General features: G+C 42.4%; 1 protein-coding gene across 1 annotated transcript; it reads right to left on the bottom strand.

Annotated features, from left to right (window-relative positions):
* Positions 1–16,278: 16,278 nt before the first annotated feature.
* Positions 16,279–58,542, bottom strand: Slc26a4 (solute carrier family 26 member 4). Its single transcript, XM_052185983.1, has 20 exons — positions 58,310–58,542; positions 56,222–56,361; positions 50,068–50,178; positions 48,161–48,345; positions 45,331–45,495; positions 42,608–42,760; positions 42,407–42,489; positions 39,005–39,152; positions 37,673–37,786; positions 33,609–33,686; positions 33,387–33,482; positions 33,030–33,136; positions 30,944–31,013; positions 29,553–29,645; positions 27,094–27,189; positions 26,257–26,487; positions 24,374–24,428; positions 22,087–22,232; positions 18,934–19,017; positions 16,279–16,773 (listed from the first exon to the last, which is right to left on the bottom strand). The coding sequence occupies exons 1-20, from the start codon at positions 58,471–58,473 to the stop codon at positions 16,750–16,752; spliced, it is 2,343 nt and encodes a 780-aa protein (XP_052041943.1). The 5' UTR covers positions 58,474–58,542; the 3' UTR covers positions 16,279–16,749.
* Positions 58,543–72,089: the final 13,547 nt, after the last annotated feature.

Below are 72,089 nucleotides of genomic sequence, written 5' to 3'. Positions count from 1 at the left end.
TTTATACATAATAATCTTTTTAAAAATTGTACTAAATATTGTATAAATTTGAATAAATTGATAGTAGAAAATGTTCATGTAATTTTTTTTTAGAAAAATGTATACTTACATGACTTATACACATACGCAAAACAGTTACAGACCACTCATCCTCAACTTCTGACGTCTTTCTGCCATCTCTCCCCATCCCCTCGATCCCCAGGAATCTAACATTCATGTCCATGTATGTTATTTTGTTGCTCATTGGTTTTAACCAGGGCTATGCCTGTGACCATGGATTTGGAGCTGTGGGTTAGAGCCTCGTGGATTCCGCAGTAGACACACAGCTGAAGGCAGCCATCTCTCCTTTCCCAGACTCTGTCTCGACACAGTAGTTCAGTAGGAAAGAGTAGGGCCCGTGAGCCCTTCCCACCTTGTGACTGACTGTAAGTAAGCACGATAGTTGAGGTTAATAATTGTAGTGGTTGTAACGACTGGAGTATGGAGTCGCCATCCCGTCTTCCAGCCCTTACATCTCACCCCTTCTGCAAGGTTGCCTGAGTCTTAGAGTGGGTGTTGTAAATACCTTGCTTAGGGCTAAGACCACAGCTGTGACTTATTCACAGCATTTTGGGAAGCCATGAGTCTCATGCACTCATTCATTATGAGGAGAGGGTTCTCTGAATAAGACTTCAAGTAGCTTTTATCAATAGGTACAAACAGCTTATTCAGAAGGTAGTCTAATGCTATCTCAGTTTCCTTATGTGGCAACAATAAGTTCCTCCTCTGGGCCTGTGACTCCACGGGCCTGAGTCATTAAGTGGGGTTTATCGTGCCAGGCATGGGTTATTCCCTTTTGTGGAACAGGCCTCAAATATAGCCAGAGGATATATTAGGATATATTTGAGGCCTCAAATATTAGCCCAACAGCAGTCATGCCACTATTGCACAGGTAGGTAAAAGCCCAGCAAGATGTCTTAGTTCTTACGTTTCCCCATGGTGCCTTTCCCCGCAGCAGCCAGCCTGGCACACCTAGCACATTAAAAGCTGGCCAACAGGGATGCGGTTTCCAATTCAGTTCCATATTGCTTGCAGCCAAGGTGTGTGGTGTCTTCTGCAATCTGATCTTGTGGGCAACCAAGAGGGCTAAGAAGAGCCTGTATTGTAACTCCCTTCTCTCTCTCTCTCTCTCTCTCTCTCTCTCTCTCTCTCTCTCTCTCTCTCTCTCTCTCGTGTTTGTGTGTGTGTGTGTGTGCGCGCATGCACACGCACATGCAGTTATGCAATAGTGGTCTTCTATATGGCTTCTTTATATTCCCTTTGGTCCCAGGTAATCCTCCCCACATCGTCTCTGCAATCTGTCCCTCACCTCCCCCACTGCTTAGACCATTCCACCCATAGTCCCCCTCTTTACTATGCCTTTAGGCTCCTCCCTTAAGGTGTCTCCCTCCAGGTGTCCCTCACAGCCAGAAGCCATTCAGCCCATAGTTTGAAGTATCAAGAATGATGAAGCACCTGAAACATGGAACCAACAACGACAAAGCTGCCATATAGAATTTTTCTCATAGCCTTTCTCCTCAGACTGTCCAGTTCCCACTAATCTCCAGCTGAGTCACCTGTCTTAGTTGTCAGCTGATACAAGAGCAGGAGAGCTCAGCAGGGAAAGTCGGGTGCCTTCTACTGCTAGAAGTGGGGCAGACATGGCTGTGTTTATAGTGCGCCTGCTGCTATAGAAACAGTGCTGCTTATCTACCCATGAAAGTGTAGGGGGGTGATAAGTACCAGTGCCCTTAAAGGATGCTAATGGTAATTATCTTAGTCCATTTGGTGTTATCACAAAATAATGATAGATTGGGTGGATGTTAAACTTAATTAAGTTTATTTCTCAAAGTTCTAAAAGATGAAAATCCCAAGGTTCAGTGTTTAGTTAGAGCTTTTTTTTTTTTTTTTTTTTTTTTTTTGGTTCATAAATGGAGTCTGACAATTGTCTTTACTGTTGTAAGAGGAAGTACCTCCCCTTATCCCTACCTCCAAATACTGGCATAATACCAATTAATTTTTAACATACGATTTTGGGGGAGACATAAGCATTGAGACCACAGCAACTGTTCTTTCTGAATAAAATGAATTGAGGTGATTGGTAGCATGTCTTGTTTGGAGATAGGATCTTGCATAGGCAGCCTGTCCCCCATCAGATTTGCTTTGTAGCCAAAGTTGACCTTGGTCACCTGCCTCCACCTCTGGAGGGCTGAGTTTATATGCATGCACTGTGATTCTTAGAATTATTAATCCTTGTAGTATTCTGTACTATTTGGGTGTTGTGGGTTTATATTTAAGTTGGATTAGGGGGGTGTTTTGGGGGACAGGGTTTCTCTGTGTAGCCCTAGCTGTCCTGGAAACTCTGTGTAGACCAGACTGGCCTCAAACTCAAGAGATCTGCATGCACCACCATACCCAGCATTCAAGTTGACCTTTTCATTCATATGTTTGAATAAGATGAACTCATCACATGGACTTGAGTAAAAAAAAAAAATTAAAAAAAAAAAGAAAGTAAAGTTTAAGCAGAGCTCTAGAATTAAGGACATATGTAATGTAACTCAGGCTAATGTATTCTCCTCAGGTGAATGTAGATTAAATCAGAGACTGAGTGGTCACGCCTGGTGCTTTATAACACGCTTACCTGTTTCATTGTCAGGTACTTCTCTGTGAATCTCTATGTGATCGTCTAGTTGCACTGCCATTGTTGTATCGTGGCGTTATTTTTTTAATAAAATCTGATTTTATAGAAGAAAAGAGATTGGGAGATTTTTCCAGGTTAATGAACTCAAGAGATTTAGAACTAAATGCAGTACTTGAGGCTTTAGTCTCTGGGTGCCTTAGGATATGGGCATGAAAACATTGGAGACATCTTAAATACATGCTAGAAAATATCAAAACATGCAATCTTTTCTTAAGTAGTAATGGTGCATGAGTTGTTAGAGATGCATACTGTAGTTAGGATAGAACATAATAACACAGCAGCCACCTAGCAAGATATAGGTAAGACAGTCATGGCCCTGTGTTCCTGGTGGCTGTACTAATGTGTACATTAATATGTAATTAACTATCCTCATGTTAAAGACTGAACTTTTTTTTCTTTTTATTTATTCGATATATTTTTTATTTACATTTCAAATGATTTCCCCTTTTCTGGACCCCCACTCCCCAAAAGTCACATAAGTCCCCTTCCCTCCCCCTGTTCTCCCACCCACCCCTTCCCACTTCCCTGTTCTGGTTTTGCCTTATACTGCTACACTGAGTCTTTCCAGAACCAGGGGACATTCCTCCATTCTTGTACCTCATTTGATATGTGGATTATGTTTTGGGTATTCCAGTTTTCCAGGCTAATATCCACTTATTAGTGAGTGCATACCATGATTGATCTTTTGAGACTGGGTTACCTCACTTAGTATGATGTTCTCCAGCTCCATCCATTTGCCTAAGAATTTCATGAATTCATTGTTTCTAATGGCTGAATAGTACTCCATTGTGTATATATACTACATTTTTTGCATCCATTCTTCTGTTGAGGGATACCTGGGTTCTTTCCAGCTCCTGGCTATTATAAATAGGGCTGCTATGAACATAGTGGAGCACGTATCCTTATTACATGCTGGGGAATCCTCTGGGTATATGCCCAGGAGTGGTATAGCAGGATCTTTTGGAAGTGACGTGCCCAGTTTTCTGAGGAACCGCCAGACTGATTTCCAGAGTGGTTGTACCAGTTTGCAACCCCACCAGCAGTGGAGCAGTGTTCCTCTTTCTCCATATCCTCACCAACACCTGCTGTCTCCTGAGTTTTTAATCTTAGCCATTCTGACTGGTGTAAGGTGAAATCTCAGGGTTGTTTTGATTTGCATTTCCCTGATGACTAATGAAGTTGAGCATTTTTAATCTGTTTCTCTGCCATCTGAAGTTCTTCAGGTGAGAATGCTTTGTTTAACTCTGTACCCCATTTTTAATAGGGTTATTTGGTTTTCTGGGGTCTAACTTCTTGAGTTCTTTGTATATATTGGATATCAGCCCTCTATCTGATGTAGGGTTGGTGAAGATCTTTTCCCAATTTGTTGGTTGCCAATTTGTCCTTTTGATGGTGTCCATTGCTTTACAGAAACTTTGTAATTTTAGGAGGTCCCATTTGTCAATTCTTGATCTTAGAGCATAAGCTATTGGTGTTCTGTTCAGGAACTTTCCCCCTGTACCGATGTCCTCAAGGGTCTTCCCCAGTTTCTTTTCTATTAGCTTCAGAGTGTCTGTCTTTATGTGGAGGTCCTTGATCCATTTGGAGTTGAGCTTAGTACAAGGAGACAAGGATGGATCAATTCGAATTCTTCTGCATGCTGACCTCCAGTTGAACCAGCACCATTTGTTGAAAAGGCTATCCTTTTTCCCATTAGATGTTTTCAGCCCCTTTGTTGAGGATCGAGTGACCATAGGTGTGTGGGTTCATTTCTGGATCTTCAATCCTGTTCCATTGATCTGCCTGCCTGTCACTGTGCCAATACCATGCAGTTTTTAACACCATTGCTCGGTAGTATTGCTTGAGGTCAGGGATACTGATACCCCCAGAATTTATTTTGTTGTTGAGAATAGTTTTAGCTATCCTGGGTTTTTTGTTATTCCAGATGAATTTGATAATTGCTCTTTCTAACTCTATGAAAAGACTGAACTTTTATGGCTTTCCCAAATCTGAATGCTGATATCTTAACCCCCAGTTTAAGAATGCTGTTTACTATTACATGCATGCATGAGCCACAGGTCATCTGTGGAAGCTAGCGAACAATTTGTAGTGTAAGTTGGTTCTCTTTCGACCCTAATGTGGCTCCAAGGGATCAAACCTCAGGTCTCCAGAGCTGAAAGGCAAGTAAGAGCCTTTACCCACCAAGCCATCTTGCCATCCCCAACCTCCAGTTTTATGGTATCTTGAGATAAGGCCTTCAGTGACTAATTAGCATTAGACTAGGCACGTAGGTGGAGATAAGCAAACTGCTTTCTTGGAAGCCTGTTGGCGGTTGGGTCTCATCTCCAGGGCACTAAAGCACACTGCCATCTGCTTATCTGCCATATGCAGACACATAATGCTTATTTCTCAGATCGCACAGGTGACCTGTGGCTGTAGAATTGCAGTTACTGTGTAGCACACTGAGAGTTTGCTCTGCAGTGTCTCTCTGACCTTGGAAACTTCCCAAACTTTTCCTTGTCTTAATCTCTTTGTCTTTCAAATAGGGATGTTTGTCCCAGTCTGCAGTGGGCTTTAGGAAATGGAATTGACCACTGACATTAACTAGCCTCAAAAACAGCCATCCTCCCCATCATTTCCTTACTCAGGTAAATTCTAGACTCAAGCCTGTTTAAGGAGATCTTGTCCACTAGGTGGCACCAGCCACAGGGAAATAAAATATCCCAAGAATCCGTTGTCAAAAAACTGGAAATTATAAGGAAACAAAACTGCAGTAGTACTAATCAATGTTCGTATCTAAATATAGGTTTTCTGTTATGTCCCCCCAAACTGAGTTAGTAAAGCACAAGACAGTATTGTTTTTGTTGGGATTCGTGATCCGAGACCCTCTGGGATACAGCTGTCCTCCAGCTTTTTTACAAATAACTTGAGCTTTTGTTTCTCAGAAACCCTCTTGGTTTTGGGTTTTGGTTGGCGCTTATTTTGCTAATAAGATGTGGTTTGGAGAAGTACTCTCTTGGAAGCCAGTGGCTTTGTATAACCATTGTCTTTACTCGGCCTGTCATTCACTCGGCACTATCGAGTATCTGCTGTGTGTTTGACAGGTCGTAGGCACTGTGGTAGAAACCTGGTTAGGTATGATACTGCCCCAGATGGACCGACAGGTTGTAATAGCAGAGTTATCAGGCCAACGACCAGGACACGTGATTGGGGAGAATTCATAAAAGTACCCTCTTTGACTGTGCTGCTGCTGTCACAGTCAGAAGCTTGCCGGCTTACTCAAATGCTGGTTTTATCACAGTGTCCACAATCCTCCTTCCAACATCCCATCTCAGAATTGCTGAAATCGTGACCCCCTCTCCCTCTTGGGAGGAACAACCATCCCTTGTGCTCCCAGATTCACCTTCTATCCACGATTAAGCTTTACAACCTCTTGGAACTTGCTTTCATTTATTTTGGTTTGCCTTCGAGAAAGGACCTTATTGTATAGCCCTGAAGCTGACCTCAAACTCATGGTTCTCCTGCCTTCACCTGCCTCATCTGGGGATTACAGTATACAGTATCACATCTAGCTTGTAACTTGCTTTCTAGTGGGGTAAAACTGACAGTATTCACACAACAGTTAAACAATCATGCTTAGAGCAAGTCATGTAGTGTAAATCACAAACCATGCTTAGAGTAGGGAATGTGGCACAGAGCAGCCAGCATGGAGGGTGCATATGTATGCTCTGGGCAGAGGATAGCTTGTTGGGAAGATGAGACCTGGGAAATAAGAAATTCATAGTAGTTAGGCAAGAAGAGGAGCGGGGTGCAAAGGTGCTGAAGGGCGTGGGCTGGTGGAAGGGTTGAGTGATGCCAGTGTGCCTAGAATCCTATGATTTGCTGAGGATGGTTTCAATAGATATGGTCCCCATAGCCTCATGTGTTTGAGTACTTGCTCCGTAGGGAGTGGCACTATTTTGGGGGTATGGCCTTGTTGAAGGTGGAAGGGTTGAGTGATGCCAGTGTGCCTAGAATCCTATGATTTGCTGAGGATGGTTTCAATAGATATGGTCCCCATAGCCTCATGTGTTTGAGTACTTGCTCTGTAGGGAGTGGCACTATTTTGGGGGTATGGCCTTGTTGAAGGAAGAATATCACTGTAGGGGCAGGCTTTGAGGTCTCCTATGCTCAGGCTATGCCCAGCGTGCCTCACTGTCTTCTCCTGCTTCCTGCAGATCAAGATATAGAACTGTCAGCTCCCTCTCCAGCACCACGTCTGCCTGATGCTGCCATGCTTCCCACCATGATGATAATGGGCTGGACCTCTGAACCATAAGCCAGTCCCAATTAAATGTTTTCCTCTAAAAAAGTTGCCTTGGTCATGGTGTCCCTTCATAGCAATGGTAACCCTATCTAAGACAGCTGCTTTGTTTGGTTGTTTGGTTGTTTATTTGTTTGTTTGGTTTGGTTTGGTTTTTCAAGACAGGGTTTCTCTGTGCAGACCTGGTGATCCTAGAACTCACTAGGAGACCAGGCAGGTCTAGAACTTAGAGATCCTCCTGCCTCTGTCTCCCAAGTGCTGGAATCAAAGGCATGCACCGACACCATCTCCACCCAGCTCGTTTAGTTGCTTACTTGACACTTTATTTGTTTAAACACATCTTTAACTTAGCACATCCAAAACTAGGATTTAAGGTTTTTGAGTCCTCCTTCCCTTCTGTAACAGACAGACTGAAGCATGGGGCTCTGTGGGGATAATCATGGCCTCTGCCTTGTTCTTTGACAGGTAAAGTGTCATGGCTAACATTATTTGTGCTCTCTAAGATTCCTAGTTCTTCTCTTCCAGAATGTTTTAAAGATTATATTTATGTACATCCTTTTACTTTAGTTTCAGAAAAATGAATGAAAATGCCCCTTCCTTCCCAGACTCCGCTTGCCTCCTTTCATGCCAATGTGATCATGTGTTGAAATGTGGATATCTAAGATTAAAATAGCCTGGAGTGCTGAGGCATGGCCCGGAGGACACCTGTCCCAGCAGTCACCCCGACCTGCTGTGAACTTCCAGCAAGGATAAAGTCAGTCTCTCTCCACCCCCTTCTCTCTCTCTCTCTCTCTCTCTCTCTCTCTCTCTCTCTCTCTCTGTGTGTGTGTGTGTGTGTGTGTTCTTACTGTTATAACCTAGTCAAATCCATCCAAAGTGCTATGTGACTACATACTTTTTAACAAATGTCTTCCAGCCGTTATTTCTGACTAACTGGCATCCAAATGTCTCCCTAAACAGAAATTCTAGAACTGCAGTGTCCCACGCTATCCCTCTGCAATGTTCTCAACTTCAGTAATTATCATCCATTTAGTTACTCAGTCAGATCCCAAAGCAAGGAGCAATTATCTTAATTCCTCTTCTTCCTCAACACTAAGCCTGATCAGTAAGAGGTTCTAAATGTGTCTCCTACATCCTGAACCTCTACGCCAGCTTCTCCCTGTTCCTGCTTTCAGACTTGGGATAGCATAGGAATTCTAGCCCCTCCCCGCTTGCCATCTAGTTTGTTCTACTGAGAACTAAAATGATCGGTTCTCTTGTAACCTTTGAGGAAAATGCCCTGCACATAAAAATAAACCAATCTGCATTTCTTGAAAAAACCTTTTTAAAAATGTAAATCTGACCGGATATGATGGCCCCCACCACTCAGAAGGATCTCTTGAGTTCAAGGCCAGCCTGGTCTATAGAGTGAATACCAGGGCTACACAGAGAAACCCTTACATTTGTTTCAAAAAACGTAACAAACAAACTGGAAACCTGATTATATATATTTTTTTCTGTTTAAAACACTCCCTGTAGCCAGGTGTGGTGGTGTTCAACTTTAATCCCAGCACTCAGGAGGCAGAGGCAGGAGGATCTCTGAGTTCAAGACCAGCCTGGTCTCTAAAGTAAGTTCCAAGATAGCCATCACTGCATAGTGAAACCCTGCCTTGAAAAGTAAGCTTTTCATGTTCACAGTTTAAAAGAACACCACAATAGAAGGACTTTCCACAACAAATCCCAGAAGCTAAAGTGCCCCACATCTTATGCTTGACACAATCTGCCCAGTGTGTAGCCATATTTCATCTTGTAAACAATAACTTGCCATTGCTACTCAGAAGGGGGCGTGGCTGTAAGTGGCTGGTGTGCTGATGGATCAAACCATGGAAGGTTTTTTTGGTGCCCAAGCATGCATCCGCACTGATGCATTTGAAAGCGCTATAGAAATAGTGCAAAGCTTTAGTTCTAAGAATCTACTCATGCTTTAAAGTATTTATCTTTGTAGAACCACAATCATGGAAAGCTCAACAGTGCTGCTAATTATGTTTGTAAAATATACCTTTAATGTAGTGCAATATTTTTCTATTGGGAGAGACAGCAGAGGCATCACAGTTGGGAACTTCAAATACCCTTAAGCATAGTAAGGTATAAGGCTTCAATTTAAAAGATTGTGTTATATTACATTACTCATGTAATCTTGCTGCCACGCTATGTTATCAATAGCTAAAATAATAATAAAGACTACCACAAAAAATAAGAATATCTTCATTTGATGACATCTAAAAACAGGTGATTGGTTCTTGTCTGGCATTATTACCTGGTATAATTTGGCCATGCAGACACAAATCCACTTTTACTAAACAAATATGTAAAAGCATTCAAATTTTTACTGTTGCTTCCTTACCTTTTGAAACATATGTACATTTTCTTCTAATGCTATATAGTAATAAATAGATTATTATTCATAGTGAAAAAAAAAAAGAAAAGTATGCTTTTAGATGTTGTCGGCCATACTCTGGTGACCTTCTTAACTTCCTTGTCTCTTGCTTCACTCTGGTTCTAAACAACACCCCCCGCACCAAACTGTGTTATTTCATGCCTTCAGAGTCCATGCTAGTGGTTCTGCTTAAAAACTGCCCGGGTCTGAGTGTGCCAGTTCTTCCTGTTAGTCTCTTCTCTGATACTTTGTATCAATGCCAAATACCTCCCATCAGAGGCCCTTCCACAGTAACTAGTCTGACCTCCAGGGCCATGGCTTCTGCAGCCACAGGTATAAACAGTTGAAAATTTTACATTGCATTTTATATTACAGTGCTGGGAATTGAACCTAGGGACTTGTATTATGCAAAGCATTGTCTACTGAGCTAAGCCCCAGCCTATCCAGAAAGGAAAGTGAATGTTTTCAACACAAAGAAGCACCATTTGCCATGATCTGATTAATGTTGTTTACATATATTAAAATATACCTGTAAACATGTACAATTATGTCAATTAAAAACTCTTAATGTATGAAAAAAGTTGTATCTGTATTCAACCCGCAGACTTGTCAGTGTTTTTTTAAAATGTAGTATAATTAATCTTACAACTGGGTCGGGTACTGTCATTAATGCAGAGATGATGTGAAGCCCAGGGCTGCCGGGTGTGGTGGTGCGCACCTGTAGTTCCTAGGCTGATCAAGCCTCCGTGGATACAGAAGGATGATTGCTTTGCTTGGTATGTTTGCTTCTCTGTTAATCATTTCCCACGTTAAACTATGAATTTCATTAGAACAGAGAGTGTATTTGTTTTGTTTACGGTTCCCCGATGCCCAGTCCATAGTCTCCGTGCCAGTTATAAAACAGGCACACAGTAAAGGATTAATGAATATGTGAATGAGGAGCTAATGGAGGGCCTAGTGCCTCAGCTTAAGAGTCCAAAAGCTAATGAAACAAAGGATGTTCGTTGATCTCCACATTTCTCCTGGTAGCGCTTTAGCTTCCTTAAATGAGGTGACTAGCTGTCTGGGTAGGCCAGCCACCCAGCGTGGAGGCGAGCAGAAGCACCACACTCCCAAAGTTCCAAGCGCTTTAATTCCTTGGGAGGAGGTGGCCGAAACATAGAGCCCTCATTTACTAAAGCTTGTTATTTTGCCACAGACATTTAATAACTGGTTTAAACAAAAATATTAAGCAATCTCTTCTTTGTTTTAGAGACTGTATGTTCTTTTTTTATGAGCAAGTAAAACCACAAAAAGTCAGTAAATTCCAAGTGCACACATATTTATCAGGGAAGAGTAACTATGATTTAACTCACTATCTGCTCTCTCTCCCATGTTTTTAAATAGCACGTATTTTTTCCTCTTGTTTATTAGCATAAGGCTTCATATAATTATATACAATACTAAAATCCTGAAAAGATAAACTATAGAAACAATCACATCAGTGGAGCTGGCCTTTATTTCTAAATCACAAAAGCTACTATGTCTTCTTTCATCCCTTACTCTTTCCTTGGGAGAAAAAAAAAAGAAACAAAAACAAAAGCTTCATTCATCTCTACTTTAATTTCCTCTGCATCTATTTCTAGGTACCTAGGTCAGCTGATTGGATTAGCCAGGTAATGTAACCCACCACTTTGCCTTTATCTCTTACCAGATGAGATTAAAATCCAAGCTCCTTAATGCAGTATGTGAGGCCCTTCATTATCTGGCGTCTGTCCACCTCCCAGCCTTCTCACCACTTCCTTCCTGACACAGCTGAGAGCTTACAAAGACCGTGGACTAATAGAAGTCTTGACTGTGCCCAGACCTTTCCTCCTCTAACCAGAAATGTGGGAGTGCCACATGCTACCAGAGGAGTTGAGATCTGCTCCAGGATTCTTAGTCTTGTTAATCAAAGAATGCAAGAACTGACTCAGAAGAAAGCTTGAAGACAGTTTTGCTAGAGTTTGAATGAAAAAAACAAAACAAAACAAAACAAACCTGAGGCCGGCAAGCCTCAGGTTTCAATCTCAGTAACTGTGTAGAGGAGGAGGAGGAAGAGAAAGACAACTATGTGACTTGAATTAGTAATGAAGTAACTAGTTATGAGTGATGGAGGTCCAGCCACATGGCAGTCAGAAGACACCTGACAAAAGACCCAGGGGAGCTTCAGAGAGAAAGTAAGGAAGTCACCGTGCCATGCTTAGGAAGAGAAACCAAGAAAAGCTACACATCCCAGAATAAGTGCCTAGAAAAGCAGATGTGCTTAACAGGGCCATGGCTCCCTAAGCAATATACTTTCTGTGAAAAATTTCTGTGAAGAATTTCTGGGAAAGAAAAGTAGCTCAAAAACTACAAACAAATACCCTATTTCATTAAAAGGATTATTATTCCTCCCAACTCTTTAGCTTTCGAATTAGGTGAATCGATCTTCTCCAGGAATGGTCCCTTAATCCAGAGGTTGACTAGTCCAACTGGATTAACCTTTATATTGGGGGTAGCTTGGAATGTAGGAGCACCCCACAGACAACTCCAGGTAACCTTTCATGATTTATTCTCCTAACACCTCACACAATCAGGGCTACTTGCAGTTAAGTGCAGAATTCAGAGAGGATCAGGAGGAAGTGAACAAAATCTCAGGTGAGGGTTTAATAATCTTCTCTACCCCTTTCTACGTGGAAGGATCAACAAGCAACACCCAACACCTAGGTCGGTTACAAGTGGTCAAGCTGTCCTGACAAAGACATGGTGAAGGCATTGTTCAACAACAAAGGCCAGCCTCACTGGTCACCTACAACAAAGGCCAGCCTCACTGGTCACCTACAACAAAGGCCAGCCTCACTGGTCACCTACAACAAAGGCCAGCCTCACTGGTCACCTACAACAAAGGCCAACCTCACTGGTCACCTACAACAAAGGCCAGCCTCACTGGTCACCTACAACAAAGGCCAGCCTCACTGGTCACCTACAACAAAGGCCAGCCTCACTGGTCACCTACAACAAAGGCCAGCCTCACTGGTTAGGTTGGTTGGCTAAGGATTCCTAATCTTTCACATCTAAATTGCTTTGTAGATGTCCTGCTGTGTAGTCTAGAGCCCCTTATACATGGGAAGGTAGTAGGTACAAAGAATACCTTTCTTCTTCAGGGACCCTGGAGGCATTGCCTGGAACAGGGCAGGAGGGAGTGTGGCTTATTTGTTTCCAGGCTACCTTTCTTATACCTTCAAGGACCACCTGCCTAGGAATGTCACCACCCACAGTGGGCTAGGCCTTCCCACATCAATCAATAATTAAAAAAACAGCACATAGGCATACCCATAACCCATCTGGTGGAGGTGTTTCCTCAGTTGGGTTTCCCTATCAATTCTTTCCAGGTGACTCTAGCTTATGTCAAATTGACAAAAACCAGCCGTTAAGAGATTGACTCTCAGATGGAGTCTTGTGCTTGTGTGATAAACTTGATTTTGATGGTTGATTCTGTACATGAGATAAAATTGTATAGAGCTGTATGTACCCATGAATGTGTAATTGCAACTATGATGAAATGTGAATGGGCTTGGTACTCTATTAGTGCCAATGTACTGTAGTTACCAAGGTGCTCACATCTGGGGAGACTAGATGATGGGTGCTTGAGAATCTTACTATTTCTTCAAAAATTCCTTTGGAACTATGATCATTCCAATAGGAATGGAAGGATGAAACAGGTTACCTCAGTTGCTACAGAGGCTGAGGTCTTCAGGCACTAACAGGAGGAATGCTCTCTTAGCATCAAAATCAGTCTCCAGCCCTTTTCTTGAAAACCAGGTAAGCAAGCAGTTGAGTTGTGGTAGAACTTAGCTATATTCTGGACTTCAGAAAACACTGTCTTCGAAAGCTGCCATAATTTACCCATCGTAACCTTAGCCAATGTCACTAGCTGCCACTTAACTCAGTCATCTAGAAATATGCATTGGATAGCTAATGTCTATCAGTACTCATGCTTCTGGGTGCTTGAAATGTGTTCAGGAACAAAATAAAGGACTCTGTCATATGCTGGGCTTTATATCTAGTATGGGAAAGAGGCAGAAAGAGAAAATAAACAGTATATGTGAATTACAGTTCATGCCAGATGATGATGATTCTTACAGAAAGAAGGCACAGGGCCAAGGAAGGAGGCCCAAGAACTCAGGAGATGTCCCTGTGTGGAACAAGAGAGACTCTTGTTTGAATCTGTGATTTCCAAAGGCTATGGATGGCATCAGTCCTCTATTTTGAGTTTTCTTCTACTCATGCTTCCAGCATTTCTTTCTGCGTCGTTATCACTTCTTCTGTTCACCCTTTCGATTCTCCCACTGCTCACGCCTGTTGGTTCTCCATCTCTTCTCTCCATCAGAACCATTCTCCTATTGTAGCTCTGTCACTTTCTAACCATTTCTTTGGTTCCTCTAACTTTCTCCCCTAACTATAGATATTTCAGCCTCTCCCATTCTTTCTAGACACTTATCCATATGCAGCTTGCTGGTGGGTGATGTTCATATAATTAAACTAAAAGTGCCTGGGATTCTAATGTTCATGTTTTTTGCATGATAAGCATATCCTGTTCTTGCCTGACACAGATGCAGAATAACTTTAATATTATTGACTGTTATCTTGGAGACCTAAATCCCCAATAGAATACCCCAATATTCCTGAAACATGGACTCATAGGAATGTCCATAGTGCGGCACTATTCATGAAAACTAAAACTACAAACAGCACAAATAATCAAAACCAGTTGAATGACTTAATATTTGAAAAGTAGAACAGTACATAACAGGAGAGCTAGTGAATGACTGCTGATGCAGAGACAGGCGAATGAATCCTCAGGACTCTAACCATCAATAAAACAATACAAAAGACAAGGGGAAGATGAAATAGTAGTTGTAATTATTTCTTTCAAATAAAACAGGTTTTAGCAGGTATGGTGCTGCAGAGACATAATCCCAGCACTCAGGAGAGTGAGATGGGAGAATCTAATTCAAGGACAGCCTTGGCTACAGAGCCCAGGTCTCAAAACAACAATAAAACAGGTTATAGAAATGAAGACAACTGTCATTCTAGTGACAATTGCTAAGAGAAGGTTTCCGGGAACCGGGTATGTCTGTGTTAATACAGGTATAAACTAACTGGGATGTATTTATTTTGTGAAATTTCTCCAAGCAGTATAAATATAATGTGTACAAAAAGAGAACGTGTGTGTGTGTGTGTGTGTGTGTACGTACATGTGCACATGCACTCACTTGGTACTGGGTTGAAAAGTTTGCTTAAAATGGTGAAAGCCATTGTATAAAATAATCTGGCAGTGATTTGGGTGAGAAGCAGAAGAGTTCAGGTTTCTGGGGAGCCTTGCCTACTGCACCGATGAGCCTGCAGCATGAAGTAATAGGACAGGGAGACAGAGAGGACAGCAAAATGATGGGGACAGTGGCAAACCAGGAAGGCAGGATGACACATGGGGTAGGATAAAAGGTAACGTGGGGGCAGATTTAGTAACACACGCCTGTGTGCTCTGCACTGAGGAGGCTGAGACTGGCCTGGACAGAGCAAGACCCTATCTTGAGGAAGAAAAAAACCAAAACCAAAACCAAAGATAACTTTACATTTATTAAATAACACATAAGTATTTCCAGATTTACATCCCTTGGTTTTGTTTCATTTGCTATTGAATTTTATATGCAATACTGGAATCATCTTGTATGTCAGAAATTTAACAAAGGACAACTTTAATTTCAAGTCAAATTTTCATAGACAATACACACTACACAATATACTTGTTAGTCATAAAATGTGTGAGAGTTCTCCTATAGTGTGATGTGACACAGTCTTCTGTAGTCACCGTGGACCTAAGATTTTCAAGCTTTATTGTAGCATGGAACTTTGGTATTTCCTTCAAAGAAAAAAGCTGCACTTGACTCTTTTAGGTAGTCCTACATTTTGTGCAAGACATATTACATAGTCTTTAAAGATATGATTTGTTGCCATTATCAGTAAGTATCCCTATAAGGAAGAGATATGATTGTGGGCATGCCCTGGTTAGCTATAGCCAGAGTGCAGAATCAGCTACCCAGATGTGGTGGCTATCATCTTCCTTCAGAAGTTGATACCTAGCTTAGTAAGACTGTATTTAAGAGGAAACCAGGAATAGAATAGAACGTTATGCCTTTGGGATACCAAGCACATTCAGGAATGTCGGCCATCTGTGCCAGAGTGCCCTATGGCTCTCACGCTCAACCTTTCAGCCAAGACTGAGTGCATGAAGTATAGTATGAACTAGGTATTTAGTGCAGAACACCAAAATCTATATAGTACATGGATGCCTAGAAATTGTTGGTATTCAGGAAACATTAAATTAAAAAAGTTAAGAAATATTCTGGCTTAAAATGTATATTTTTAAATCTACAATTCCAATATGTATATTCCAAACTAAATTTTTTAATTTTTGTATTGATTGCATTTAGAATGCCTCCTCTTTAAAAGCTCACATTAAACATAGATGACTATGGATAATTTACTTTTTAGGTTGTTCTTAAAGTAAATGGAATTCCATTTCTGACTGTTTTCTCTGAGTACTATTAAATAGTTAAAGAAAGGCTTGTTCTCATCACTATGATTTTCTGTCAAAAAGGGTTTGGTCAAAATTGTCTTGTTATTTTTTTATCCCCACACCTATATGGTGACTTGCAACCATCTATAACTCCATTCCCAGGAGATCTGATGCCCTTTTCTAACATCTTGGGCACCAGCCACACTCATGGTGCACAAACATATATGTGAACAAAACACTCATACACAAAATAAATAAAATCATTTTTATAAGATTGGCTTTATTTTTTTAAAGCTTATTAATGAGTACATAGTAATTCTACTTTAACTTTCTCACTGTGATCAACACAACACATGGATTTCAGAGTCATTCAGGAATCAGTGATCAGTCCTTACTAACTCCCTGCCCATAGAAGCTGTTGGGTCAGCCTAACAGAGACAGATGGAACTCTGTGGACACAGACAGCAAAGCTGCCTTGGCACCAGCAGCACATAGTAGCAGCAGCACGTCCAACATTGCTAATTCTCAGGGATAACTCTCCTGGTTTGGGATATTTTACAGCTAAGCTGTTTGTTTCTGCATTAAAACATAGAAATGACAAGTGTTTGTTGTGTGCTTTCTAAGAAGCTTCAGACTGTATATATCTCAACGTAACAGTAAGCGGATGGCTGCTTAAGTGCAAAGAAACAGTCAGTGCAGAAAACACTTGCAGAGAACAGGCTGATGGCCAGGTTCTGTCTAGCAGTCCTCTCTCAGGAAGCAAGTCTGCGCATGGCCTGCGGAAGAGAAGGGAAAACGAAATATTGACCAACTCAGTTCTCCTTGGGGCTACATCATCTTTTTTTTTTTAAATATGTGTTTCTAGTATTGGTTGCTTAATTTTAGCAAGGTATATATCGTCAATAAGGCTATTCCAACCCCCACACTTCTGATTGGAGCTATGTAAAGTAGTGATTACTGCTCACTGGGCACTAAGTACAAAGCACTCTTCACATACATCTTCAGTTTTCACTGAGCTGTGTTATCATCTCTATTTTACATGCAGATACTGAAATCAAGCAGGGTTGTGCTGGCTGAATAGTCAGTAAGTACCAGGTTCAGGAGTAGCTCACAAGTCTAACTTGTTTCATTTCCCATACTGCTACCATACTTCATAACCTTAGAAGCCATGGCTCAATGGTCATTTTATGTGGAAATTAGTAGCTATTTAATCCAGTGTGGCAGCTACTCAAGTTCCTTTATTTTAGGTTTGCCTGTTTGTTTGCCTGTTTGTTTGTTTGTGGCAAAGATCTCTAGCCCAGGTTAGCCTCAAACCCCAGATGTAGCTGAGGATATCCTTCAACTTCTGATCTTCTTTGCCTCCACCTCCAAAGTGCTGGGATCACAGGTACACATGATGATGCCCATTTATCCTGTGCTGGGAATTGAACCCAGGACCTCATAGAGTCATAAATTACCAAAGCTTAGTTTGACTTTCATAGACTTATTAAGTCTATGACCTAAGTCATGATTTTCATAGACTTATTAAGCTGATGGGCCAAGACACAAGCTCTGTGATTTTTTAACCCAACATTACTTTCCTCCACAAAATTCTCTATCTGACTACCACAGAGGTTTGAGTACTACTTAGTGCTTTTCATCAGGACCTGGGAAGTCATAGCTTGCTCCTCAAACTTGTCTGCTCCTCGGGTTAGAGAGTGAATATAGGAGATGGCAGAATTAACCCAAAACTGTTAATAGACTGGAACCAAGATGTAATCGAGCAGAACTGCATGTGACCTTGCATCTGAAGCATAAACCGGTCACCTAAGTATCAGTGGAGAACCTGGCCTATCACCGTGTGTGTGCAAATGCACATGTCTCTTTGATTCCTGTTCAGTAGAGCCCAAGATTTTGGTGTAGCTATAATAAAAACAGACATACATCTTCTAAATATCTTGAGCTCAAAATAGTCATGATTGCATGGTTTCCATGGCACTGGACTACTTGTAGGTTCCCCCTTTTGGCCATCAAAACACTTACAGACTTCTTGTCTGTAAGAGTGACAGGAATTGAAAGAGCTGCTCTTGGAGTCTAGTGGAGACAGAGCTGCTATCAGTAACTGTCAGCCCGGCCCAAGGGAAGGCCCGTGTTGCTAGGGAAAGCACAACTCCGTGGTTATTATACAAAGGGCAAGTTCAGTTCTATAAGCACAATTAACAGGGATTTCTAGCCATGGAAAAGTCCCTTGAGGACTCACTGGTTGCTAGTGTCAGGAAATGTTCACAGAAAAGCTAAATTAATTGAATCAGGTCAGTGGAGGGATTTCTTCATGGGCTGGGATATCACATTATTTGTTTCTAAGAAATCTTTCAACCTATTATTTTTTTTAATGCTTCTCAGCCTTTTGGCTAAGATCAAGTATAAAATTTTCTTCTTTTTATTTATGCCTTTTGGTAATTTTATGATAAATTCTCTGATTTTTCCATTGTTGCTGTCAATTCTCTTAGATGTGAAGCCCTAAAGTTACGCAGATTCTCCACGGTCAGTCAGCTAGGAACAGTCTGATGGAAGGGCACCGGGAACAGCCTCAGCCTGGTTAGGAGGAGATGTGTGAGCCATCACCAGTCGGATGAAGAAAGCCCTATACTCCTGAGTTAGAACTCCCCTGTGTCCCCTTTCCCTATCCCATACCCTAGATCTCTAGGAAGAAGCATGCTTTGAATTCAGTATAAAATGAGAACTACTCTATAGCTACCAGTCTCTGGTTATCTCTGTGTGTTCCAAGTCTGTGTCATCCTGAGGCAATTTCCGTTTTCTCTAGGAAGCTACAACTTTCAGATGCTTTTGGATTTTCTCCCTAGGTGCTTCTTAAACCTATCCACTGCTTGCTTACTCAGTTTATTCAAGACTAAATGCATTTTTTTTTTTTTTACAAAAGAAGACAATGACCATACCTCATCCTGAACATCAAGTTCTTCCTCATTCATCTCCGCTTCCATCAGTTCAAGAGGATCTTTACAGTCCTGAATGAGGGTGATCTTGATGAAGAGAACATACACAGTGTTAATTGAAAACACAATGGCATCAAAACACAGCAAACACCACTGACAATGATTTGAAGCTCTGCTAGAACTCTCCTCTGTGACCTGTATGTACACTTCAGAATTCACTTCTAATTTCCTGTTCTTTCATATGTCTCTTCTTGGGATTTTTCCCTTTACCATTTTTTTTTTTATATTCAAACGTGAGCTGATCCAGTTCTCCATTGTATAAAGTCCCTTAACAGTTCCCTCTTCTGACTTCTGATGTGCATCACCTCTTAGAAAGACACCCCCACTGCCTTCAACCAGGAAGTCTTTTGACAACTAACCTAAGATCACTTAAAAAACCTTAGAGCACACTGTGATTACACTATGATAGGCTAGTGGTTGAGGACAATATAGGCTCCCAACTTGAATTGAGTGGGATTTAATTTTATTGAAGGAGGAGCTGACTATTTAGGACAGTCCCACTTTTTTGGGATAATTTATGGTTTAATCCTCCCCATAGAAAATGTCAATACAACTTGCATTTGTCTTGTGCGAAGAGAAAGGCATTTCTAAAGCAATAACAAATATAAACCAAAGCTAAAATGGTGCCTTCTAGTACCGGTTTTCTACTTTTTGTCTCACAAACAGCCCGGTGCTCTTCATTAGTGTGAAAATTAGTTAGAAAGCTAAGTCCCTGCACACATGGTCTTAATGTGATAGAAATAACAAGACTAGGTGTGACTATAGATTGTGACTCTTCTGGGATAAATCTTGATAGACCAAAGGGTGGAAGAGGCCCCTATCTCTCCATCTATAGTATCCTTCTCACACAAGTCACTATGAAAAGGAAACTGCTGTGTGAGGATGGTTCGGGTTTCATGCTAGACAGACGAGACAGACAAGGTTCCCAGATTCACTGGAACCAGGAATGCTCTGCCCACATTGCAAAGGATCATTCATACCCCAGCTAACAGAATGAAAGTAAAAATCTCACTCCATCACTCACAACACCTCAGTGACAGAGTAAGGCAAGTCTGACACAGTGGGATGTCACAGAGTCCCTCACACAGCTCTATCACATTTGTGGTGTAAGATTTTACATCACAGCAGGTACAATCAAATTACGTAACCACTTTCCTGTTGAGAAGGAACTTGGTACATTGGTTTCATTTTACTTTTAATGCATGATTTCAAAAACTATATGAGCCAGCTTTGTTTTTAACCTAGGTTTAGAAATTTTGCAAATGCATAGAAACCAAAAGTGGTGAGTTTTCAAATGTAGCTTTTATATATTTTTAAATAAAAAAGTTGTGTTTCTTTTATGTGTATGAGTGGCTTGTCTAAATGTATGTCTGTGTGCCATGTGTGCCTGGTGCTCGCAAAGGTTAGAAGAGGGTATCAGGTCTCCTACAACTGGAGTTACAGATGGTTTTAAAGAGCCACCATGTGGGTATTGGGACCTGAACCTGGGTCCTCTGGAGAAGCATCCAGTGTGTTTAACCAGTAAGCCACCTCTCTAGCCCCTAGATTTTCTTTTTAGTAGGCATGGCTTTCGTGCTTTTTTCCTCTTGTGCATTTGAGATGGACACTTCTAATAACTTGGGCTGCTCCTTTTACCAGGTACTTTAGCAGGGCATCCTCTTCACTGACAAAGCTGAAAATAATTTTACAGTTTCTGAGTTAGTTCTACTCCAGACACCAGCTTCTGATCTGTAATACAAGATCTGCTTATCCTAATCTTAGAAAATATCAGAAGCAATACAATATGATTGTTACGAGGATAATTATTTTTCATAGGTGTTAATGGTCATTCAAGTGGAGAATGTGCCCTGTGGGCTCGTGTATTTGAACATTTACTCCCCGGTTGATAGCACTTGTTGGCGAGATTATGGAACATGTAGGTGGTGGAGCATTGCTATGGGGAAGTATGTCACTGGCGGGCTTCCTGTCCTCTCTTCTTGTGTGTGGATAAAATGCAATCAGCCAGCTTCCTGCTCCTGCTTCTATATGAGGCCTTCCCTGGCACTGTGAACTTTAACCCTCTGGAACCATAAACTAAACTCTTGGTCATGGTATTTTCAGCACAGCAACAGGAAAGAAACTACGACGATGTCCCAAATTCACTGTGCAAAGGTCGGAAGGGATAGGGTTCTCATTTTGGCCCAGGCAAGGAGCCCAGCAGGTTTACATCTTCTGCTTATTTGTGAGTAGAATTGACAAAATAAGGCATAGAGGAAATTTTACAAACCAGTATTTGTTTATGATTAGTTTGGGGGAGGGGTGTACTTCCCCATGAGAGCACAAGTAAAGGTCAGAGGTTAATATCAGGGTGCTTGCCTTTGTCATGTCCCATCTCATCGTTTTGAATCCCACTAAACGTGGAGCCATCTTGGCTATGCTGGCTGGCCAGAGCGCTGTGAGGCTCTTCCCATCTCCACACCCCTACAGTGGGCCACAGCCACATACAACCAGGCCTGGCTTTCTGGCATTTTGCTTATTTTTATTTTATTTACATGGGTGCTGGGGATCAGGTCCTTAACCCTGCACAGCAGGCAAGCCTCTTCTCACTGAGCCGTCTGTCCAGCCACTCCTTCTTTGTTTTTTCTTTCTCAAAGATACATTATGAATTGAATATTAACTTTGTAAATTAAGGATTCCTCCTTGGTCTAATATATACCACATGTATACATTTCACATCACAGAAAATCCAAGATTCAGTGTTGTCTTTAAAAAAAAAAGAAAAAGCATTGCAGCAAATGCCGCCTTTGTCAGTGTAGAACTATTACACCTTGGGCACTACTGGGCACCTTAGTAGTCAGGCAGTGGTGGCGCACGCCTTTAATCCCAGCACTTGGGAGGCAGAGGCAGGCGAATTTCTGAGTTCAAGGCCACCTGATCTACAGAGTGAGTTCCAGTTCCAGGACAGCCAGGGCCACACAGAGAAACCCTGTCTCAAAAAAACCAAAAAAAGTTTTCATCCCCATTTCACTCAGGAGAAAGAGTCTCTCTGACATTCAACAGATGGCCAAAAGCCAGAGGCTGGGCTGGGTTTCAGATAGAGCTACGGGAAATGCTTACCGTCTCTAACAGGGAATCCTGGCCGTCCCTGGATTTGACCTGGTTCTGCAGATGGAGTATGGCGTCATGGACCGTCAGAAAGAATCTGTCCTTTCTAATGCTGTCATCAAAGAACCCACACCGCTCCATCTTCTCTAGCACATCATCTGCAACAAAACAAGGAGAAAGTTGGTAGGGGGATAAAAAGGCTTTTATAATGTCAGTCTTTGCAGTGCGTTCCCTTCATGGTTTTCTCATGTCTAAACTGAGCCTGCTCTATCATGGCTGTCTTTATCTGCCAGCCGCTGGCAGAACGGTTATCCCACAGCTGTTTATAGTCTGACTTGGTGACCTTTTTGTCAAGCCAGAGTTTCCATCCCCTCAGCTGCTGTGAGCTCGGCTGCCAGTTCACAGCTGTGCACCTCTCAGGGAATGTTCTTGGCCGGTGGGAGCTGTGTGACTTGAAGAGGCCTGTGAGGGTGCGCACACACGTGCCTGACCAGAATCCACCGACTGACAGACGAGAGTGTGAGGGTGCGCACACACGTGCCTGACCAGAATCCACCGACTGACAGACGAGAGTGTGAAGAGCGGCCTTGCCCCCCCACTCCTGGACAAAGCCTCTTGTCTAATCAAGCTGCTGCCGTCTGACTGGTGCTGGAGCAGCTTCGCCTCAGGCCCTGTTCCTCCTCTCTCTCCCTCGACAGACCGACCACTCACTCGTGTGTGCGTGACTCTCCATCTCAGGCGCGTTCAGAGAACCCAGCCTGTGGCTGGTACCGTACTCCACATATAGGCAAGGTGCAGACTCATTCCCTTGGCATTCCTCCTGTTCCAAGAGACCTTAGCCATCTCGCCTCTGCTCCTCCCAAGACAATGTTCCCTATTCACTTAACACCACTGTCAAGAAACAAGTTCCTATTCTTTGCCAGCTCTGTGGCTCAAATTGGAAGAAATCTCTTTCAAAGCTCAAAAATGTACCAGCCTGCAATCCCACCAGCAGTGGAGGAGTGTTCCTCTTTCTCCACATCCTCACCAGCACCTGCTGTCTCCTGAGTTTTTGATCTTAGCCATTCTGATTGATGTGAGGTGAAATCTCAGGGTTGTTTTGATTTGCATTTCCCTAATGACTAATGATGCTGAACGTTTCTTAAGGTGCTTCTCAGCCATTTGACGTTCTTCAGGTGAAAATTCATTGTTTAGCTCTGTACCCCATTTTTAATAGGGTTATTTGGCTCTCTGGAGTCTAACTTCTTGAGTTCTTTGGATATATTGGATATTAGCCTTCTGTCGGATGTAGGGTTAGTAAAGATCTTTTCCCAATTTGTTGGTTGCTGTTTTGCCCGATTGACAGTGTCTTTTGCCTTACAGAAACTTTGTGATTTTATGAGGTCCCACTTGTGAATTCTTCTGATGGTTCCTCAGAAAACTGAGCATAATACTTCCGGAGGACCCTGCTATACCACTCCTGGGCATATACCCAGAGGATTCCCCTGGCATGCAATAAGGACACATGCTCCACTATGTTCATAGCAGCCTTATTTATAATAGCCAGAAGCTGGAAAGAACCCAGATGTCACTCAATAAAGGAATAGATACAGAAAATGTGGTATATTTATACAAGGGAATACTACTCAGCAATTAAAAACAATTAATTCATGAAATTCTTAGGCAAATGGTTGGAACTGGAAAATATCACCCTAAGTGAGGTAACCCAATCACAAAAGAACACGCATGAAATGCATTCACTGATGAGTGGATATTAGCCCAGAAGCTCTGAATACTCAAGACACAATTCACATATCAAATGAGTCCCAAGAAGAAGGAAGGAGAGGGCCCTGGTCCTGGAAAGGCTTGATGTAGCAATGTAGGTGAATACCAGGACAGAGAAATGGGAGGGGGTTGATGGGGAATGGGCAGAGGGAAGAGGGCTTATGGGACTTATGGGGAGGGGGGAACTGGAAAAGGGGAACTCATTTGGAATGTAAACAAAGAATGTAGAAAATAAAATAAAATAAAATAAAATAAATAAAGCTCAAAAAATGCCCCGAGATATTGTAATTGGTATAGCGTTGTTTGTGATGATGAAAAGTTTTGGAAATAGCTCATGATTATTTAGCACTGTGGTTAACTCTACAGTTAAAAGTAACATAGGTGACACATTTTCTTAGACATTCTGTACTACAATACAAAATAGTTTTCTTCTAATTTTATTTTTTTTTTTAAGAAGGCCTTCAGACGACATATATTCATGTTCCAAGGAAGGAGATGAGAAGCAAGTTTGATAGATAATCAGAAAGACATTTACCTTGAAGTAAAGCAAAGTACACATTCACATCAATTCTCTGAAATTCTTTGACAATCTAAAAATAGAAAAGAATTCAGTCATATTTAAATATTTGTTCAGGAGAACTGTAAACATTTCTGTGGTTAATCAAGACCTTCAGAAGAGTTTGTTACTGGAAAACTTGAGATATTTTCAGCCCGCCACAATGCTGTATCTAAGTATGAAAAGGTATTATCTTAAGACACGGCACACACAGGCAATGCTAGCCCTCAAAAGACTGAGGCTAGGGGATTTTAGTTCAAGGCTCTCGATCATATAGCAATATCCTGTTTTAAAAAGACAGGAAGGACACCACCCAGTGTTGGGCAGCACAGCAGTTCATAACACTGAGGTGCTACATAAATATCTGTAGAAGGAACAATGAAGGACTTGGGCTCCCAAACAGGTCTTGCTCACTATAACAAAAAGTATAAGATTGTATTAAAAAGTAAAAACTGAGCCGGACGGTGGTGGCACACGCCTGTAATCCCAGCACTCTGGGAGGCAGACACAGGTGGATTTCTGAGTTGAGGCTAACCTGGTCTACAGAGTGAGTTCCAGGACAACCAGGGCTACACAGAGAAACCCTGTCTCAAAAAAAAAAAACAAAAAACAAAAAACAAAAAACAAATCCACCCTCCCCAAAAAAAGTTTGATTTTTAAATACTCAGACACTAGGCCTGTGAGCAATTGTAATTGTCACTATATACACAGCTAGCATTAGTACTCTTCAAAGTCATTAAACCAATGGGCCAGTATAATCTATAATGGGTCTGAATCACTGCACAGAGCAAGCAAGATAAACAACAAAGAACCAGCATGTGTTCTCAAATGAGCTAACAAGACCTGCTGAGAGAACAGAACCTCACAGCATCTCCTCAGTCTTTTGCCAAGTATAATTACTTACCTACCTAGCACCCAGCCCCATGCATCTGCTTCTGTTCCTGCAGTGGGAGCCCTCCGCTACCACTCAGCTAGGCTAAAACTAGACAGGAGCCTGTTTGCTCTCATTATTTCTATTGTTGGTGTTTTACCCTGCTGAGCTCTCTGTCTGACCCTCCTGATTTGACACTTGGGATAGCATGTATTTAAAGTGACCTGAAGCACCTGCTGCAGTGGTTTAGGTTGTTTAACGTTTGCCCTCCTCTCTAGTAGAGAAACCAAGGCTGCCTCATCACGTGAGTCTCCTGCTAGGCGGAGTGACTGGCACACATTGAGGCCTCCAATGAAGAGACTTGAAATTCTGCAGTTGCTGTGAGTGCTTCTGCCCTGCAGGTTGCTCAGCTCTTGTCCTGACTTCCTGGGTCTAACCTCAGGCCTGCCCTTGCTGCCTAACAGTGTCTGCTCTTTTTGTCCTGTCCTGTTGCTGTTTCCATATCAAGTAAAACAGAATACTCAACACAGACTTTACCACTTTCCTTATTTTTACGATCCATTTACGTTCTCAGAAAAATAAAACATACTAAGTGTTAACATCTTCTGAGAGTGCCTTTGTGCCAGATAGTATTCTTTACCCCTTGTATGTATTGCTTATTTGGCCTTCAGGATACCTGGGTTGTATGATACCGGGTAGTAAATACCATCATCATGCCTGTATTAGAAAAGAAGAAGCCAAGAAAAAGGCAGATTAAGAAACTCGTTCTTGGTGCTGGAGGCAGAATTCACCTCACAGAGCCCGACTCCAGAGCTTATGATCAATTGCCAAACAGAAGGAGGAGGAGGGGGAAAAAGAGGAGGAAGACGAGGAAGAGAAGGGACGAAAATTCACTTAGACAAATTACAGAGCCCTTTCACAGGGCTGTGTGACCCATTCCATCACTTCACTATTGCCAAAGCCCCAATTCACAGTACAACCAGAACCTTACCATTCGCAATGACCTCACTCCCACCACATCCAGGAAGGATACAGCTCCACAATCCAGCACCAGGCTGTGGATTGGCACCTTTGGGACATTCACTTTCACGGGGAGTTCAGAGTTCCAGTCCACTTGGATCTCAATTTCCTTGGTTGGGATATCAAGTTCCTCTGGCTCTTCAATATCTTCATCAGGCTCAAAAGCATTGTTAGATGAGCCGACATCACTTATAATCCCGTTCTAACAAAGAAAACACCTCCAACTTAGTTTTCAATAAGAATACCAAATGCCTTTCAGCAGTTTATCCCCAAAATTTAAAGTCTTGCACAGACTATTCTTTGGAAAACAAATACAGCAAGAGGATGTAATCCTGAGGAATGGATCTTGCTACATCTACACTTTGATGCTAAGAAGAAAATGGAAGAACAGAAGGGCCAAAAAAAAAAAAAAAAAAAAAAAAAGATTTCTGGATGATTGTGGGACTTTCCCTGGAGATAAAGAAAAGTTACAGCAAAAGCTGCAAAAGTTCACGAAATTACTATTACAGTTTCCTATTACTTTCTATTATTTTCAATTACTATTGGCATTGAATTTGTACCTTGTTATTTTCAGTAGAAGTGTTTAAAATGAGTACAGATGCTCTGTTTTTAATGGGGAGGGGTTAGACTCTGCAGGGAACTCTGTGGTTTCATTTCCTGTTGCCTACAGAACAGATTAGCTGTTCTCTGGTACACAACTTGTCATGGCCCATGTACATCTGGATACCAAAGGGGGGTTAGTTGTAGACCGTCTGGCTGCTTTCATCAGAGAAAGGACCGAGGAGGGGAAGGAAGGGGCTCGCCTCACCTTTGTTGCCCTGAGTTGTCCTTTTTTAATGAGTTTCTGTATTCTTCTCAGTGCTTTCAGCCTCTTGTTATATACTCTAATGGCATCAAATCCAACCTTTGGAAATAAATGTCAGTTACATAGAATTTCTGCTTCTTAATATTCCAAGGCATTTACTACCCGAGTAGCCGTTTTGTTTTTACTTTTAATTATATGTATGTATGTGTGTTGTATACATGTGAGTACAGATAAGGATCCCCCCGGAGCTGACGTTACATGTGGCTGTGAACACCCCTACATAGGTGCCACCAGGGAATTGAACTCGGATCCTTCCAAGAGCAGCACGCTCTCCTGAAGGCTGAGCCATCTCTCCAACCCTCAGAACGGAGATTTCTTAAAATATACTATTTTGAAAGAAACCCTGCCTAAAAGAAATTGTTAGGTCTAAGGAAGTAGGCTCCTCTTCATCGCCAGTCACCACACCCCACTAGAGATGAGGAGGGAAGGCTAGCAGATCAGAGGCTCCAAGCCAGCAAAAAAGACAGCAACAACAAAAAGGTTTAGCTTACTTAAGTCTGTATTTTCTTGATGTCACGGATCTACTTGGTTATGGGGAGAAAAGTCTACTCTGGAAGCAGGAAACTAATACTCGGGCAAATTCCAAGTTCCAAGCATGGTGTGGCACTGGACACAGCCTTCTGCTCCTTCCCACACAGTGCTCTTTACTCTTTACTCCAGGGGCAGCCCTTCTCTCTCCTCTCCTGTCACCCTCTCTCACTTTCCAGGTAACACACCTCCCAAACACCCAGCACACCACCTTCCTTGCACTGTTTGTTGGTGAGTTTTGTGTCAACCTGACACAGGCTGTGGTCACTGGGAAGAGGACTCTCAACTGAGAAAATGGCTCAGAAGATTGGCCTGTAGACACATCTGTCAGAAATTTTCTTGATTAACGATTCGTGTGGGAGGGCCCACCTTGGCCAGGAGGTCCTGGGTTGTATAAGAAAACAGCCTGAGCAAGCCAAGAGGAGCAAACCAGTAAGCAGTGCTCTCCTCCATGGCTTCCGCTTGAGGTCCTGCCCTGACTTTCCTTCAGTGATGAATACAACTGAGAGATGAAAGAAACCCTTTCCTTTTGGCCATGGTGTTTTATCCCAGCAACCGAAACCTAAAAGATTCCCAATAGCTGCAACTAATGCTTCTTGTAACTTCTAAATTGTTTTATTTATGAATGTGTGGGTGACACCATGGGGACCGGAAGGGGGTGCCAGATCCCTTGAAGCAGTATGTATAGGTGTTTATGAGCCACTTGCTGTGAGTGCAGGATCCAAACTCTTCCTCTAATGGATCAGGAAGTATTCTTAACAGCTAAGCTGCCTTTCAGCCCCTCTCCTATTATGTTTTAACATTTAAAACAATTTCCTAATAAAATTAGGTAATACTACTAATACACAGACTGGAGAGGTGGCTCAGCGGTTAAGAGCACTGACTGCTCTTCCAAAGGTCTTGAGTTCAAATCCCAGCAACCACATGGTGGCTCACAATCATCCGTAATGAGATCTGACGCCCTCTTCTGGTTTGTCTGAAGACAGCTATGTTGTACTTATTTATAATACTAAACAAATCTTTGGACGTGAGCGAGCAGGGACTGAGAGAGCAAAGTTAAAGGGAGTGAGCGGGGTGGACCGGAGCAAACGGGGTTGACCGGAGTGAGCAGAGGTCCTGAGTTCAATTCCCAGCACAGTATGAAGGCTCACAACCATCTGTACAGCTACAGTGTACTCATATACATAAAATAAATAAATAATTAAAAAAATCTGATACATGTTAGCAAAAACACATTATATGAATGCAACTATTTTTCCAAGTAAAACTTTTCAGAGCATGGTACTGCTTTGAACCTGTTCGCAAAAGGCAGCTGGATTCTCTCACTTGCCTCTGCTAGAGCAACCTGTCCACACAGCCTCTGGAACTCAGCACTCCCAGACTTCTGCCCTTCCTTTGCTTCCTAACAGGCATGCCTCAGACTCCTCCCCGCTCCGCCCTGCCCCGCCCCTCCCCTCTGTTCCTCCTCCCCTCTCCTCCTCTTTCTTTCCTCTCCCCTCCTCCTCCTCTCTTCTTTCCTCCCCCTTCCCCTCCCCTCCCCCTTCCCCTCCTCCCTCCCTGTTCTCTCCTCCTCTCTCTTCTCCCACACTGTAGGTTATTTGGAGCATAGATGTTATGATATAGTCGTTTGTTCATTCTGTATTCTGTTTTGTGAGACTGGGTCTAAGTCTGTAGTCTGGCTGGCCCAACACTTAACTGCAATATTTCTGCCTGAGCTTCTCAAATGTGCAAATTACCATACTGTGCCACAACAGAGTTTTTAATGCCTTCTAGAAAGAGAGCCACAATAAGGCCTATTCCTAACTGATACCTAATAAATGAGTGAAATCTGAAAATAAGTTTAAAAAGTCAGACTTGAAGAATAAAATACTTACTGTTGACTTGATACATTTTTTAAAACCATCGACATTGCCATAAAAGATGGGACTGGAAAACTTCAGAATCTTCACCCCTTCAGGCTCTTCAAGCTGGCAGTTTTTAAAAGTGGGAGGAGGGAAGGAGGAGGAAGGGAAGAAGGGAGGGAAGAGAGAGAGAGAGAGAGAGAGAGAGAGAGAGAGAGAGAGAGAGAGAGAGAGAGGAGAGAAGGAGAGGGAGGAGAGGGAGAGGGAGATCTGGGTTAAACAAATCCACATCTCAAATCCTCACCTCAAGTCCTGTCTGTTGTGGTGGCATGGTGACATGGGAGCTGGGCAGAGCTCCCATGAGCTGTGGGGCCGGTACCCAGTAAGAAGATGCACAGACTCAGAGGCCATAGAATCAGAATCAGAACAGAAGCAGAGTGCAGTATCACAGTAGCTAACAGTCTGCTGCTACCCATATGAAGGAAGTGGCTCTAAAGACAACATGGCTGGTCTCCAGCCTCCGCTACTGATGGTTTTGATTTTGCTAAAATTGTTTGAGCTGGGGGATGGACAAAAGGCATCTGTGGGGTTCAGAAATTGCCCTATGGTGTTGTTTGTTTGTTTGTTTGTACTCTACTGAGGTGGCTGCTCCAAGAGTGAATCTCACAGCGCCATAGAGTCATCTAGTCCTAAACAATCACAGCCAAGTTAATCTATCCCTTTCATATGAGAACATCTGGACCAGAAAGGCAAGTCTCACCACCACCAAGCTCAGAATCTGGATTCCATGTTAAGCTGCAGAACTGAGCAGTGGTACTGTTCCGTGCAGGTGCCTATCTTGTACAGTCTGATTTCTAAAAAGCAACAGGATTCTATAGACACACCGTCCTGTAACCATGGCGTATTTTACACAGCCTCTTGATCTCCAGCCGCAGATGATATCTTTTTCTCTTGATGATACTTGGCTAAACATTACAGAAAGATTATGGAAATAATCGAAGTAATAGCTAGTAGAATTCCAGGCTGAATGTAAAATTCCTAGCACCCACGTGGCAGCCCACAACTGTAACTCCAGGCCCAGGGATCTGGCTATAGATTACAGACAAATATAATTTTATTAAATGTCTGCAAATAATCTAATTGCCTACTATATTTAATCCCTCATTATGAGTTTATAATAACATTCAGCTACACGTAGTGACCTATGCTGAATGCAGCCCAAAATAACATTCAACTAGCATGGGTAAATATCCTTAATTGATTTATGAAGAATCCAAAGTTCTTAAGACACTCACAGTCTGTTGATGGACTTTCCTGACAGAAGTCCTCTTGGCTTGTCCCTGACATGCTAAAAGAAATCTGAGGCTCCTTGAATTCTGGGCTAAGAAGCCTTCCTGTGACAAGCGTCTCACAAAGGCACTTACATTTTTATAATGTGTGATGCTTTTGTAGATGTCTGTGCTGGGGACACTTCCAAGGCCATTCCATGAAGGGCTGTAAGAAGAAAAATGAACACTGGGATCTTATCTTTTATTTTTTTAAAAAAAAACAGTTAAAAAGAAATCACAGCTATGAGTGAGAACATCGTTCTGGTGTCTGGGACTCTGTCTTTATTGCCGATGACATTTCCCTGCATCTAACTCTGAAATGAACAGCTGGTGTTTGCGTGGAACTGAAGAAAGAACTAACTGTGTGTCTCTTCTGACGGCTGGGAGACATAATGAGCACTTTGGAGTTCGTAACAATTTATAGCAGAGGCGTCGAGCTTTCTCACATGACAAACCTGGAAGCCTGGCTGTAACTCTGAATGGCCAGCACTATTATCCCCTATTTTTATTAGTTCATAAAATAATGTCCAGAGGAGTTAGAGGAGTCACCGAGTGAAGGAAGCATCGCCTGCCTTTGACATACGGGGCTTTGGGTCCTTCCACTCCCTTGTGGTTTGTGGCAACCTGCTGATGGAGTGTGGTAGTATCTGCAAGCAATCAGATCAGTCTCTGCTTTCAAAAGCAGCAGCCTTCATGAAGCAAGCCCTGCCTGTTGACCAGAGCACCCATTTCCTGTTCCTGATGCAATCAGATAAACTCCATGCCTCTCCAACTGTGACTAGTGACATATGCTGAATGCAGCCCCTGGAGAAGGACTAAAACTGGGATCCTTTCAGCATTGTGCTCTCTGGATCAATGTTATAATTACTGGAAATTAAATACTGGAAATGGTACGGCTTCTTGTTGGCTAGGAGCCTGGTTACCAAACCAGCAACTAAATCGTACCACCAAATTTTCCCTTGGCTCACAACACGGAGCTCATTTGTAAGTTAAATCATAAGTTTGTCTTTTTCAAAGAAAAAGACAAAGAAAAGTCACCTTCCTTCTCAAGCAATCTCACAAAAGAAGGAACTGGGCACACTCAGCCGAGAGGCAAGTTTCTACATTTTCTACAGACAGTTTCTTCATTGTTTCCTTATAGCAAACCGGGCCCTCTGGAAGCTAATGAACCCTTTCAGGACCCTGTGCTGCTCCAGTGCTGAGGGAGCCAGTCATGGCCTTTCAAGTAGGAACCGACATGCTATCGGAGGGAGGGCGGGTAGAGAGCTGGTTGATGGGTAGGAGAGGTGAACCCATGCTAAGCTGAAGATATCTATGTTGGTGTTCCCCAAGTGTCTTCTTCCATCACTGCCCGGGCAGAGAAGAGGGCAGACGTCTGAAAAGGCAAGGAAAAAACTAAAAGGGGCAGAGGCTGTGCTCTGCAGACCCAGGAGGACACACAACTAAAACCAAAGTCAAAACAAACCCGTCACCAACCAGATAATCCGCCTTCAGCCTGCCTCGCCTGCCTTCATAGGCTATTTCCACCCTGACTCACAGCCCTGCCACATCCACTGAGCATACGAACTAATCGTGTTTACTTCCCATAATTGGGTATTATGTGCCTTGTCTGTCGGATTTGAATGAATCCTGACTGCAATAACCACTGTAAAGATTGCAGTGGTATAATGAGTTAGTAGCTTTAAAGAGTGAAATGAGCGGGCGCAGACGGAGGAGCCGACTGGAGCCCGGTGTCTCTAATGCTCATCTGATTTAACCAGGATTAAAACAAAGCAAGTTCAGACTTTGGCTGATGCGTGTGTCTATCCTTCATGCTAAGACAACCAGCCAACGGAGGGCAGAGTGGAGACTGTGAGGGACAGCCTGCATAGGGAGTGAGCTGCGTGGGGATTTAAGACTTAGTTCTGCCAATTAGTAACTGACAGCATTAAGAAAGATCTCTAAGCTTTCTGAGCTTAAACTTTCTCACCTGCACAGCAAGACTAATTGGACCTAGTCAACAGTGTAAGGTGGTATGTATGTAATTCATACACTCAGTCAGTATATAATATTATAAAAAGAAGTTGTGTCTGTATTAAATGAAAACAGGCTAGGAAACTTAAGGCTATGCCTCCTATCAGATGCCCGAGTTTGTATTTTGGCTTTTTGGGAGGATGTTTTGTTTTGTTTTTTTAGTACTTACAATTGAACTCTTAGAACCACAGTCAGTAGTCCAAATAACAGGCCAGCCAGCAAACCGAGGTCCAGCCCCAGAATGATGGACATTATGCATGTAAACACCCAGATAACCTAGAGGGGGAAAGACATGAAAAGATCTATATTAGTTCATCAGATAACAATCAAGTGATTGAAAATGAATCTTCCCAGAGATCCAGGACCTTCACATAGAAGACATCAAGGCTTGGCATGCTCCACACTATTCTAAGTCTGCTCTGGAGTTACCAACACTCAGTTAGACTTAGGGAATGGACGTCCTGAGTGAGAGGTGCATCAAGGAACTGAGCCTTATTTAAAGGAAGTTGGGTGGTAGGTGACTTACAGCATCAGTCTTATTCTGCTTCCACAGACGAGGGACGTCACACACCTGCATAAACATCCCTTTCAGGTTGGCAATGACGACGGCCGCCAAGACTGACTGTACAGAGACAGGGAAGGCTGTGTTATTCAAGACGTGTTGCCACGTGCTGATTTCCAACTCTTGCTGTTTCACTTATAAAAGTCTGGTGAAGAGAAATTGGTGTACGGAAAAGCAGGGTTTTACCTTCTGCAAGGGTTCCAGAAGCTTCCCCAGGGCAACAATGGCGACCATCACAATCACAGCTGAGATGATGCCAGCAACCTGAAAGACACTTCCTATGAGGTGGGCACACCCTGCTCACCACGGGAGTGCGCACAGACATACCAAGCCTTCCTCATCTCTCTCTTTCTGCTCAGTATTTAGAGGAATGAGTGTTACTTGTTAAACCCATGCAAAATGGAAAAAAAATTATAGAGCAATATATACTCAGTATTGCTGAGAAATTAAAGAGAATAGGAAAACTAAAGCTGTTAAAGTCAAGCTAGCTTGTTTCAAATTTCATCTGAGTGGCTAGTGCCTATGGGTGTAGATTTAGGAGGTCAACCTTCTGGTTGTTGGCCCTGCTGTGAGACATAGACCCTCCCGATTTCTCCAATAACAGAGATGGCTGTCACATTTTTGGGAATGAATCCTTATGACATATATTAGATTCTGCATTGTGGAAACAGCGGCCATAACAGTTACTCTAATAAAAGATGTACCTGTAGCTCACAATTGCCATAAACAAACACCTCAGAGAAAATATCCCAAGTATCTTATCATGAATTCACAGCATCACACTGGCACGCCATGACCACTGCTCCCATCTCCTCCAACAACTGTGGGCACAGGTTCCAACCAAACACTGGCTGCAACAGTGGAGCAATCACGGGGTAAAGGAGGCTCAGAAACTTTACCTTCGCTGGCAAAAAAAAAAGTTCTGCTAAGATCCATAAAGAGTAAGGAGAGAGGCTGAGGGGGCGGGGACTATTCCTGGTCAACGAATTCTCTGCTGAGACAGCATAGGGCTTGGCTGATCTGAAGACTAGAAATTCTGCAGCAAAACGAGAAAAGACAGGGAAGCAGAAGCAGACTGGTCAGAGAAAGGAACAGGCAAGGTGAATCGAGCAAAAGCATAGCCCCACGCGTGGTGTCCAGCAAGAAGAAGCAGACACAGCAAAAGTCAGAGGAGACACTCATTCCATCTGCATACTGGCTGCTTATGTTTGGGTATGGGTCGGCCTGGGCAATATCATGAATATTATAAATATTAAAACTCTCACTCGACATTGTCTACTTCTTCTTCCTACTGTGATCGTCTGGCTCCATGGCCCAGGTTCCCAGCACCATGGTGAATAGTTTCCTCTTCTGTCTAAAAAGGTAATATTCTCCTCTTTTCTTCCCCTCCCCCTCCTCCATTCTTCCCTTCCCCCTCCTCCCTTCTTCCCCTCCCTCCTCCTCCCTTCTTCCCCTCTCCCTCCTCCCTTCATGTCATCTATCTCCTCCTGTTACTTGATCAGTATTTATTGAACCACTTGCATTTTTGCTAAGGTTGAGGAACTCTATGAGTTGGTAACAGGTACATTTGGAGACAGGAACAACTATCTGCACAACCCAGGGCAGGAGACTGGCCATTCACTCACCAAAGATATGTAGTAGAAGCCTCTAACTATAGTCAAGGCTGAGTTTGATCACAATATCAAAACCTTTAAGGGATTAATTCCTTGAATTTACTGTATAAAGCTGGTTTGTGGGAAAGCATAGACTTTCCTATCTTTAAGAAGACTCAGTTCCTAGCCCATGAATTATTGTTCAGTGAGAAGGTAATTAGAGCTCTGAAGTAATTTGTGTTAAGAATCACTTTTTTTTTTTTCTGAGCCAGCAGAAGTCAGTGTAGCCGTGAGGAAAAGAACAGGGAGGAAGGTTTGGCTCTTCTACAGTCCCAGTGGACAGTTAAAGTCCCCCAACCCTTCTTCTGTTTGCTCTTCAACAACTGCATGTCTGGCACTCCTTAGGTGTCAGGTCCAGCATGTGTGTCACAGATACTAAGAGGTTATTCCTCCCCCAAGGTGTAAATAATCAGCATCTAATAGTCAGTGCATGCTAGGACTTTACACTGTCTTGTTTAGACCTCTCAGCACCCCCTTGAGGAAGATGTAAGTGGAATTCCCATTCAAACTGAAGTGGAGGCTCTGGCATAAAACATGAGATACCACACAAGAGGACTCCATAGTTTGATTGGTCACAGGTCCCTGGGTTTCCGTCCAAGGTCTTAGACTTTTAACCCTAGAACTTAATATGCTTTCCAGTAATTAAATATCAAGCCATTCCTGCCTTGTTTCCTTCTTCAGTGCCAAACTCCTGGCTTCCTTCCCTGCTAAATATAATACAGGCCAGTGTGTGGCAGAGAATATTAACTTACCAGAACACCATTATCCCCCAGCCCTTTGCCAAGGAGGTCACTTTACATGGACATTATTATGGGGCAGCCAGCCCATGCCTTGATTGGGCCTGAAGGTAACAGCAGGAGAATGGCCAGCAGTAGCTGGGGGTCCAGCTGCACCCTCTTCAGACTGTGCATCCTGGGAAGAAGCTCGTCAGCGCCCACCACTATTGCAAACTGCAGGATCTCCAGATGCTGACAGCTTCAGCATGCAACAGGCATAGCCTGGGGCTGAACTCTGACCACGTCACCTCGTGGCAACAGACCTCTGCTTTTGCTTCTTGGTGTGTACTGGGTTCCTTTACCTGTTTCCTCTAGATTAGAAATAATTGCAAAAAGTTTTTTTTTTTAAGAAAAACTCTAAGAATTAAAAATAAATTTTGCTTCAGTGTAGTCAAAAATTGGTAGAGGCTAATTACTAGGAGAGGAACACCACATATATATGTGGTGATGTCATCTTACTATGGTAACACCATCTGTGTTGTGTAAATGTCATCCATACTGTGGGGACATCCAATGTGCTGCAGGAACATTTAGAGTTCTCCCTGGGTAAGCCGAGGCTGGCACCATTGAGTTCTCAGTATTTGCTTCTCTTCTTATGTCTCTGCCTTAACAAAACCCTTGAAGATTGTGTGTTTTATAGCAGCTTGGGTTTATTCTTTTTTGTAGTCTCAGGCCTTTTTGATCCTAAATAATGTTCTTTCCTATGTGAGGAAGCTAAAGCCCTATGAGGCTTGGCAGAAACCCAGTTAAGTCTGAGGCTAGGCTTTGGTCTGTGTGGACCTGAGTCTGGTTTGAAACAAACTTTGAGAGCATTTCCTGAGATTTTTGACCAGCCCCAGGAGCAATTATCCAGAGATTATGGTTACCTTGTGAAAGCAGTAACCAAAAGCCATATATAAGAGGCAAAATTAAATCCATATTGAAAACATCAAGAACAGAAATAATACTCAGGAAGAAACACCAAAATATTACAACAAAAATATTCTTGTCCAACAAATTGTTGTTCTGTGAATCTAAAAATCATCTAGAGAAGTTTCTGACTTTTGAAAAGGAAATGTAAACAGAAAGTATAGTAACTTGGGTTGGAGAGATGGCTCAGTGATTAAGAGCACTGACTGCTCTTCCAGAGAACCTGGATTCGATTCCCAGCACCCACATGGCAGCTCACAACTGTCTGTAATTCCAGTTCCAGGGGATCCCACGCCCTCTGGGATCTGGCCTACATATAAATAAATTGCAAGGCTTCAAAAAGCTTCATTTTCCCACTGTGGTACTGGAGATTGGAGTCAGGGCCTCACACATTCAGAGCAAGCATTCTGAACTTTGTCCCCCTGCCACTTTTTAAAAAATGTTAATTGTTTATTTTATGTATGTGAATACACTGTTTCTGTCTATGGACAAACCAGAAGAGAACATCGGATCCCATTATAGAAGCTTGTGAGCCACCATGTGGTTGCTGGGAATTGAACTCAGGACCTCTGGAAGAGTAGTCAGCACTCTTAACTTCTGAGTTATCTTTCCAGACCTCCCTTTTTCTTTTGTAGTTTTGAGTGTAGTTCTGTGTGTAGTTAACAGCCAGGTAACTGCTAACAAATAAGAATTTGGCAATCATGCTTCCAGGAACCCATAAATATTTCTATTAAAGACGTTTTTGATAAGGGTTGGCAAATCAAAGAGATGAGGCCCAAGTTGGATCAGATAAGGAAATACAAGTCCCTCTTTGAAGGCCAAGAACTGTTGTGTCGAGTTCTGTGGAAACCTCTCTGAGCCACCACCCCCTTCTGTTTCCTGCTGTTACTGTTATCCCTTTGTCTCTACGTACCTGTGTCTTTCCCCCGGTGCTCTCCTGGACAGCCGTTCGAGACAGAGCAGTGGTGGCCACAAAACAGGAGAAAAATCCAGAGAAGATGTTGCTTATCCCAAAGGCAATGAATTCCTAAGGGAGAGACTGTGTGACAGGGATGCTGCAAAGAGAATGACCTCCAGACCCTCATCAAGTGTCTGGCAGGATGGCTCAGTGGGCACAGGGGCTTGTCATACAAGCCTGCTGACACGAGTTCAAGTCTCAGAACCCATGCAAAGGTGAAAAGAAAGATCTGACTCCACAAAGTTGTCCCCTGACTGCCACACATGTTCTGTGTCACACATGCCCACACACATCATGAGCATGCACATAGTAATCACTTAAAATGGCAATAAATCACCAAGAATTACTTGGGCACATGAAAAGCTCTGTTTCTAACTTAGTTGGTAACTTTCATGTTGCTTTTGACCTAATGGAATTAGCTTTTTCTTAAATCGGTGCTTGTGCTGGCTGGCTTTATGTGAACTTGACACAAGCTAGAGTCATTTTGGAAGAAGGAACCTCAATTGTGAAAATAACCCCACCATATTTGGCCTATTGTCAAACCTGTAAGGCATTGTTTTCTTTTCTTTCTTTTTTAAATTTTTGTTTTGTTTGTTTGTTTGTTTGGTTAGTTTGTTGGTTGGTTTTTCTAGACGGGGTTTCTCTGTATAGTTCTGCTTGTCCTAGAACTCACTCTATAGACTTACTCAGAGAGCCTCTTGTTTTTATCTCCTGAGTGCTGGGAATAAAGGCATGCACTACTGCTGCCTTTAGCTTGTAGGGATTCATCTTTTTTTTTTTTTTTAATTTATTAGTTGGAGGGCTCAGCTCAATGTAGCAGTGACATCTCCAGGCTGGTGGTCCTGAGTGCTATAACAAAGCAGACTGAGCAAGCCACAGGGAGCAAGCCAGCAAGCAGCACTCCCCCATGGCCTCAGCGCCAGCTCTGCCTCCAGTTTCCTGCCTTGAGCTTCTTCCCTGACTTCCCTGGATGACAGGCTACAAGCTGTAAGCTGAAATAAACCCTTTCCTCTCCAGATTGCTTTTGGCCATAGTGTTTTTATCACAGCAATAGAAACCCTGACCAAGACAGTGTTGATTTAGCTTATTTCTTAAGAAGTAAGGTGACTTGGTATGCATATTTCAAAATAATCTTTAATTAGCTAAAACAAGAGGTGAAATCAAGTCAATAAAAGGTAGTGAAAGAAACCAACACTTTCCTTCAGTGAACCCCAAATCTCCCCCACTTGTGTTTTCTGTCCTTATTCTCAGCCTTATAAATTCAGCTCAGGAAATAGGTGACCATACCTGGTTCCCATCGATGACATAGTCATGCTTGGTGGCATAGACTTTTCCTACAGATACTGCGATCGCGTAAGCCACCACAGCAATGGAAAAGGATGCAGCCAGCATGTCCGAAAACAGGCCCACAGATGGCAGCACAGGAGGCAAGAACCTGGCGAGGGAGACACTGCTGTGAAGACGTGACCACCTTCCCCAACCTTGCCGAACATCCTATTCACTCAGTGATGTGGTAGACACAAAAGGCCATAGCCCAAGGACACAAAAAGGATAGGAGATGCATAAATAGGAACATCTGCTTTTCTACTTTCTATCCAAAAGTTAGTGGTAGTTCACTGGCTGCTTTCAGTGGCCCCTGCTTGAAGGGTTTTGTTTTTGTACCTCTAACATAAATATATCTGTCACTATCAATTCTTTAATACAACTCCATCCATGCCACTCCATATGTAACATTTTTTCTCACACAATTTCACCTTCAAGGTCTTTGACAACACAGGAGATTCTAGGCATATTATAAATTTTAGTCTATGTGAAGAGATGTCAATTCTGTTGAAGAGATAAAAAAATATGATACTGAAGGAACTCAGCAAAAAAAAAATTCTAAAGATGCACAATATTTAAAAACATCTTAAATTTAAGAAGGCAAACCCCTCACCCCTCATTAAATGTATGTTACTGAAATCACCCTCACAGTCACTAGAAAAACCCAATGATTGAGCTTCCAGTCTAGCAAAGCCAGAGCTTCTCTATAAACTATTAAAATTAAACATTATAAAGTTATGATTATGAGATGTGTCCCCAAATGTAGAAGTTTGGAGGAAGAGTGTTAGCTACCTATAGAATGTCCATTTTGTGCAATCCCAAAAGCCTCCAGCCATAAAATGAATCCCCCACCTATGTCACTTATAGTAATGTGGGGGGGGGGGGAGAGGTAGGAATCTTTGAGACAAACTGTAGAGAGGTTGTGAGCTGGTGAGTATCCCAGGGTTCTATTGAACCTGTCTCTCTCATTTGTGACAGGAGAGTTACAGTCCGAGGAGTAAAGTGAGTGGCTTGGCACATAGTGGAGCCATGTTAGAGACGGGATATTGGGTAGTAAGAGCTGCCAGGCTGTTGTGAATCCTCTCCTCACAGGGTTAATTCTCAGACCCCCCCCCCCACCATCCGATCCTATGTGTAGGCTCTAGAATGGACCCCAGCTGTAGAGAGCGTGTTAGGAACCTCGACCCATGCTCGAGTGACTCAGTATCACCTGCTAGGGTAGAGTTGATCTTAGAGCTCACTTATAGGATGTTTCGAAGACCCAGTCAAGTCTATTTCAGATAACCAGGGCTCTATCAAAGTTAAACCTGAAAAGGTTTTAGTTTTGATAATAGCATGATGCTCCTGCCTCCATGACTGCAGTGTTCTCCAAATATTACCCAATCCTCAATGTTTGGAGTTATAAATTGTGAAGTATGAAATCAAAGGACTTCAGTCATTCGGAGACTTGATGATTTGAGGCACATTGTTTAAATCTACCAAATCTCTTTCATTGGCTGTCACAGGAGTACTGTGCCCTCTTCTCATGAAATTCAGTGAGATATTATTGTATAGCTAGTTAATTTCCTTGATACTTACTAGTGGTGTTCAACCTAGGCTGAAAAACCCTAAACCCAACACCTTCCCAGCACTACTTGTAACTTCTCACTGGGCTTCAATGGTATTAACTATTTGTCCAACGTCAATTAGTAGAAGCCCTGACTGGACATCTTCTAATGACTGAATTAAGAGTATCTTTTATTACCTGACATAACACTTTCTAAGCTACATGACCACCCCGTGGGTCTGTTAGCCCTAGCCAACCAGGTCTGACCCAATAAAGGGAAAGAGGCGCATGAACACACATCCTAAAGGCATGAGGATGAGCAACAGTGGTTCCCACTGGGCCAAAAAACACATCAGGAGGGATCCTTGGGGTCAATCAATATAAGCAGCAGTTTCTTCTCCTTTCAATTAATGGACAGACCCAAATTGTACCAGCCTTTCCATACTTATAACAGAAACAGTAGTTTCCTTTCTGTGACAAACATGCTAATTGGATATTTAACTTCAGATTGGATAGGAATATTTGGCAACTGTTCCCCCAATCCAGCTACAGAATGGTGACAGTCCACAGGAAACAGCTGCCCTCATCCTACCATCCCGCCTTTCCTGGGCCACACTTTCAAGTTCACTGCAAAGGATATGAACTAAAAAGAGTTGCAATAAATATGGTGGCAAAAAGCACCTCTGAAACTGTCTTGTAAAGAGGAACCAGTCACTGAGGGTTGAGACAAATAGCCTAGTATAGGGAGTGAGATTCAGAGCACAAAAGCATGCACATGGGCGTACACACGAGTTTGCGCGCGCGCGCACACACACACACACATACCATGGAGACATAGGGTGGAAGAGAAGTACTTGTTGAAACAATGAGAAACTGAGGGAAGAATATCAGCTGCATCAGGAGAGAGGCAGGCTATGACTGGCGGGGGAGAGAAGGTTTGCGTGGATCCCTCTGGAACACTAAAACACTAACTAGATGATCATAGGTTGTGTTTTTTTAACCAAGAAAGAGTAGAGAGGAGGACAGAGTTGTGGGAGCACTGGCTGTTGCTGTTATAAGGACAGAAAGGCTAGGACAGTTTGGGGCCGTCCATTAACTGAGAGGAGGATATTGACTGACCCCAAGACTACTGACAAATGCCCACTGTAGTTAATGTTACAGATGTTGGTAGATGTAGGCTTTCTCTTGACTGCACTGTGAGCCACCTCAACTACTCTGCATTTTTATGAGCACTCTCAGAGGCATTTCACAAGCTTCAGTTAAGGCCTCAGCTGTGTAATTACTATTGTCTTACAGAAGAACTTTCCCAGGGCCACACAAGTTGACAGTGACAGAGATGGATAAAGGACCTCAGCTTTTTTTCTCTCCTAATTCACAAAACGTGTATATATATGAAAATAATGCAGCTTATTTATAGGTATGAAAGATAGTGGTTTTTTTGTCTGTGGTTGATGACATAGTAGAGAACTTAAGTCAGACATTCTAGGAGCAAACCGTGCATAATGCAATCAATGTTGATTGTGAATAAGTTCATATTACATTGTAATTACACATATGTGCTTTAGTCAGTAGTCTGGCACTGAATCTACATGTCCTGCCCCACTTTAAGACAAGGGTACATGCAGAGTCTGCTTTTGCAAATGGCCTGAACTTGGTCTCTACCTGCACTATTTGTCTGATGCTTGGTGCACATGACATTTCTTCAAAATCACATGCAAGTAAAACTATCAATAGTGAAGTGAAACCAGTAATAAAAAGTTTCATTTAAACAAGTACTGCCCTGGTTTATTAGTGCTATCTGGAAGGAACACCACACTCACCCACTTGGGATGGACTTAACAATGCCAGCATTGTAATTCTTTTCCAAGTTGGCCCCATAGGAAATGGCTGTGGCAATTATTGTCTGAAATAAAAGAAGAGAAAAATTGAAAAAAAAACACAAAAAACCTCCACTGGCTTTAACAATTCCTTGCTTGTCAAGCTACTTAGCGCTGAATTTTCTAACCACATATTCTACTTACCACAATCACTTCTATAGGAATAGGGATTGGGATTTTGTGTTTAAATCGATCGTTTAATTCCTTAACAGCCATACAGATGATGATGGTCAGTAGCCCAGCGATGAAATCGGCAATATTGGTGTCACCGATATTTTGAAAAATCTCGATTAGTGTCTGTAAAGAGAAAGGAGGTGTATATGTCTTATGCTGTATAGATACCCACATCAAAGCAACTCTCCCACATGAAAAGTCATATCACATCAAACAGCACATGTGACTCTTATGAGAAAAATCTTCAAAACTGGCCTGGTAAGATGTCTCAGTGGTTAAGGCTCTCATTGCCTTACTGAGGATGTTTTGTGTTCCATCCTCAGACCCACATGACTGAGGGAGAGAACCAGCTCCTGAAAATTGCTCTCTGACCTCCACATCTTTGCTGTAGCACACATGAAAACATACATGTACACACACACACTACACACACACACACACACACAAAGATATTTAAAACTTATAAAAATGTATTGGCTAATAAAAGAACCATTATATACATAAGATTTCTAAAATACATGCATAAATAAATAATATAAAGCTATTTTTAAGATCATAAAAATGTATTGACTAATACAGAAGCATTAAGTACATGCAATTTTTAAAACACACACATAGTTACTAACTTGGAGAAATAAAACAATGGGTGGCTTTTACATTTTTGTGTTTGCTTATATTTTAAGATAAAATGGAGAATATTTCAAAGGAAAACTATGGACTGCCATCTTTTACTTATAAAAATAAAATGTATATCTTATGGAGGTTGTATAGGTGCTATTTTGTGGGAGGTTTTGTAGATAGGTGTGTCTAATGAAGCCAAAGTCTGACAACCCAAAAAGTCCAATTACTTTTCTTTGGTCCCATCCAGCATCCTAATGTTCTTTCTCCAACATGAATGATATAGGAAATAACAATAAAAAACTCCAAAAACGTTCCATATGGAAATCCAGATGGCACTGATCAATTCTTTATGGCAAACTAAAACCACAGGATGGGTACACAGGTCAAGTATATATTGTTTAGAAGTTAGCTTAACACTAAAAGCTATTTTCTACAAGTGGTCAGATTGACAAGCTCAAGGAAAATTCATTTTGTTTTGTAATCTTGAGGTCTCTGGGACATCACAGTCTCCTTCAAAGGAATCAGTAAGGGAAAATCCTGGGCAGAAAAACTAGCATCTTTGTTCTGTTGCAGTCTGTCTTGGGTAAGTCATGCCTCAAGGAGACATTCCTTAAAAGTAGAGTTACAAATGTTTGGGAACCACCTTGTGGGAGCCGGGAAACAAACCCAGGTTTTCTGCAATAAGAAGTGCTCTTAACTGCTGAGCTATCTCTTCAGCTCCTAGGAATTAATTTTAACATATTCAAGGCCACACAAGCAGAAAGCAGTGGAACCAAGACCCTAACTCCAGTCTGCTGATGTTCAGATACTATGACCTTTAGCCACAGTGCTACGCCTCGTCTACTCTATCTGCTAGCCTCATACCTGTCTGGAAGTGAGCACTTGGTAACATTTGCTGAAAGATGGAGTGACTGATGAAGTAATGTGGGATTATGGAACCGGCAACATTTCTGGCGACTGCTCCCTTTTATATGCATGTATGGCTATATATTGTTTTCAGATGCTACTTTTTTTTTATCCTTTAGCTCAACTGGTTTTATCCTTCAAACTCACTATGTAGATGGAGATAACTCAGGACTTGATCTTTCTGCCTTTACCTCTCAAGCGATCACTGACATGCATCCCATGATGGGAATTGGCCTAGGGCCGCATGTGTGTCTGCCAAGCACTCTACCAACTGAGCTACATCCCCGGTTCCTGTTTGTTTGTTTTTTTAAATACACTTTCGCATGACTTCATTCCTCCAAACCAGAGTGACATCATGTTACTATTATCGCCATGTCCCAGGCGTCAGTAACATACTTTATATAGAGTATATACTTAGATCTAAGAACTTTAAATCCACTTTGGATGATCTAGATTCTTCTTTTGCATCTCTTTTGCACACTGAATCAGCTTTGAATCTAATGTTCCCTTTCATTTATAATTGCTGAGACATTTACCTTATACATTTTATGGATGCTCATAATTAGAAGGAGCTTGAGAGACACATCTCCAACAGTTTCATTTGAAAAGCAAGGGCGAAAGGGAAAGGCTTGAAATAATAATCTTATAATAATAACTTTTCTGGGATTTGCTTCATGCCGTGCTCCCTGAGCCAATTAATTATCCAACAACTGTCTTCTGATAAGCCAGCGAGATAGATGCTATTTGCAACCTCATTCTGCAGAGAAGGAAACTGAGGCACGGTGATTTGTTCCTAAGACTAGCAAGCTGCAAAGTCAAAAGTCGAATCCAGTTTCAAACCTGAGATTTCAGCCAGTTTCCAATATGATCTGTCTAGGGATCACTTAGCTTCTCAGAGACAGCGTCAGACCAGAATACAAGTCTATCCCATCTCAGCCCTGCTTTGCCACGCTACCTCAGATCCCTTCATCTTCTGAAGTCCAAAGCATCTGGGAAAGCTTTGGAGCAGTTGAAAAATGGTTTGTAAAATATCAGTCATCCCGCTGACTTCCCTCAGAGAAGTGTGTTTCAGTGGCTGAGTGAGTGTACAGAAAACAGATTCTCCAGGTTCAAGATGGAGAACGAGGGGACCGTGATGTTTCTCAGTAGTGATACGTAGCACTTACGTAGATAATGGAGAGGATGCCGTTGTAGTTTTTGGTTGAGACATTGAGCACGATCTTTAGCTGTGAAACCAGTACTTGGAAGGCAGCAGCGGTTGTGAATCCACCAACCAATGGGTCTGCCAAGTACCTCACTATGAATCCAATCTGCAAACCTCCAAACACCAGCTAGGGTAAGAAGAAAGGGAAAAGTTACACAAGAGTTTGCCTGAGAGAACCGCCAGATCTGGAAACAATATCAAGTTAAGCTTAGTAACAGTGAAACCATTGGTAGGCTGCCTGCAGGACAAAATCACTTGTAAGAAACAAGTGAGAATTTCCGGCCTCTCCCTCCCTCCTTGGATCTACCGCTTTAGAACTCAAAATCCTTATGCAATGTGAAATTCAAGTATTTCCACCAATATACTATGAAAACCCAAAATCATGTCACTTCTCTCTATGGCTTCCAGGAACCTGGCTGAGCGCATTTGAGTACCTTTGCCGTTCAGGTCTCCTGCCCCAGTTCCGTACCCACCCTCGGTTAAATCACTTGTTTCTGTTTGCTTCCTTTTCTCTGACTTTGGTGACAAGTGATTCTTGTTTTTGTTTGCTTTTTAAGTTTTTAAGGGTTTCAAATCTGTGTTAGCATCTGACCTAAAACAATTTAATGTATTTAGAAAATACATACATATTTTTAGTTCAGGTAGATTGTTTTACCGTTAAGTGCATCTTTGAGCCTCGGTATTTTTTTCTTTTCTTTTTTTTTATTCGATGTATTCTTTATTTACATTTCAAATGATTTCCCCTTTTCTGGGTCCCCACTCCCCTCAAGTCCCATAAGCCCTCTTCCCCCCCACCCCCCTCTTCCTCCATCTACTCCTTCCCACTTCCTTGTTCTGGTATTCCCCTATACTGTTGCACTGAGTCTTTCCAGAACCAGGGGCCACTCCTCCGTTCTTTTTGGACATCATTTAATATGTGGATTATGTCTTGGGTATTCCAAGTTTCTAGGCTAATATCCACTTACCAGTGAGTGCATACCATGATTGATCTTTTGAGACTGGGTTACCTCACTTAGTATGATGTTCTCCATCTCCATCCATTTGTCTAAGAATTTCATGAATTCATTGTTTCTAATGGCTGAATAGTACTCCATTGTGTAAATATATCACATTTTTTGTATCCATTCCTCCATTGAGGGACACCTGCATTCTTTCCAGCTTCTCGCTACTACAAATAGGGCTGCTATGAACATAGTGGAGCATGTGTCCTTATTGCATGCCAGGGAATCCTCTGGGTATATGCCCAGGAGTGGTATAGCAGGGTCCTCCAGAAGTGTCATGCCCAGTTTTCTGAGGAACCGCCAGACTGATTTCCAAAGTGGTTGCACCATCTTACAATCCCACCAGCAGTGGAGGAGTGTTCCTCTTTCTCTACATCCTCACCAGCACCTGCTGTCTCCTGAGTTTTTGGCCTTAGCCATTCTGACTGGTGTGAGGTGAAATCTCAGGGTTGTTTTGATTTGCATTTCCCTAATGATTAATGATGTTGAACGTTTCTTAAGGTGTTTCTCAGCCCTCCGGGAGTTCTTCATGTGAAAATTCTTTGTTTAGCTCCATACCCCACTTTTTAATGGGGTTATTTGGTTCTCTGGGTTCTACCTTCTTGAATTCTTTGTCTATATTAGATATTAGCCCTCTGTCAGATTTAGGGTTGGTGAAGATCCTTTCCCAATCTGTTGGTTGATGTTTTGTCCTTTTGACAGTGTCCTTTGCCTTACAGAAACCAATTTAATGTATTTAGAAAATAAATACATATTTTTAGTTCAGGTAGATTGTTTTACTGTTACATGCATATTTGAGCCTCTGTATTTTTTTTTAAGTGGCTGGCTACAAAATCAACTCAAGCAAATCAGTGGCCTTTATATACTCAAAGGATAAGCAGACTAAGAAAGAAATTAACAAAATGACACCCTTCACAATAGCCACAAACAGCATAAAGTATCTTGGGGTGACTCTAACCAAACAAGTGAAAGATCTATATGACAAGAACTTCAGATCTCTGAAGAAGGAAATCGAAGAAGATCTCAGAAAATGGAAAAATCTTCCATGCTCGTGGATTGGCAGGATTAATATAGTTAAAATGGCCATCTTGCCAAAGGCAATCTACAGACTCAATGCTATTCCCATAAAAATCCCAACCCAGTTCTTCATAGAGCTAGAAAGAGCAATTCTCAAATTCATCTGGAATAACAAAAAACCCAGGATAGCTGAAACTATTCTCAACAGTAAAAGAGCTTCAGGGGGATTCCATATCCCAGACCTCAAACTTTACTACAGAGCAATAGTGATAAAAACTGCATGGTATTGGTACAATGTCAGGCAAGCGGATCAATGGAATAGAATTGAAGACCCAGAAATGAACCAACACACCTATGGTCACTTGATCTTCGACAAAGGAGCTGAAAGCATCCAGTGGAAAAAAGAGTCTTTTCAACAAATGGTGCTGGTTCAATTGGAGGTCAGCATGCAGAAGAATGTGCATCGATCCATTCTTATCTCCTTGTACCAAGCTCAACTCCAAATGGATCAAGGACCTCCACATAAAACCTGACACACTGAAACTAATCGAAAAGAAACTGGGGAAGACCCTTGAGGACATGGGCACAGGGGAAAAGTTCCTGAATAGAACACCAATAGCTTACACTCTAAGATCAAGAATTGACAAATGGGACCTCATAAAATTACAAAGTTTCTGTAAGGCAAAGGACACTGTCAAAAGGAGCCTCCATATTTTAAAGCTAATTATTTCAATAAGAATCACACTCGTCTGTGTTTCCATGTGAGTCTATTACCTGTATGATTCCCACTAGAAGAGTGAGGGTGCTCGCGAGTAACACTCGTGCCGCATCTCTGCTTCCGGTGTCTAACATGGTGGCGTTCAGTGCACTTCCATTACCGCTGGGCACAAGAAAGTGGTCGTCTGGCGCCATGCTCAGAACAACAGATCCCACCATCAAGCTGACCACGGGGAAAGGGCCTGGGGGTGGGGGTGGGGGGAAAAGGCTCTGTCAGCTCCGCAGCACCGAATCTCAGACGTTTAGACTCAACATGTCTGTGTACATGCATGTGATCGTTAGCTGTAACTAAGACACACTGTTTAAAGAGGCTGAGAAGTGGGTGTCTCATGGCATTCCTGACTTGGAGAGGACAAGGGCGACGTGTAAATAGGTGATACTGAGGCAGTGTTCAGCGTGCTTCGTGAGAGCGTGGCAAGGTACCACCTCCTCCTGTGTGGGGCCCTCATGGCGCAGGCATGGGAGTTATCAGGAAAGGTTTCTTGACAGAGACACATGCAAACTGAATCTTTACTTGTTCAAATGTAGTATTTATACACTTTGATCTCATCTCTTAGAGTGTCCAAAATCCTGATCTCTGACACAAGTACCTCCATCAATATCACAGTGTCTGAACTGACAAAGGATTGAACTACATATTTTTAAATGCATTTAAATACATTTTAAATTATATGCCAGTTAATAAAATCCCATTTTATAGAAAAGATTTATTTATTTCTGTTTATCTGAGTGCTCCATCTGCATGTATATCTGCATGCCAGAAGAGGGCATCAGATCCCATTATAGATGGTTTTGAGGCACTAAGCAGTTGCTGGGAATTGAACTCAGGACCTCTGGAAGAGCAGCCAGTGCTCTTTAGTGCTGATCCATCTCTCCAGCCACAATCTTATTTTCTTTTAAGTTCTTATTTATTCTATTTACTATCTACATTTTCCCCCATGATGATGGTGGTGGTGGTGGTCGTGGTGGTGGTTCTACCCTTTAATTATAAAAGGTTTTATGGCTGAGAGCCCTCAATACCCAACCCTAGTAACCAGGAAGATCTAAACACAGAGAAAGTCAGAGACAAACACACTTGCCTCTTACTGATTGGTTATCCAAAGAGAGAAAGTTGATTTAGACAACAAGGCTCTCTTGACTGGCTTCTGCAGACAGGTCAGAGTCTAAATACCATGAGAGACATGGCCTTGTGCAGGGCTCGGGATAGATTAGAGGGCATGACCACAACTACTTTTGCCTTAAGATGATTATCCAAGCACTACATCTCACCAGCACATGGATACAGCAGCAAATTTGTCTTCGTTGCTGATGTCAAAGTCACACAAAATCATATCAAAATGTTTATTTTCTGCAAAGTTCCAGGAAAAAAAAAAACTGCTTTGAATGTTAAGGATGAAAGGAACGTCCGTTGTGACCATGCCAAGAAGGAATGAGAAAGCCTTTTTTCTCTAAATTGTCTTGCAGGATTTTGCTAGCCTTCCAATATTATCTTATTGAAATAAGTATGCTCTTTAATAAAATCACAAATCAGTATTTAGTGACCATAATTCACTAAATAAAAAATTAGCCTAGTGGTGTAAGTACATTTAGATCCTGTAAAGATTTTTCCTTCTGTCCTGTGTTGAGGGAGAATGCTTTTAAATAGAGTCAATTTATATTACATTTAAAATTTTTAGACAGTGATAAAATTCAAAAGCATGTTTTAATTTTGAGCCTTTCAATTTCATCTTCATTAAAGCACAGTCCCATATAAAGCTAAGATTGCCAATTAATAAAGAAAGTGGGTAAGACACTGAAGTTTGGTTCCTCTGAACTCATTGACAAAGGTCTGGAGGTATTGTATACAGAACATAGAAGAAACAATTTACAAATAAAGTATAGCTGTAAAATGTGCTTGTAATTACCAACTGAGATGTGTCTTGATGTTCCAAAGACAAAATACGTCAGGATAGGGAAGAAGGCAGAGTAGAGACCATACTGAACAGGAACTGCAGCCAACAGGGCATAAGCCATCCCTAAGATACAACCAACACATAAAAGTCACAAACAAAAAATTACAGTATGTTTGTAGCACACAAAGAAAGGCTTTTTCAGAGACATACTCAGCTTACGGATTCGAAACATCAGCTGGTGCTGAGTGCTTTTCTTATTTTGCATACAGACCTTGGCTATACTAGGAAACCGGCTCTGACTTGGCTGGGAGAGTAGGCGTTTCTGCACTCAAATGAACTGATTCCACTGCTTAGTCATTCAGTCACTAGCTGGTTATATCAGTTGGAAAAATAATCATTTCCTGTAGAATTTGGTTAACCCAATCTAAAAGTCCAGACCAACTTATGTGTGTAGTTCTGTTTGAAGCCCCACCCCTCTGTGATCTAAAGGACATAGGCATCGCTTTCTCCTTCCTCGCTGAAAAACAGATGTTAGATAAAGAGCAAGACAAACTCTACCCTGGGGAGGGAGGAGGACCCACCAGTGGGTGATGCCAGGCATTCTCTGGGCCATAGTCTCAGGCTACGGAGAAAACAGCATTTCGGGAGACATGGGAGTTGGAAAAGGATAATAACATATTCTTTCTCTTGGTTAAATATTCTGGCAGACAGCATGCATTATTTCTCTATTTCACACTTCAGGAATGAAAATTCAGACCTTTGATTTGAGTCATTAATAACAAACCATTTGTAATGATTTTTAAAATTTATTCACAACCTAAATGACCCACCCCATTTGCACTTAAGCTTATTTACTGAATGAATATCTTCTAATAAAGAAACGATTAGCTAAATTATACTTTCAACACGGTAATTCTACATTGTAGAGGGATTTGGGGGAGGCAGGGGCATATGAAATTCAAAGGAAGGGAACTGATGTAATATAGAAACACTTTTCCCTAACACAGCCAAATATAAAGTAAAACTTTAAAATGTTATGTTTTAATTTATTTTGTGTGCACATATATGTGTTTTGGAAGTGGTGGGGAAGTAGGTGTGTGTGCCGCAACGTGTATGTGAAGCTGAGAGAACTTTAGAGAGTTCTCTCTACAATGTGTGTCTCAGGACCTTGTATTATTGATCTTTTTTTTTTTTTTGAAAAATTTGTATACACGTATGGCTGTGTGGTATACATGTGTGATGTATGCACACATGTATCCAGGACATTAGAGGCTAAGGAAGGCATCAGGAGTCCCACTCTGTAGCTCTCTACTTCATTACCTTAAGACATCATCTCTCACTGAACCTGGCTAGGCTGGCTGTCAGCAAGTCTCTGCCGTCTTCCTGTCTGTCCCTTGACAGTGCTGGCGTTAAAAACAAATGACCACGCACCCTGCTTTTTACATGGGTACTGGGGATTTGAACTCAGATCCTCATGCTTGGGCAGCAAGTGCTCTTAACTGCTCAGCTGTCTCCACAACCCACTTCCTTAATACTCTAGTTACTAAAAGTAAGAATAATAGGCTGTCCCAGGAACGCAGAACAGAAAGAAAGCAGATGCTCACAGGAAAGACCGGAAAGGGAGCAGAGAGGAAGAAGGCCCAGACTACACTTCCTGTTTCCTATAGACAGTTTTCAAGTTCTCAAAGAAAGAGTTCCCTGAACTAGGCCTGTATCTCTTCTTCATTCTTTGTCTCTGTCCTTCTTCTTACACTTCTTAATATGCCTGGGACATGTTTTCAGTTTTCATACACAGTATCTATTTATGGGTAACTTTTATTTGTGTCGTTATTGCAAAGGAACTTGGATGCAACACTTTTGAAATAATATGGTCTCTAAAGAAACACTATTGATAGAAAGTGTGAACTCCATGCTGTTGCACAGACTGGATAGGATGGCCGAATGTATGATAAATTGAAACCATCTGAAAGGAAAGGCCTTCCACCATGTAAGGATTCAACACAACAGGTCATGAATCTAGACTTCTTAGCTTCAAAAACTATGAGAAATAAACTCCCTTATGTATTAAATAGATCAATAAATGTCAAAGATAAAACTAGACGGGAAACTCCCCATAGCTATGAGTAAAGATCAATAAAGGGGCTCGTGGGTCTTTTGTGGCTTAATAGGATTTTTGTTGTTATTGTTTTTTGTTTTGTTTTGTTTTTGGACAGGGTTTCTCTGTGTAGCCCTGGCTGTCCTAGAACTCAGTCTATAGACTAGGCTGGTCTCAAATTCAGAGATTTGCCTGCCATTGCCTACTAAGTGCTTGGATTAAAGGGATGTGCAGCCACCACCACCTGGCTAGGAATTTGCTCTTCTTTTTAATATTAGAAATCAAAAGACCCCACTACCCTGGGCAAACCCCAGATGCCTCTCCCAGCAGTTTCAGGGCCCAGCTGGTAAGCAAGTCCTAGACTCTGGCATCTCTGCGGCTGTAGGCCTGGAACCCCGGCCCCTGGGCCTACCCTCTCTGGAAGCCTTACTGGGACTTCGCTTTATCTTCACAAGACTTCTACTATGAACCAACTGCTCTGCCCACACCACTGTACCCTCATCTGCCCTCACTTCCATCCTGGGTCATCAGTTCAGTCTATTCATAAAGGTTCCATTGTCTTCTCCCCACCTCCTTCCTTTTACCTGGAAAACGACCCCCAAACCTTCACATGCTCCAGAAGAGCCTTCAAGCGCGTATACAATTTAGACATTGCACCAAGTCTAACAAGTGCTCAAATAGTCCCTGATCCCCCAGCCCCAAGCAGGCCCTGCACTCTGCCCGGCCAGCCAATTGCTTTTCTTAGCAAGTGTGCACTGCCTCTCTCTCCACCACATTCCTTCCCTTCCTGAAGTCCCTCTGCCACCCCTTAGACAGATCTCACCGGCCAGGCCACTCTTGAGAGCTCAGTGCTATGCTCTAGTAGCTCCTGCATCAAACAGACAGACAGACAGACAGACAGACAGACAAGCAAAGTCGTCTTCCTTCCTGCTCCCTTCATCCCCTGTGTTTTTCCAGTTAGCAGTGAAACCCATTCAGTGTTTCCCCACCCCGCCCCATCCTTCTGGCCAGGCTTCCCACCCACACTCCTCTGGTTATCTTTTTTCCCCCTTCCAGCTTTGTGGAGACAACTTCCTCAAGTTCTTCCTTGTCCTTTCCTCTTTCCTGGCAGCTTTCTCTTCCCCATTCTCCCTGGGGACAGCAGGCATCCCCGTTCCTTTTTCTTAGTGTTTTGTTTTTACAATTACATTGTACTGTGGAGGACTTGCAATGCCCAGCGAGAAGTCTGTCACCGAGCTACATCCCAGCCCTTGTATTTTTGACTCAAGAGTTGTGCTACATGGAGTAGCTTGACCTGCAAGTGTAATCATCCTGCCTCTTGTAGAGCGTGCTCAGATGACAAGTGGGTACTACCACACCCAGCTCTGCACCTTTAATCAGTTCCAATAAGGTCCTTTCTCGAGGTTTTCTCTTGTCTAGCCCAGACCTCTCCTCTGACTTTACCCTAATGTCAGCTTCAGCCTTTTCTTTTTTGATTTCTTTCTTTTCATTCATTCTTTCTTTCTTTTTTTTTTTCTGGAACAAGCAATTGCTTTATCACAGAGTATGTCCCAAGGAATGTCTTCATTTCCCACCTGACACTTGCTCTGAAGCTAGTCTTTGCCATCTTAACAAATGACAGTCATCTCCCCAGTTTGCTTAAACCAACACCTTAGAGCCTCAGTTTCATCCGCACTTACCAGCACATAATGGGGATAGCTGCTGCAGAATATATATTTCATAGCTTGCAGCACTCTCTGTCCTGCTTGGTCCAGCTCAAGGTAAGAAACCTATCCTCAGAGCTGAAGCAGTGAGATGCCTTGGGGACATTATGTAATCAGGCCCCTGAGAGCATCTGGTTGCTTCACTCAAACCCAGGCCTTGCCTGGTCTTACCTCAGATCCACTACACTGGAATTCTACACCTCCCTGTTTGTCCTCAGGGCCTTTGCATCTTTACCTGGTGGTTTTCTTTCTGCTGTCTCATGGCGTCCAGTCATCCCTTAGGCTCTGTCTAAAGCTCTCCTCTTGGGCTAGGCCTTCTTTAACCATCGTATCTAAAATAGACCTCTCTTCCCATCTTAGCTTCCATCACGCTACAGCCCCAAGTCTGCCACTGGACTCAGGCTCCACAAGGTCTGCGCCTGCGAGTCTGAAGACCCGGCATACAGGATTGGACCATAAAAGTTTATTGTGTGCATGAGTGATAAGCATTGGTGTGTGAGAGAGTCAAACTAACCTCCCAGACACTTAACCTAGCAAAGATAACCTTGTAGCTTTATTTCTGGAAGAACAGGCTATCTATAAAATGAGGAACTAATCTGGTTGGTGTTAGCTCAGGTCTTTAATCTCAGCACCCAGGAGACAGAGGCAGGAAGATCTATCTACAAAGGATCCCGGGACAGCCATGGATACAAAGAAGCCCTGTCTCAAGACATCAAAAAGAAAAGGGTGGCGGGAGAGGAACCACAGTGTATAAGTTATGAATCACTGAATCCCAAAGCTACTACTACTCACCCTCTAGAAGAGCCGGGGCAAGAATTTCTTATTTATTAAGGGGACTGTAATGATGGTCCCTATCATACAGAGTTCATATAAGGATGAGATTAAATGTATCTGATGCCTACTAAGCAAAATTTATTTCTTTTCCTCCTACTGGGTGCTAAATTTAGGATCCCATGCATGGCGGTCAAACATTCTAGCACTGAGCTCCACTCCTCAGAGGTAATGTAGATCTTTAAAACACACTCGTCTATGACAACTGAGAATGCCCATAGTCCTAAAAAAACAAAATGTATTTCTAATGTGTAAAGGTGATTTATTGTCAGGAATGAATAAATGAAATTCAGTCCTTTTCATTAAATATTGATTGAGCTATGTATCATGTGCTAGTCTCTATGCTAGACAGATCCTAAATAGCTATGGGATGGAGAAAGCGCCTGTTCCCCAGGAACCCCAGGGTGCTGCTGTTTTACAGCATCTCTCTCTCTCTCTCTCTCTCTCTCTCTCTTTAAGACGGGGTTTCTCTGTGTAGACCAAGCTGACTTCAAATTCAGAGATCCACCAACTCTGCTTCCCAAGGACTGGGACCAAAGGCATGCCCAAGTCGCTTTACAGATTTTTTTATAGAGCACAGTAGAAAACACACCCACCCTTCACTTTTGGGATCTAGAGCACACCAGGTCCAATCGAGACTCCACATTGGGGCTGCAGAGCCTCCTTCCCTGTGGGAGTGCCCTGCCTGCTCTGAGTAACCCAAAGAGCTACGCAGCCAGGTGTAATGCACAATATTGCCTAACCTTCATCACAAGCGTCTGGACGAGTCTATTTTCAAGCTCTCTCTCCACATTCCCTCAGCCTGTATCACTTCCCATTACTTGGCCAACTCAGACGTCACCTTCAGAACTCAACTCTGACCACTGTACTTCCAGGAAGCCATCCCCTGTCCCACAAGATTGGGCAGCACACCTCACTGGCACTGTCCTAGTAGAGGACGTTTCTCTCACCACAGCTTTAACACACTGAACTGTGAGCATTCAGTTCTCCAGGGGGCTATGCGTTCCTTCAACACATCTAAGTCTTGATAGTTTACCTAGTGTCTGCAACACCACGCTAGTTAGCCTGTAAACTATACCAGATAAGTGGGTGCTCTTGTCATAATTTGGAAGCTTTGTGGAATCTGGTGCACGGCCCTGGCTAAGATATCTCCTCTCTATCCTTTAAAGTGCATTCACACTGCAGATCAAGATCTGTGTGAGGAATGTAAAGTAATTTAAGGAGCTGAAAGAACTGGTTTCTAAAAACCATCAGAACAGAATCCAGAATGTCAGAGCACATTCTGTGGTCAGTAACTTTGGGAAGCTCCAACTTGGGACTATAATCTGGTACCAAACAGTCAGGGGAACAACAATATTTCCCAGGAAGATACCTTTATGGAAGAGGAGAAGACAGGTGACTCTGTTTACTAAAGTACCCTGGCTGAAGACCTTGAGAGTGTGAGCATTGATCCCTGGTTAGAGGAGTAGGGAAGTCATGACCCTCTGTGAGAGACAGCAACTTGTGACCACCAGCGATCTAGCCACCAGCATCTTACCTTGCAGGGTACCCACTAGCCCAGTGCTAACTCCGGAGATGACGTCACTGAGAAGCCATTTCTTGACTCGGTATTTTGGGAGCCAGTCCAGAATGGGCAGAAGAGCCTTCAGCACACCAAAGGCTCTCTTTCTTGAGCAACTGTCAAAAAGTAGGAAAATAGGGTGTCTGATCCAGTTTTTCACTATAACCAGGTATAAATCACAAAGTCATGAACCAAGTTTTACTGCTTTTTAAAAATAACTAGTTAGAAAAATAATGAGTTCCATGAGGAAAATACTGACACTGAAACACTCACCATGCTGTTTTCCCCCCAAGAATTGTATCTATCCTTTGAAACTCACTCTTCTAGGAAACACAGGATTAAGTGTCTCCTCCCTTCATCCACCTTTTTAATCCTCTGAGAAAATATCCCCACACAAGAACTCATTTTCTGACCAGTCAGAAAATGACCAGTGTGGAGTCTCTGTGTGAGATTAATTTTTAGGCTCCTAAAGCTGGCATTGCCTTCTCTAAAGAAAAATAAACACAGGATTATTTTGGCAATAGAAGCTTAGAGCCACTTTTAAACCAAACTTCTAGTGTGATGAATTTATACTTTGTACCTTGTTACTTAGCAATTTTAAATGTAACAACCTATAGATAAAAATAAAAATACCAATAGAACTTCCACCCTTTGAAGATATTTTTAAACATTATATTTATGAAATAATTGCAAAGTTTAGTAGGTAAACACAAGTTTGATATTAAGGGATTATTTTATGTGGATAATAAGGCATAGTTATATATTTTAAGTCCTTGGAGACACACACACACACACACTATATATATATATACATAGAGAGAGAGAGAGAGAGAGAGAGAGAGAGAGAGAGAGAGAGAGAAGAGAGAAAGGTCTTCCTTATCTGCCATGTGGTTTGTGGATTCACCCAATTGCAGATAAAAAATATAAGAAAAAATGTAGTGAATATATGAAGAGTGCCCCCACACACACCTTGTTTCCTAAACTTTACAGTGTGACAGTGGCTGCGAGCACAGTTAGATGGTACTAGTATTATAAATAAGATAAAGATAGCTAAAACTATGCAGAAGGAGGTATGAGTTATATGTAAACATTCACCTATTGCATATAAGGGACTTGGAAATTTGAAAGTTTTGCTATTGAGGAGGGGGTCCTAAAACCAATCCCTTATAGATACTAAGGCTAATAGTAACAGACTAAATATCCAATATATGGGATTTATAAAAATCATACAGGAGAGACAGGAAGTGGTTGTATAAAAATTCTCAAAAAAAGGTAAAAAAGAAAATACCTTTAAAAAGAAAACACCCCCTCAAACAAAATACATTATATGCATGTAATAAAAATCTCAAAGAATTGTCGGTGGTGGTAGTGGTGGTGGTGGTGCACGCCTTTAGTCCCAGCACTCAGGAAGTAAAGTGTTTCTATAAGAAGAAAATCTGGCGATTAGCAGAGTGCCTGTCACGTTTTTAAAGTTTGTGGTGTCTGGTTCTGGGACTCCTTGGGGTTTGAGGACCTGAGGGTTATATGTAGGGAATCCCACTGCCTCCGGAAGCACTTGGCGCACCTGACTCATCGCTCTAATCCCAGGTCTCTGAAAGTGATCCCGATCTTGGTGTGGCCAGACTGACTAGTCAGTCATCTGTTAGATGCGCCCCTTTCATAGCGTTTTCCCCTGAGCTTCACAAGAAGGAAGCAGAGAGCGACTAGACTCCAAGGTACACTCCAGGTTTCATTAGAACTGGGCGGGGAGTTGGGGGGTGAGAGGAGGAGGAGGAGGAGAGAGACAGAGACAGAGACAGAGAGATACACACACAGAGACAGAGACAGAGAGAGAGACAGACAGAGACAGAGGCAGAGACAGGGAGTAGTGTCGTGACTAGACTCCCACTTCTCCACTAAGTTTCTCCAGGTAAAGCTGCGTTCATTCCAGCCCCACATTACTGGAGCCACCTCTGTCCCGGATCCGCGCCAGAAGCGCAAGCGCGGCGGGTACACCGCACTCGGCGACGGCGCGCACTTCCTCCCGGACGGGTGGCCCCGGCACCTGCCCGCTGCCCGCGGTACCTGCAGCTCCGCGCCAAGCTGTCCCGCAGCGTCCTGCGCTCCGGCAGGCGCCGCTCGCGCTGCTGCTGGAAGGCGAGCTCGCTGTACACCGGCCGCGACACCGTGTAGCTGCAGCTGTACTCGGCGAGCTGCGGCGGCTCCGACCTGCCGCCCCGCGCTGCCATGGTCTGCGAACCCGAGGACTGCGGGCCTGGAGGGGACGCGACGAGGGAAGACACTCGGAAACGCGGAACGAGCAAACGGCCTGCAGCGGGCACCTGGGAGCAGCCTCGGGTGCCACCTGTGGCAGAGGCTTTGGAAAACCGGTCGGCGTCCCGAAGTCCTTGGCGCTGGCAACAAGCTGTCCCTACGGCCGGCCACCTGCAGGACTGCACCCGAGCACTACAGTGTCTCCCGCACCAGATACCCGGGAATCCCTGCTGTCCAGAAAGTGACCCTCACTTTTAAGTCTTGGGTATTGGACTGGGTGGCCTCCCTGGGCTGTCAGGGCGCTGTCCGCGTCCTGAAATCTCCCGGACTAGGGCCCGTGCTGGGTCTCCTGCGACCGGGAAAGGGTCGTGTACTCCCCGCACTCCACGCACACTGAGCTGCAGCAGGGCAGTCCCATTTAAGGACAGGTGCGAGTTTCCCGGTCTGACCTCTAGCTTCCTTGTCTCGCTTTTTTTCTGGTGTCTGTCCTGCCCTCCCTGCCAGCCTGACCAGTCCCATCCCTAGAGAGTTACGACAGGGCGGGGTGCAGCCAACTGCATCTTCTGTGATGAACTCACCTGTTTGGGCTCCGGAGTTTTGCCTGACGGGAATGCCCTGGGGACAGTTCTCCTGCTGCCTTTATTATAGCGCTCACCCAAAGCAGTGGGACGTTTTATTTATAGAGCAACAGAGATACCTTGATGGAAGGGAAGGACACGGGATCTTTCCCCCAGGAATCTTACCCTCCTGTTTTTTTTTTCCCTTTCCCAAACTCAGAGAGCTCTGACTCTTAATGGTTGTCCCACAGGGGCCACCAGATCTTCACCCACACTGCTATGGCCGTGAGATCAGGGACAGATCAGAGCTTGGGGACTCATTTTTTGTTTTTTTGGGTTTGGGGTGTTTGTTTTGTTTCTGAGAGCAACAACAGCTTCCTTGTTGGAGCACCCAGGTTCCTTGGCTGTCAGAATCTACAACCTAGTCCATGCACACTTTCACCAAGTGGACAGAAGGAATAGAGGTTAATGTGGTTTGCACAGCAAAAAAAAGCTTTGGAATTCTGAAAAGTCAGTAGATGTAGCGAAGAGATTATAGTTCACTCACTATTTTAGACATAAATTCTTATCACTTTTGTGCGTGTGACTAATTCACAAGCTCAAGAATATAGGTGGCCCCTTTCTCGACTGCCTCTTTGACTCTTTAATTTCTTCTCCTACAGCTAGAGAATCAGGAGGTGACCCATTGGGATAAGGAAGAATCAAGGCAAGGACAAGTAGGTGGTTCTAATGTACACTGTTTTGTATTCTGTTGGGATGAATCTGGGTGAAACTAACTCATGGTTAAAATAGGTGCAGGAAGGTTTGGAACTTCAGATCACTCATGCCTGGTTATTATTCTGAAGCAAATGTTGAAGAGGCTAAACAAAACAAAACAAAACAAAACAAAACAAAAAACAGTTGGTGCCCATTAGACACCAACTTTCAGTCACCCACTTGGGAAATACAGACCATGACAGTTTTATAAATTCCAGGAAACAAAATTTCAGGAGAACTCTAGTGTAAATCCCCGAGTCAATATGTTGCAAGCGTGTGTGATTTACTTTATTATTTTTTTTCTTCCACCTAAGAATGAATGAGTCACTAGCTTTCAATAGATTTTCAAAGGATTACTTGACCCATAGAGGTCAAGAACCAGCCAGGCATGATGGCGTGTCTCAAGAGAGCTGGGGAGCTGAGATGGGAGAATCACTTGAGTCCTTGAGTTTGAGACCAAGTAGTGCAACAAAGAGAAGGGGAGAAAGGAGAGAGAGAGAGAGAGAGAGAGAGAGAGAGAGAGAGAGAGAGAGAGAGAGAGACAGAGAGAGAGAGAGACAGAGAGAGAGAGACAGAGAGAGACAGAGAGAGAGACAGAGAGACAGAGACAGAGAGACAGAGAGACAGAGAGAGATAGAGATACACACAGAGACAGAGAGAGACACACAGAGACACAGAGAGATTTTAAAACAGTTAAAGAAGGAGGAAAGAGAGGTCCCTTGGTCCTGGAAAGGCTTGTTCCAGCATTGTAGGGGAATACCAGGACAGAGAAGTAGGAGGAGGCTGATAGGAGAATGGACGGAGGGAAGAGGGCTTAGGGAACTTATAGGGAGGGGGAAACTGGGAAAGGGTAAATCATTTTGAATGTAAACAGAATATTGAAAATAAAAAATTATAAATAAAAAATAAAATAAAACAGTTAAAGATGAAAGAGACCTTGCCCCACTTTCAAACTCCTCTGCCGCCTCTACAGTTAAGATGGATTATGCAGCCTCACACCTGCCTGCCCGCCATTATGGACTTTATACTTCTGGAACCATAAGCCAAAAAAAAAAAAAAAGAAACTGTTTCTTTTCTAAATTGCTTTTCATTGAAGAACCAGCGAAGTAACTAAACACACTGTAAGGACTTTGTTGTTATAATGATGCACATGTATAAAAATGTATTGATGAAATGTAGTAGCTTGTATACTATCTTAGAAATTAATAATACATTGAAAATGAATTTGGGAAGTGTCAAGATAGCTCAGTGAATAGAGCAGCTTGCGACCAAGACCACAGGCCCGAGTTCAATCCTCAGGACCTACTCTTACAAGCTATCCCCTTACTTCAGCAGCTAATTGCATAGACACAAAAATAAGTGAACAAGATGTGTAGTATAATTTTGTTTTTAGAACTTAATCATCACTGTGTCATATGTCCTGTATGCATCTGAACAGAGATACTGCCTTTTCCCACCCCAGGAAATATCTTTTTGATAGCGAAAATAAACATGTATGGACAGAATAGCACCTGCATGCCAGGATTTGATAGGACTAGAGAATTACTTTCCTTGTAGAGAAGAGACAGATTCTCTGACATCGGCTATCTTTTAAATAGGTAAGTGGGCCAGCTAGATGGTTCAGTGGGTAAAAGGAACTTGCTGTAAAGCCTGATGACTTGAGTTTGATCCTTAGGACCTAAAAGAAAGAACTGACTCCTACAAGTAGTCGTATGATCTCCATATGCACCCACACAAAACCTTGTTACATTACTCACCCTGGCTTTCTAAATCAAGTTTCACCTATTTCACATAGAAGTGAGTGTTTCTTACTTACCATAATTTAATCACATCCCCAAGGAAGTAGATGTGTCACTTCCAAATAGACATCAGAGGGCAATGTTGCTATGGTGTGTGATACTTCACAGTCATTGATGATTTAAGGGCCAGGTGAGATAGAACACTGGTGTCATCCCAAAGGCAGAGGTGGGAACAGAGTCAGAATTTCAAGGCCAGCCTGGTCTACATAGAAAGTTCCAGGCCAACTGGGATTATATAATCCAGTCTCGAAAACAAGCAAGCAAACCTATAAAAACCAAAAAACAATAACAAACCACTGTAACTTAGACCTACTGTGTGTAAGACCATCCCACTGTCAGATCTATATATCATTCATTCAAGAGTTTATTAAGAATCACACCGAGAACTAGGCCCATGGTTGCCCAACACCCTGAGATCTGCAAACTGTATGCCCATAAGTGCCCTCTTGAACTTTTGCAATTGGAGATAGCAGCAATGGCATCCAAATGGAGGACTACTGCATCTTGGTATTCTCACCCAGAGTATGCAAGATGCTGGTAGCATTATCATCATGCAATGGTTTGGATGCGAAGCCTCCAGAGGCCTACAGAAAGTCCAGGGAGTCCCATTTCACTTTCCCATGGCTCTCCCCCTCATGCAGCTCTTAACTGGAGCTCTTGTGTTTATGAGGTTTAGTGTTCTTCAACCTTCCAAGTTCAGCTCATGGCCTGGCAGGAGTCTCCCTGGGCAGCCTAAGTGTGACAGCAGAACTCAGGTATCCACAAAAGATAATGAAGAGATGTGAAGAGGAAGAGCTGGAATCAAATTCACAAAAATTAGTGTTTTGTAATTAATGAAGAATGACATTTTTATAAATTCCTAATTATATCTGTGGTTTTAAGTGTAACCGAAATAAAAAAAATTAACCTGAAGGTTGCTGAAGTGATGGCTCAGTGGTTAGGAGCTTGTTGAGTTCCTAGTTGCTACGTGGTGGCTCACAGCCATCCATAACTCTGTCGCCAGCAGACCCAACACCCTTGTCTGCTTCTGTGAGCATGGAGCAAGTGTGATGCCGACATCCACACAGGCAAAACACTCGCACAAAAATGAATTCAGTAAGTCTTTAAAAAGTGATCCTAGTCCCGTGATAAGAGGTATCAGTCTGGTTGCATCTGTTTTGCTTTTTGATTTTTTGGTTTTGTTTGGTTTTGTTTTTGTCTAAAGAGACACACTATAGTGTGAATTATTTTATTTTATGCTTGAAAATAAATCTTTATTTAATCAGAAGAATTTTTAAAAACAAAAGATGCTAATAATTTCAAGAGTTCTGATTATTTGTATTCCCCCCAAGACAGGGTTTCTCTATGTTTCCCCAGCTGTCTTGGAACTTGTTCTGTAGACTGGGCTGGCCTCTAGTCAGAGATCTGCCTGCCTCTGCCTCCTGAGTGCTAGAAGTTAAGCTGTCTAATACCATTCATGACTAAGAATGCTGTATTTTTTTAAAAAAAAATCTTGATTCTGATTCTTACAACTGTCCACATTTGACCATGTTTGGAGTGTATCATAGATAGCTTACTTATTGTTTTAATGTGGCCTTCAATTGAATCATTTCTCTTAAGAGAGCACATTTGGAAATCACAGTGATTCACAGGTACACTGGAAGCACCGCTCACCTTTCCGACTGGCACTGGTGAGCAACAGACACCGTGAGGAAACAATGACCAGGAAGTGCAGCTCTAATTCTGAATTTTTGCTTTTTAATTCTTGTTAATTTCCCTCAACAGATGCTAAATTTTGCCATTTTTATACAAGAGAACTTGAACTTTTAACTTTTCTGAGCACCCTTTCTGTGTAGCTTCCTGGTTTTATAGTTATACAGGTCTGTGCTTGTTTCAATTTCTTCTGGTGCTACAAGTAATGTTCCTTAAGAATGTATGTTCCTAGACTCAGTGAAACAGTATTTGGCAAAACCAGAACGGGGAACTGGGAAGGGGTGGGAGGGAGGACAGGGGAAGAGAAGGGGGCTTACGGGACTTTCGGGGAGTGGGGGGGGGGGGCTAGAAAAGGGGAAATCATTTGAAATGTAAATAAATTATATCGAATAAAAAAAATCGTAAAAAAAAAAAAAAAAAAAGAATGTATGTTCCTAGCTGGGCGGTGGTGGCGCACGCCTGTAATCCCAGCACTCTGGGAGGCAGAGACAGGCGGATTTCTGAGTTCGAGACCAGCCTGGTCTATAGAGTGAGTTCCAGGACAGCCAGGGCTATACAGAGAAACCCTGTCTTGAAAAAAACCAAACCCCAAAAAACCAAAAAAAAAAAAAAAAAAAAAAAAAAAAGAAAAGAAAAGAAAAAAAAAGAATGTATGTTCCTAAGAATTTCATGAATTCATTGTGTTTAATAGCTGAATAGTACTCCATTGTGTAAATGTACCACATTTTCTAATCCATTCCTCTGTTGAGGGACATCTGGGTTCTTTCCAGCTTCTGGCTATTATAAATAAGGCTGCTATGAACACAGTGAAGCATGTGTATTTACTACATGTTGGAGAATCTTCTGGGTATATGCCCAGGAGTGGTATAGCTGACTCCTCTGGTAGTACAATGTCCAATGTTCTGAGGAACAGGCAAACTGATTTCTAGAGTGGTTTTACCAGCTTGAATCCCACCAGCAGTGGAGGAGTGTTCCTTTTTCTCTACATCCTCACCAGCACCTGCTATTGCCTGAGTTTTTGATCTTAGCCATTCTGACTGGTGTGCAGTGGAATCTCAGAATTGTTTTGATTTGCATTTCCCTGATGACTAAAACAATGAAATTCATAGGCAAATGGATGGAACTAGAAAATACTACCCTGAGTGTGGAAACTCAGTCACAAAAGAACACACATGGTGTACACTCACTGATAGGCGGATATTAGCCCAGAAGCTTGGAATACCCAAGATACAATTCACAGAGCAGATGTAGCTCAAGCAGAGGATGACTTTATTGGACATAAAAGGAAGGAGAGGCCCTTGGTCCTGAAAAGGCTGGATGCCCCAGTATAGGGAAATGCCAGGACAGGGTAAAGGGAATGGGTGGGTTGGTGAGAAGGGGGAGGGTAGAGTGTTTTTGGAGGGGAAACCAGGAAAGGAGACAACATTTGAAGTGTAAATAAAGAAAATATCTTTAAAAAAAATGTATGTGGGGCTGGAGAGATGGCTCAGTGGTTAAGAGCACTGAGTGCTCTTCCGAAGGTCCTAAATTCAAATCCCAGCAACCACATAGTGGCTCACAACTATCTGTAATGAGATCTGATGCCCTCTTCTGGTGTGTCTGAAGACAGTTGCAGTGTACTTACATATAATAAGTAAATAAAATCTTTAAAAAAAGAATGTATGTTCCTTATGATAGTAAAAAGAGGGGCCTGGGTAAGCTGGGATTATAGCTCAGTTTGTAAAGTACTTCTAAATGCAAAGAGGAGCCTCTGGGGCTCACTGGCCATCCAACCTAGCCCACTTTGGGAGTTCCAGGCCAAAGAGAGACCTTGACTCAAAAATAATTGCACTTGACAACACCAAAAGATGCCCTCTGGCCTACACACACACACACACACACACACAAACACACACACACACACCACAGAGATGGACAGAGTTAAAGACAGAGACAGAAGTTTAAAAATGTCTAAAATTTATGAAAATCATATGTTTATAAAAATATAATTCATAAATATAAAATATATTAATTACATTATTTATATGGTAATAATATGTGTATATTAACTATTAAACATAAACATTAAATGCATTTATAAAAGTGTAAGATTTATAAATTTTAGATTTAAGCCCATCAACTTAAAACATTTTTAATATCAATAACAATATTGTTATTGTTTTTTGGACCATACATTTGGATTCCCTAATATGAATCCAAATTTGATAAGTGTTTGAGTTAATTTATATTTATCTCTTTCTATCATGAAACAATGACATGGTTTTTCTAAGCAACAACCAATTTGAGAACCCTTCCAGGTTTTTTCAATTGTATTTAACTTTCATAATGATCGCTGCCAATCTTATGTCATAAATCCTATAGCATGTTATGGAGGGAGGCAAGGGAAAATTGCTTCAATTCTGTAGTGGGCTGATTAAGTATTTAAGTGTTCTGTTCATTAGCTTATTCTATCCATTCATCCATCCACTTGTATTTATTGACCCTCCTGTTTGTATGAGACACACTTGTAAGTATTGGATATACAGCGATGAGCAAGTCTGACAAAGTTGATGCCCTCATAGGGTTTATATTCTAATAGGGCAGTGACTATTAGTCATTAAAAAAACCATAACTAAAACCAAAAGGCAAAACAAAACAAGAAAACCTCCAGACTGGTCATGGTGGTGCACACATTCAGTCCTAACATTCAGGAGACAGAAGAGGGAAGATTTCTGAGTTCAAGGCCAATTTAGTCTACAAAGTCAGTTTCGGAACAGCCAGAGCCACCCAGAGAAAGTCTGTCTCAAAAAACAAAACCTAACCAACCAAACTAACACACTCCTTAAGGTAATATCCTATTTATGTTTTAAAAATATACGTCAATATTCAGTATTGATGTTGAATGGTAGAAATAAGCAGAAGAATGTCTTACAGAATTACTTTTTTGTTGAAGATTGTGTGTGTGTGTGTGTGTGTGTGTGTCTGTCTGTCTTTGTCTGTCTGTGAAGGCCTTTCTTTTTGCTGAGGAGGAGGCTTTTGAAAAGAGATTGGAAGGACAAGGAGACAGTCCTCTTGGAAAAAGAAGCAGAAAGGCTAAAGCCCCAAGATAGGAAAGAAACGAACTGAGAGATATTGTGGGGGAAATGGATGCACATGAATGAGACCTGGAGGTGGAACTGGGTCTCCTTTGGATGTATGTAGCCATGGAAACCAGACGTTTAAGGAGAGAGAGAGGGTAGACAGGTAAGCATCCATTGAGTCCTTGAGTAGTCCAGCATTTAGGTTTGGATATTGATTGCCTCCCAAAGCCTCATGTGTTAGGTCTGGGCTTTGGGTAATGCCATTAGGAAATGCTTAAAGGGGTGGGGCCTAGTGGTTTGTCTTCAGAACACCATTGGAGATGTATCCTTATATGTGATACACAAACATACATGCAAGGAAAATACACATATACATAAAACAAAAACAAATTTTAAATTTCAATTATTCCTGATTACCTCATAAGTAATTAACAGATTTAATTTGCGGTTAGCGGTAGCACCAATTAAGTTTCCTGACAGGTTAAGTCAGGCAAGTCATGTGCTCCATTGTCCTGTAGAGTCTGACTTCAAAGTTGACTTGGAAATTAAGATGCTATCAAGCATAAATATTGCATTGAGGAAGGTATTGTTATTTTCAGTTTACATTTGAGGAAACATGTGCAGAAATGCTAAGTAATAATTTGCCCATAACTTGGCCGAGCTGTAACATGAAGTGAAGGAATCTGACCCCATAGCCCACTGCACTACTGTGAAATTACCCAGGATATCATAGCATCGACTTACCTCAGCATGATCTCAGAAAAGGTTCAGTACTGCCTCATCGCTTCATCTGAGAATTCCCTCACCTACTTCATTTTTCCATTCACCTTTTTAAATATAAAAGTTACAAGTATATTACACACAGAAATATGGTAACCAGTATGTACAGACAGAAAGAAACTCCAGCTGGATTGAGGTGAAAAAAAAAAAAAACACCCAGACAGGAATGTGAACAGAATACTAATGTTTGTGTAAATAGAGGGGATAGAGACTTGTGTGTTATGTAAACCAGAGTTCAAAAACGATGACAGATTCAGATGGAGTTGAGGCATGGTTTGCTTGAAAAAGTGTAGACAGGGTCAAGGAGAATCAAGCCCAGGCTATGGCAACGCCCACCCTTCAGGAGTGGCTGAAGGGAGCTGTGAGCTGTCAGCTGTCATAGAAGAGAGGTCTGTGGTGTCAATCTGAGAAGGCAAGAGGAGAGGGGGAGCTGTCACCAGGCCCAGGTGTTATTATAGAAGACCGCCCAACGCAGGCCTCACCCTCATGTTCTGGTCGAGAATCACAGCTATTAATAGATTCTCATTCAGCAGGGAAGGATTCCAGGGAACACTAAAACATCCTCCTATCTCCCTCTTACCCCCTGTGGGAGTGCCCCCTCCCTGCACTGCCCTTCTCCTGGAAGGAGCTGATTGATTTTGCCTGTAGGGTCAGCCTTCTGGACCAGAGCTAAGGGACTGGTGGGGGAAATGAGGAAAACTGAATGGGAGTACCCAGGCCCAGAAGCCCGGAGTGTGACCCTGGAAATACTCACACAGAGATAGTTTTGGATGGACATATGATGTCTAAAAATAGACTTTGTTTATTTAGGAACAGAGTTAGATTCATACAGCAATCACTAAAATTGCACTCAGGAGGCAGAGGCAGACAGGCTGAGCTCTGAGGGTCAGCCTGGTCTACATACCTAGTTCTAGAGACCAGGCAAAGCTACATAGTGAGACCCCTCCCTTAAAAAAAAGACCATACAGAGTTCCCATAGGCCTTTTATAATGTACTTTACATTGACATCCTAAATCTGTATGGTGTACTTGCCCCAACTCAGCAACAGTATGTATATGTGGTTGTTTAGGTTTCTTTGTCTCTTATGTAACAGAATCAGCTCCATGCACCGATCCAAAACTTCATACAGCAGGGTTGTGGTGCACACCTTTGAGCCCAGCACTTGGGAGGAAGAGTAAGTGGATCTCTGTGGGATCAAGGCCAATCTGGTCTACCTAGTGAGTTCCAGGACAGTCAAAGCTATACAGAGAAACCCTATCTCAAAACAAGCAAGCAAGCAAGCAAGCAAACAAACAAACACAACAACAAAAATAACCAAAAACAAACTATCAATCAATCAAACAAACCCCCCAAAATATCACATTACAGTTGGTCCGCACCATTTCTTAGGCTCCTCTGGACTGTTAGTTTCTTGAATGTCCTCATTTTTGGTGACATTAGCAAATCTGAGAACTCACCGAGTTTCTTACAGTCTGTTACTCCATAGGGAATCTACCTGACACTTCATATAGTTCAACTGAGGTTCTGTCTTCTTGGATGGGGACTGACAGAAGGGTCCATTTTCATCAAACAGCGCAGAGACACCCCATGCTTCTCCGTGTTGAAACCAACCTTGACGCCTTGCCTTTGGCAAGTTCACTGAGGTCTCTCCAGTGTGAAGCGGGTTTTCCCACCCCCGGCTACCTTTCTTTCTGCCCTCTTTGGAAGGAAGTCATCAATATGCAGTCCCCACCTAAGGAGCAAGGAGTTAAACTGCCCTGACTGAGAGCAGAACGGCTACATGAAATTTTGGAATTCTTCCTCATTTATTGATTTATTCGACCATTTACACTACCAGGGAGTCATAGACATTTCGTTTTATGTTTTAAATGATGACTTAGTACATCTAAAAAGGCAAACCAAACTCATATTGTTCCAGCTTTGCTCATTAGGAGCTTCTTCAGTCAGCCCCTTTGTACACCTCGCCAGTGCAGGGAGTGTTTTGTTTCTTCATGTGAGGGGTACGTCGTCACTTTCTGGCACTATATGATACTCCAGACTTATCTTGTATGCTTCTAGTCCTGGTCCAAGAGTCAGCCTTTCATCACAAAGAGATGACCGCTAGATGTACTCAGCACTCCTAGAGTGTTGTTGCTTTAAGCCCCCTCAACTGTTTAATCCAAGACGCGCGCGCGTGTGTGTGTGTGTGTGTGTGTGTGTGTTTGTGTTAGCCAATATCTACATACATGTGATTGTATCTTCTATATAAGCATCATTGTTTGTAGATTTTAATATAACTATACATGTATGTGTGTGCATGGTGATGATGATGAGGATGATGACATCTGAGTGTGTGTGTGTGTGTGTGTGTTCGCGCACCTGCTATGACTTGCATGTGGAAGTCAGAGAAACTTGGTCTGCCCTTAGTCTTTTATGGAGGTTCCAGGGATCAAACTCAGACTTGCCCATCCACCGTTTCCCATTTAGTCATCTCACCTCCCCCAAATATCTATTATGTTAACAATAAACTTGTACTAATGAAGAGACATCTTATTATATGATATTTTATACTGTTTATCTGTACATCTAACATATCTTTATGTGTTATTCCATAATTGAAGAATGACCATGATACTTGAATTGGCATACTTACATGATAAATTGCATCTATCTATCTATCTATCTATCTATCTATCTATCTAGTTGTAGATTGCTGGATGCAATAAAATATAATAATAATAAAATAATAATAATAATAATAATAATAATAATAATGATAATGCTGTATTGGAAAGGCGCACACACCAGGCAGGGCTGGAAAGATGGCTCAGCAGTTAAGAGCACATATTACTCCTGCAGAAGACCCAAGTCAATGCCCACCATAAACATTGGGTGGCTCGTGACCACCTATAACTCCAGCTTCATGGGAGTCTCATCTATCAGCTTCAACAGACACCTGCACACACATGCACAAACCTACACAGAGACACATACACATCATTTAAAATAAAACAAATCCTTTTTACAGGTGTGAATGTCACAATTTTGTTACTCTAACTTTTAAGAATGTTAGGAGGAGGTGATTTAAAATAACTCTAACAAGTTATTCTTTCATAATGAATGGTGCTCCTGCAGGTACCAGCACGTCAACATGGCAAAATGGAATTTTTTTTTTATTTTCTTACAATAACGTTCTTTTAAAGGACATAACTACATTTACTTATTTGTGTATATGTGTGCAGGTCCAGAGGTCAGAGGTCAACCCTTGGGAACTGGTTCATTCCCCCAATCATGTAGTTCCCAGGGGCTGCATATCTGTAGTCTCAGGCAGATGGGCTTAGCAGTAAGCACCAACTTACCTGCTAAGTCATCTTACTGACCTACAATCACAGTCTTAAACCTTTACCCTTTTCCTGTATTTCCCAATTTAGTGAATGACATCACATCTGTCCAGTCATTAAGAGTCATCTGATTCCTACTTTCTTACCTAAATCAAACATGGTATGGAAACATAGAGGCAGGAAAAGCAGAAATTCAAAGTCATCCCGGGCAAATTATTTTAGACTTTGCCAAGGAAGGAAGGAAGGAAGGAGGAAGGGAAAGAAGGAACAAAGGAAGGAACAAAGGAAGGAACGAAGGAAGGAATGAAGGAAGGAAGTTCACCGTTTTTATGGTGCTGGGGATGAACTCAGGGTCATATAGGAATACATCTACATAGGTGTTCTACCACTAATCTGCTATCCCCACTCCCATCCACCACCACCCCCGCCCCCAGTCCTCAATGGCCTCTGTATCAGATCCTGCCTCTAGGTTCCTGCCCTGCTTAAGTTCCTGCCCTGACTTTCTTTGATGAACAGTGCTAGGGAAGTATAAGCCAAATAAAGCCTTCTCCTCCACGAGCTGCTTTGCATGGTGTTTCATCACAGCAATAGTAACCCTAACTAGATAGCGAGGAAGGGATCTATTTCATCCTCCAATTCCAGGTAACAGTCCATCACTGAAGGAGGCAACACTAAATCAGAGGCCATGGAGGAATTCTGCTTCTGGCTTGCTCCCCATGGCTTGCTCAGCCTGCTTTGCTGTACAACTCAGGGTTCTGGAGAGATGGATCATCCTTGATGGGCATTCCTTGATATTAGTATCTCAAATAAGCTAGGATATTCACTTTAGTTAGGCTGGACCTTTAGCAATAGCTGCTCTTGAACTCTCTTCAGGGGCTTCAATCCTGTTACATGGTGCCAAACCTCAGCTTCCATCCATGACTTCTTCAATCCTGCTGCTTTTACTGCACTTGGGGTTACATCTTCACCAATGGCCTCTCCTGGCCTCTTATACTGCCAAGCCTCAGCTGCTTTCCACGATCCCTTCATGCCTTCAAAGCCAGTAACTCTTATATATTAAGGTTATATAGGGGGAAAGATAGGAGAACAGATGGAGAGAAGAGGACTTATGGGACATATGGGGAGGGGGGAATTGGGAAAGGGGAAAGCTTTTGGAATGTAAACAAAGAATATAGAAAATAAAAATATATATAAAAAATGTTATATAAGGTAATATATAAGGGTAACTTATATATTAACCAGTTTGACTCTTAGGTACAGCCTTGGGAACCATAACTTCTATGTGCTGACCCCAAGGATACATTTCCTAGAATATTTGGTCCCAATGATTTTGGTTATTTCTTAATCATAGCTAATTCTTCAGCTCCAATTAATCAGGATTGATTATCCCAACAAAGCAAAGGTTTGATTTTAAGTGGTTCTGATCTCTTCTTAGTCACAGCTGATTCTTCATTTCCAGCTGAATAAAACCACAGAGTCTTAATTTTTTATTAGATAGTTTCTTTATTTACATTTTAAATATAATCCCCTTTCCTGGCTTCCCCTCCAAAAACCCCCTATCCCTTCCCTCCCAGTGCTAGGTATGATATCTTTTTACGAGTTGGTGGACAGGGAGTTTAGAGGTTCCC

This window comes from Apodemus sylvaticus, chromosome 6 (genome assembly GCF_947179515.1).
Source record: "Apodemus sylvaticus chromosome 6, mApoSyl1.1, whole genome shotgun sequence".
NCBI classification, from domain to species: domain Eukaryota; kingdom Metazoa; phylum Chordata; class Mammalia; order Rodentia; family Muridae; genus Apodemus; species Apodemus sylvaticus.
The sequence above is the reverse complement of the archived record's forward strand: the minus strand, read 5'-3'. Positions and strand labels throughout refer to the sequence as shown.

Coding starts and splice junctions, on each gene's coding strand:
- Slc26a4 (XM_052185983.1), bottom strand. CDS start 58,473: ATGGCAGCGCGGGGCGGCAGGTCGGAGCCGCCGCAGCTCGCCGAGTAC. Junction 42,490..42,607: donor TTCCTATAGAAGTGATTGTG/GTAAGTAGAATA, acceptor CTTTTATTTCAG/ACAATAATTGCCACAGCCAT. Junction 22,233..24,373: donor GTACTTTGCTTTACTTCAAG/GTAAATGTCTTT, acceptor GTTTTGTTGCAG/ATGATGTGCTAGAGAAGATG.